Source organism: Helianthus annuus, chromosome 8 (assembly GCF_002127325.2).
Source record: "Helianthus annuus cultivar XRQ/B chromosome 8, HanXRQr2.0-SUNRISE, whole genome shotgun sequence".
Taxonomy (NCBI): domain Eukaryota; kingdom Viridiplantae; phylum Streptophyta; class Magnoliopsida; order Asterales; family Asteraceae; genus Helianthus; species Helianthus annuus.
This window is the reverse complement of record NC_035440.2, coordinates 28,123,709-28,195,797: the sequence shown is the minus strand read 5'-3', so window position 1 is coordinate 28,195,797 and position 72,089 is coordinate 28,123,709. Positions and strand designations below refer to the sequence as shown.

The 72,089-nt window shown below is 35.7% G+C and overlaps 1 protein-coding gene, 1 long non-coding RNA gene and 1 other non-coding gene across 3 annotated transcripts; 2 read left to right on the top strand and 1 right to left on the bottom strand.

Moving 5' to 3' along the window:
- Positions 1-38,690: 38,690 nt before the first annotated feature.
- Positions 38,691-41,672, top strand: LOC110870984. Its single transcript, XR_002553406.2, has 3 exons — positions 38,691-38,817; positions 39,282-39,335; positions 41,573-41,672. It is a non-coding gene; the product is annotated as an uncharacterized LOC110870984 (long non-coding RNA).
- A 7,694-nt stretch (positions 41,673-49,366) lies between these two features.
- On the top strand, positions 49,367-49,438 carry TRNAP-AGG. Its single transcript has one exon. It is a non-coding gene; the product is annotated as a tRNA-Pro (tRNA).
- A 19,740-nt stretch (positions 49,439-69,178) lies between these two features.
- LOC110869801 lies at positions 69,179-71,858 on the bottom strand. The gene is made up of 11 exons (XM_022119020.1): positions 71,718-71,858; positions 71,359-71,626; positions 71,179-71,275; positions 70,747-70,874; positions 70,562-70,646; positions 70,321-70,459; positions 70,037-70,248; positions 69,865-69,931; positions 69,619-69,759; positions 69,442-69,519; positions 69,179-69,346 (listed from the first exon to the last, which is right to left on the bottom strand). The coding sequence occupies exons 1-11, from the start codon at positions 71,856-71,858 to the stop codon at positions 69,179-69,181; spliced, it is 1,524 nt and encodes a 507-aa protein (XP_021974712.1).
- Positions 71,859-72,089: the final 231 nt, after the last annotated feature.

Below are 72,089 nucleotides of genomic sequence, written 5' to 3'. Positions count from 1 at the left end.
ACGAGAAATTATGTATGCTAATAATGCATAATCGTATGAAAAGTAATAGTATGATGTACGCGCAAAGGTGAAATCTCACAAATAGTTCAAAATTGACAAGAGAGAATTTCATCATAAAAGATCGAAAGTAATAAGGCGTAAGTTCGATAAAAAGAGACTTGGATGGTTCCATAACGGAACGTTGACTAACCAAAGTGGTCGAAAGGTCATTTGAAATTGAAAACATGCTTTGGCCTAATAGGTGAAATACTCTCGCCGACAAGTCGGTTAACGGTATTCACCCTTCCGGTTACTACATGCCCCAATTCAATCGAAAATTCGAGACTTGGCGAGATTTATAAAAATCAAGAAGTGGGACTAGTCGACGAGGTGCGGGTTTCACCCCTAACTTGACGACTTCGTGCCCTAAGTGTGGTTGGTACTCGTCGGGTCAAATTAAATTTTGAGACGTTGACGAGGGTCCACTAGAATTTAAATTTGAAATTTCCATTAAGATGTGGATTTCACTCCTAACTTAATGGTGAATTTCATGCAAGAATAGAATCGAGCGAGATGAGAGTCGTTTACCAAATTGTGGGTTTCACGCCTATTTTGGTAAACTCGTCCCGTTTGTACAATGCGAGTGTTTTCGAGTTTAAGAAAAATCGAGTAAAATGCTTTAGTAAAGGGGAGTATGTTAAAGGAATACGAAAACAAGTGTAAACACATAAGAATGCACATCAAGAACGGTACATAAAGAATAGGACAATAAAACAAGTACCAGCACATAGAGAAATATGCTAAGAATACACATAAAGAATCGAACAACGGAACAAGTATTAACACATAATAAAACAAGTATAGCATGTGAAGTGTTAACACATAAGTGACATATATGTTTGAAAGATGAAAAGAGAATAAATAAAGGCAAATAGATAGCATGCAAGTAGTTTCAAGCAAAACATGAGAATAAAGCTCTAAAACTATAGACTAGGTTAAAGCATTCCTACTTTTCCTAATTCCCTATAGTTATGGCTCCGATACCAATCTGTCACACCCCAACCGATGGCGGAAACATCGGGATGAGACGAAGTGTGTATAGATTGCTAGAGACGTCATAACACTATGTGACAATATTTAATTTAATTCAAATTTCATTTCAAAACTAAATGTCATACAAAATTTAAAAGGAAATAACAACATTGTTTCAACAAGTAACATAACAACAAAAGATAGATAAATTTAGGTATGTATCTAGCCACCCTAAACTTGTTTCATCAATCATCCATACTTCAATAATCAACCTGCAACATGTATTAAAATAGAGTTTCAATGCAAAAGCAAAGAGCGAGTATACAAGTTTGTTTACATAGCATAATAGAATAAAAACTCATATCCAACATGAACATAATAAAATAGTTTCAGCCATGCTAGTTTACGCAGTCCAAGTGATAGCCCAAGTTTCCAATGCGTTAAAGTACCTAACCCAAAGTTTCACGGGAGGTTAATATGTCTCCTCCTAACAATACCCCAAAGACTAACGGGGAGGTGCATTACCCCTATAGCGCTACTATTGTTAAGGCGGAACTACACACAGGGATTAAACGTTCACAAAGCACAAAATAGTCTCAAGTATCACAAGTTTCATGTTTTATGTTTAAATGGATAGAGCATGTTTCAAATAAGTTTCAAGTGTCAAGTGTGTTTAATATAGAATACATGTTGCACCCAATGTGTTTAAAAGTAAAAATGGGTTCGAGTATACTCACAAAATTGCTAAGTCTTCCGATTATCCAAGTGTTGACGAGAGTGTGAGAATTGGAGGATGGAACACCAAGGTCACCCTATATGGGCAAACGAAGGTGTATGAGTAATCGGGATTACGACGGAGGATTTGAATTGGAATTTAGAGTACATTTAGCTGACATAAACATGCTTACATTCATATATATTTTGTATAGTTTATACAACAATTCTAATTAAGTTTATCAAAAATATTATAAGAGTATCGTCCAAAAATAAATGAATAAGTAAATATACGTTTATATTTATAGTTATAAAAATTATTTGAATTTGATACATTTCCGTTAGTGGTTCGTTTAAAAGTATAGATATATACATATATATATTAACGAAAATCGGGCAGAGTTTCCTCTGTTTTTGGACGCACCCGACGATACAAGTCGTCAATGTTTTTGTCAAAATTCAATCAATAATAACACAATGAGTATTTATATATAACATTCACGTTAAATGCTAAAATATCATTAAACATCAAGTGTTATCGGTTCGAGCTTGATTAGTTATAACAATATGTAAACAAAATACTATATAAAAATATAGTCGGGTCGTTAAATGTTACCGAACGTCGAATCTGAAACAAATGATAACCGAATAAATCGAAATGAACCGAAGACTGAATCGAGTGAACTCCAAAGTTCTCACCTGAACTGAAGACGCGAACTGAAATAAGATCCGAACAGCCCAAACTCGCGACTGACCCTGGCCGAAACGAGACCTGAACCAAATGACCTGTGTTGACCGTTTGACTGTTTGTCCGAAGCTGACCCGATTTGACTCGAACACCGAACCGAAACTGAGACTCGTAACTGAACCATCGTGCACCCGAACCTGAGCCAACCTTGAACCAAAACACGGGCAAACCACGACTACCTCCACTGCCGAACCCGAACTGATGTCGACCGAAACTCGAGTCGAGTCACCTAAGAAAATCAACCCGACTGGAATCAAATTTAACCAAAACAACTCGAAACCAAAATTGTCCTAACCCGAAGTCTGATGAACAGACCCGACCCGAGACAGAACTGAAACAAAGCTCGAATCGGAAATTAAACAGCATAACCCGGACCAGATTCTTACCTGAACCGTCGCCGCCGTCGTGGTCCGACGGTCACTGTCGTCGTCGCTCCTCGTCTCTGGTCTTTCTCTCTCTCTTTCTCTCATCTCGAGCGTCTGACCTCTCTCTCGACCTGTCACCACCACGTGCCGCCGCCACCAGATGGTGGTGGTCGCCGGCCGTTTAAATGAGCAGGGGGTGTGTGTTTGTTTGGCTTCGTCACCGGCATAGTCGACGGAGTTACTCCAGTGACCAGAGCTACGAGAGAGAGACAGGAGATGAATAGGAGGTGTTCGGCCTGAGGATTCTTTTGTGTGTGCACGAATTGTGGAGGAGGGTTGTGAGGGTGTGATGTGTGTCTGCACCTGAAAATCGAGAGAGGGGGGGTATAACAGTGTGTGTATTTTGTAACAGCAGACATCCAGAGAAAAATAGGAAGGAAACCTGATAAGTGCGGCTGACTAAAAGAACATATTAGGGTTTTCTAAGATGAAGATGGGTGTACATTTAGTTTTAACTGATTTAATATCTTCAAAATATGCACAAATAGCCCTTATGGTTCAATAAATCCATGTTTATGTTATAATTTCAAAAAAAAAAAAAACTAACTTTATAATTAAACTAACTAGGTTAGTTTACTAACTCTCATATCTAACGAGGCTAACTAGATTATTATAAAAATAAACCTTTTAATTTGTGAAATTAATTAATTTAATTGACTAAACAATTTATAAATAACCATATTTATAAGGATAAAATATTTAAACGTTTATTCGTTTTACAAAGCTTTCGAGTTGCGAGAATTTGGACCCGAATCTCATTATTTTAATAGTTTCAATTAGCTTAACGAGCTTAGAGCGTAACAACGAATCGAAGTCTAGGATAATATATCGTTCAAACGCGAATTTCATTATGCTTCCAGTCTCGGATTTTAATGAAAGGATGATTACAAGAACACAAGGTTTCCAAAAATATGATTACAAGCAAGGTTTCCCAATATAGAACGTATGAAAACGCAGGGCGTTACAAAACGCAATGGATAGAACAACACAATATAACCCAGGTTCTAAAACGCAATCGGGTTTCATATGGTCGTGTTTATGTTTTAACATGGTCATGCCTCTATTCTAACATAATCATATTTATGTTTTAGCATTATCATGTTCTTTGCATTCAAATTCTGAAAAGTACACTCTAGGACCAGTCTAAAACGCGATGGGTTTCACATGGTGATGTTACTCTTTTAACATGGTCATGCCTTTGTTTTAACATGATCATGTTTCTGTTTTAACATGGCCATGCCTTTGTTTTAATATGGTCATGCCTCTGTTCCAACATCCAGGTTCTAAAACGTAATGGGTTTCACATGGTGATGTTTCTGTTTTAACATGGTCATGCCTTTGTTTTAACATGGTCATGTTTCTATTTTAACATAGTCATGCCTTTGTTTTAACATGGTCATGCCTCTGTTCCAACATACAGGTTCTAAAATGCAATGGGTCTAAAACGTAATGGGTTTCACATGGTGGTGTTTCTCTTTTAACATGACCATGCCTTTGTTTTAACATGGTCATGTTTCTACTTTAACATGGCCATGTCTTTGTTTTAACATGGTCTCTGTTCCAACATCCAGGTTCTAACATGCAATGGGTTTTAACATGGTCATGTTTATGTTTTAACATGGTCATGTCTTTGTTCCAACATGATCGTGCTTCCATTTTAAGATGATCATGTTCTTTGATGTTCTTTTACACTCCAGTTCTAAAACGCAATGAAACCCAAAATCAAGATTTTACACTACAGATTCTAAAAGCAATGGAGTTTTAACATGGCCATGCTTTTGTTCCAACATGACATGCTTCTATTTTAGCATGATCATGTTCTTTGCACTACATGTTGTAAAACGCAATGAAACACAAAATCAATATTTTGCACTGCAGGTTTTAAAAAAGAGTTTTAACATGGCCATGTTTATGTTTTAACATGGTCATTCTTTTGTTCCAACATGACCATGCTTCTATTTTAGCATGATCATGTTCTTTGCTAGTAAACACAATGAAACCAAAAATCAATATTTTGCACTGTAGGTTGTAGGTTCGAGATTCTAAAAAGCAATGAAGTTTTAACATGGCCATGTTAATGTTTTAACATGGTCATGCTTATGCTTCTATTTTAGCATGATCATGTTCTTTACACTCCAAGTTGTAAGACACAATGAAACCTAAAATCAATATTTTACACTGCAGGTTCTAAAAAGTACCGGAGTTTTAACATAGGTTCTAAAAGCAATGCAGTTTTATCATGGGTATGCCTTAGTTTCAACATGATCATGCCTCTGTCTTAGCATGATCATATTCTTTGCACTGCAGGTTCTAAAACGCAATGGGTTTTAACGTGGTCATGCCTTTATTCCAACATGATCATGCTTCTATTTTGGCATGGTCATGCCTCTGCTTTAACATCCAGAAGAACAAAAATGAAAAGAACTCTAACGAAAACATAATGAGGTGAAAAACGCAATTGAAGTTTGATAAACTAAAACGCAATGAAAATAAAAAATAATACAACTTACAAAAGAACTCCGATTAACGACAGTGGACGGAGAAAGAACTCCGATACACCTTGGGGAAACTTGTTGCGGTGGCGGTGGATGGTGGAATGGTGGTTTCAGATCTGAAAAATCCAACAGATGGTTGAAGATGGTGGTGGTGGTTTCAGATCTAGTTTTCGGCAAGATGATGGCGATCGTAGGTGGTGGTGGAGGTGGTGGTGGTGGTGGTGGTGGTGGTGGTGTTGGTGTTGGTTGTGATGTTGTAGTTTATGGTTTTGAAAATGGTAGATTTGAGTATACGGGGAAGAGAAATGAATTGCAGATGATGGGATTTTTGAATATGGTGAGTTTTGACTAAAATGTCTCTCCATATGTTTTTTCATCTTTGGCACATGTCATCATCTTATTGCTTCCTATCCTTCTTATCAAAACTAAACTTCCTACTTGATCTTTTCCCTGGAAAACAAAATAGTAAAAGATAAAATTCATGGATTAAAATAATATATTTTTTATTTAAATCTTATTAACAAATATTATCTATATCCATTTATTTGGGATATTAAATTTATAGATTAAAATAATATATTTTTTAATTGAGTCTTATTAACAAATATTATCTATATCTATTTATTTAGGCAGGAAAAAATAATTGAGATCACCTTATAGATAAGGCAATGATTTTATATTTTTATAAGCTAGTTAGTAAAGAAAATCCTAATAAATAGAGAAAAGTAAATTAACAAAGTTCCTTAATGGCTTTATTTAGCTATACCGATGGGCCCTTTGGCCTCTTTAGTTTTAATTTCTTCTTGGTTTATAGGTTGGTTCAAAACTAACCTGAACCGAACCGAAAGTTTTGGTTTTTGGTTATGATTATGGCTCAAAACCGCATTCAAGTAGACTATGGAACAACTTAATGCTTAACACGTGTCATAAGGGCACATAGATTGGTATAAAACAAAATTTCAAAATAATACAAATACGTGAAAGTACCATATATGTAACACCCCGAAAACGGGTTTGGTAATTAAACCCCGCTAATACCAAAGACGGGGAAAGTACCGTTAGGGGTAAAAGTAAACCTGCAAATATTAGGAATAAATTGAATAATCCTAATATTTATTTAAAAGTGAATAAGAGCTTTCAATAAAATAGAATGGATAAAAGGCACGATTTAACGGGTCTTAAAGTAAAACGGGTTATGACTTCCCGAACCTACTAAACTGACTAGGAATAATTCTAACCTAGTTAGATAGTGACTTATGAGTGGGTTAAAACCCTTAAATTATGAACTAAGGAAAATGTAGGGGCCAAACTTGTTAAACTTGCAACTTGATTTATTAAAAACAAGAATTAAAAACAAACCAAACACCCACTTGGGGTTGTCTGGTCGTTGAAGAAGAAGGGGGGCGACATGGGTTCTCTTCAAACCCTAAAATCCTCACAAAACTCACAAATTGGAGCCTCTAATCAAGTCTAAATCGAATTTCAAGCACAAATTCATGAACACCTAGTTGAAAGGATCATAAGGTATGTAAAATTGTGATGTTTTGATCCATCTTAAATTCTAGGTTATTTGTAAGAAACTGAAATTGAGCTTGATTATGTCATGCATAGATGAATCTTGAAGTAATATGATGTCTAGGAGTAAACCCTAGTTAATAACATGTTGTATTATTGGATAATCTATGAAATTCATAATGATCCATTGATAAGTTAAGTGGGTTTATTGACAATATGATGAACACTCGGATTAGAGTGTTAAATTGATGAAAAATTGATTGTTATAATATAAGTTCTTGATGTAATTCATGAACACTAGACCTAGAGGTTTGATTGTTATGTAAATCTTGGTGAAAAATAACTAATTATAAACTAATTAGTGAATATGTGAAATTATGCACATTAGGTGTTTGTTAAAATGCCTAAATGAAAACTAAAGTATCGAATTTAGAGTGAAAACGCGTATTCGAATGATATGGCAATTACGCGTGATATGAAGTGATAAGAGTTCTAAATACTATGTTGATTTAGACTTAATGTAGTAAACATGTGATTGAAAGTAGTTAACTTTAGATAAGCTAAGTTAACCAAACTTGAAGTCGAATAGTATCTTCGGCATAGAAAATAAGTGAGGTGGAATAGTCGTGATTGTTAATGACTAATTTAACCGCCTTGTAAATGTTTGACAATAGTTTGACGCGTAACAAGCTAGGTGAAAGCTTGGAGGAGGGAGCGGGTCAAACGGAGCAAGTACGGAAAGAAAAGCGTGGCGTGGATGCGAGGTAAGTGTAAATTACACACTTATGTAGAATACACGTTCATTCGATACATTGTAAACGTGATAACAATAATATTGGAAATTTGTCAAATATCGACTAATGTAAATCAAGGTTAAAAGGATACCCATGGCGTAAGCCGAAATGGGTTGAATTTGTAAGAAAAGAGTGTAAAAGAAAAAGGGGTATGGTAATAAAATCCGGGATGGGATGGATGTATGAATTGGAGATCAAAAACGATGTTTTTGATTAAATAGATAATGTTGCGCATATACTCCAAACGGGTCGAATGGTGGTGATAACACCATTTGACAATATCGACTAATGTGGTTGTCAAGTCTTATGTTAACAGGACCAATTAGTAAATTGGATAAATACGTCACCATTGATGGTGTGATAATGAAAACGAGGTATAAATCGGGTCTACTTATTGATCCGGGCCAGGTACGCATAATTATGTTGTAGTTAAGAATGCTGTTTTGGTCGAATAATTTGAGAAAGAGTCCTTCGTCGTAAAAGAACCAAAATCGACCAAAACGCCCTTGTAGGCTAAGTTGAACAAACTACCCTTAAAGGTTGTTTGGAAGCGAATTTCATGATTAGATAAATACTTAGAATAAGTATAGAAGTTGAAAGATGTAATATGTTAGTCAAAAGGCACTATTTTAGTTTTTGCCGTAAATTAATGAACCAAGAGGTAAAAATTTGGTTTATATTGATCACCACATTAAACTCACCTTAAATACAGTTGTGGTGGGAGATTTTAGGATAAGAAATGTGGTGATGGAATGTTAGAAGCAATCGAAAGCGATTTTAGGTTCGAAAGTGCTTAAATACCCTTAACGGGTCAAAATAAGCATACGAGCGAAATCGGACTTAAATGGTGTAATAAACCTATGATTAGAACCTAATATAGTAGGTAACATTAATTTGAAGAAGTGTATGAGATATAGGAATGAGATAAATATGTTTGTTTGATAAAATGCATAAACGGGTTAAAATTCGGTAAAAAAAAGTAACGAGTCGAATGCTTAGAAGTCTCAAAATTTCTTATGTTGGATGTGGGATTTTAACTCCATAAGATGGAGGATTAAATTACGGACGCGTAGGAAAAAGAATCGGGTAAAACGGATCAATAACGAAGAAGTTATGGCCGTTTCCGTGAAATCAGATCGTGCTGGGTATGTACAGCATCAGTTGAAGGCAACAGGCTGTGAAAAACAGGGCTAGGCGTGACACCTAGGCCCTTGGCGTCCCGTCTAGCCCCCTAACTCCTAAAATTGTTAAATTTTGTTATTTTTAACCCCTGTACTTGTTTGAACTTAATATTTGATTATCAAAACTAACTTTTAAGTTGGTTTTGATCATAGGTGAATGCCAAGAGTGCATGGATGAAGATCAAGCATCGAGCAAGAACTGAACACGATTACGAAATAAGCTTCTGCACTATGTATCGTTATTATGTTAAACGACGAACGTACACATGATATGTTGTATACTTTTAAATTGTAAAAAGTTTTAACAAACCCGTAATTTCCAATGCATATATAATCTTAATTACATGATTGTTTTCGTAAATGATACATAAAACCTTAATTTATAAGAACGGGTGTTACAAGTTGGTATCAGAGCCTTGGTTTAAGAGATTCAAGTATGGCGGGAAAGCTATGCTTGGACTTAAACCTTACGCTCTTGATAAAGATTGGTGTTCGGTTCGAGGCTTGATCGCAAATCCGGTAAGTACATGTATACCAATGGTTAATATGATTAAAGTGTTGAGAACAACACATATGGTTATCGTGTAATACACGTTACACCAATAAAATCGATATCGAATAGATATAGTCAATGAAATTACACGCGTTGATGCGTATAGTAGAAAAGCCTTGTATTATAATACGGGCATCCTTTAATGTTGAAATTATTAGAATTTGTATATGTTTTAGTTGAAGGACACTCGCATATGAGGATAGCGAGAGCTTAACAAATTGCGGATATGATAGAAGAACGGTCCGAAGTATGACAAGAGGAGCATGCTCACCAAGGACTAAATCGCGTAACGACCGCGAACAAAGTTAAAGGCAAGAAACGCCCGTCGGGGCAAGCATTACCAGGTGCACACTTTTAAATTAATTGCACAAGTAGTAATATGCGACAAACACGTAAGTAATGACGGTTGCATACACATATGATAGAACTTAGAAAACCTGATTTCCAAAAAGAAATTTAATGGAAAATGTGTTATTCACGATGATGATTAACAAATGAGTAACAAGATTGGTTCATATGGAAACTTGGGTTAGGGTAATTATCCAAGTAGAAAACTCTCAATTTAATGCTATTGAGAAAAGTAGCAATCACATTAACAAATGTGATTATATATATTAGTTTGATAAAAAGGAAAAGCATTGTATATGTTCATGAATGAAGCATGTAAATCAAATAACTGTTAAATGGTAATTAAATAAATGGTTGCCAATGAAAGTCAAGAATATAGAAAGATTAGAGGCGTCACTTACATGGGGTGTAGTGCGGAAATTATGAAAAGGTCATGTGTGTCATGTGTTGATCGCTTACTCTGGCCAAGTAAGTAGTGAACACATGATGTCATGAACTTTTTATGATAGAAATACTTACATTCGATGTAGTAGGGACGGGGTGAATGGGACGAATTAAAAAGGTACCCAAATGAATCAAACAAGTAAGATGTTTGATAGCAAACGTAAACGCAAGTCGGATGACGCGAGCGTATTACGTTAGAATAACGAGCCCGAGGGAAGGGATAAAGATTAAAGCAAATGGAAATACAGACCGACTAATAGGAATGCTAACATATAAGGATAAAAGTTTGACTGTCACAAGTGATGAAATTCACATGGACAAGTCAAACAAATTGAATAAAGAATAAAGGACTTGATTGAATAAAAGCGATGGATCTCGCTAAGACGACCAAATAAATTAAAATAACGTCTAAAACCATATAGAAATGGTTACTTGAAATTGATTACGGTAAAGATACCCGATGAATGGGTAGGATTTGGAAAGAATGCGTAAACCAAGAGAGGGGAACGCGAAACAGAAAGTCAAAAGACTCGGAATATGAGTCATGACTAAAAGACAATGAGAATTTGTAAACAGAAATGTTAATAACTACGCTCAACTATTTTAGAGTTGAACGGGTCGAATAAAGAACATAGTTTGATGTTCACAAGTGATGAAATTTCACACGAACGAGTCAAACGAGATAAATAAAGTATAAAAACTTGGTAGTGCAAGTAAGCGCAAACCGAATAATGGAAGCGCGAAACATTAATGAACCTACGTGATGGCTCATAAAGGAATATATATAGGAAAAACACAAACTAGCGAAATAAAAAAAAATGTTAAAAACATTAAAATAAAATAACCTGGGTATTGGGACGTAAAGGAGTATAAGTATGAACCGGGTAACGGTAAGTGTATGAAAAACCGACGTGTAAATTGAAGTTGGAAGTCGAGAAGTCGGAAAGATGATTCGAAAGAAAACAATGTAGCCTTAGACTACGGTCAAGGTCAAATGAAATCCAAAAAGTAAAGGTGAATAATTATAAACATAAAAAGGGGTGCCTTAACGCCATATGCGTATATAAACGTATACACATTTGAATAAAGACTAGAATAAAAGATGATCTACGGGATCATCATAACCTACGGGATATTAATTAGTGTAAAGGTCTACGGGGCCAAAATGACCCACGGGACATGAATTGAAGCAAAGGGATCATAAAGGCCTTGCCTTAAAAAGGTGAAAATCTAAAGAAATAAGCCTACGAGGCTAAGTGAAAGAACCTACGGGTCAATAACATGAAGCGAGGGAAATGGTTAAACTCCCCGCGTAAAATAATAACGGAAGGTAAAGGTAGTATAAAAGCGAGGGGTTTCGCTAACTTAACTGAGTGAGTTAAAAGCGAAGAGATCGTGAAAGGCCTGGTTGACAAAAGTGAGGGATTTCACTAAAACATCTAAACGGGCAGAAATAACAAAAAGGATTCACAATTATTTAAATTCTGATAATTCACAAAAAGGACAAAAAAATATTACCGAAAAGACAACGGAAAGGAACGAATTTTCAGACGTAAAAGTCCTGGAAATGAGTAAAAGATGTAAGACAAGGAGAAAAAGGAAACGTTAAACTAAAATTTAGTTTTAGTAAGAAACAATGTTTTAACAAATATGGATATTACGAGGAAGATTAGAAAATGGTTAATATCAAAGAGTATGGGTCTTAACATCGATAGGTGCGAGACAATACATTCGAAAAGAAGAAGTATGATAAAGGAACGTTGATATAAATTAAACATGACGTGACACGATCACGGTCAAGAAATACAATGTGAAGTGGAATCACATTATAACCAAGCGAGCGGTAAAGAGTAACTGGACTAATAAGTCTAGTTAGTGAGACCGGTGAAGGTCAACAATTCAAATCGAGAAATTTGTTTTGCTTATAAGCGGAGGATTCGGTATAACTGAACCGAATAAATGAACTTGAAAACAAAAGAAATTGTAGTTAGAAAGTGAAAGATTTCACTAAAGACCTTTAAACAGGTCAAGGAAATGGATTCACAAAGGGTTCGATAATATGGATATCGCTAAATTAACTAAACTAGTAGAAATAACGAAATTACGTTATTTCAAGTTGCATTATGTCGAATGGGGCACGTAGATGTTTTGTAACCAAAAAGGTATTACCGTAATTTTCTGGTAATACTAACAATCGATTAAAATATGAGCAATGCTCAATTGATTATTGAGAGCATATGCATGGAGTTAAACTCTATAAATTATGAAGGAAAAAGGTGTCGAGGACGAAACCTCTTTAAGGGGGGTAGACTTGTAACACCCCAAAACGGGTTTGGTAATTAAACCCCGTTAATACCAAAGACGGGGAAAGTACCGTTAGGGGTAAAAGTAAACCGGCAAATATTAGGAATAAATTGAATAATCCTAATATTTATTTAAAAGTGAATAAGAGCTTTCAATAAAATAGAATGGATAAAAGGCACGATTTAACGGGTCTTAAAGTAAACGGGTTATGACTTCCCGAACCTACTAAACTGACTAGGAATAATTCTAACCTAGTTAGATAGTGACTTATGAGTGGGTTAAAACCCTTAAATTACGAACTAAGGAAAATGTAGGGGCCAAACTTGTTAAACTTGCAACTTGATTTATTAAAAACAAGAATTAAAAACAAACCAAACACCCACTTGGGGTTGTCTGGTCGTTGAAGAAGAAGGGGGGCGACATGGGTTCTCTTCAAACCCTAAAATCCTCACAAAACTCACAAATTGGAGCCTCTAATCAAGTCTAAATAGAATTTCAAGCACAAATTCATGAACACCTAGTTGAAAGGATCATAAGGTATGTAAAATTGTGATGTTTTGATCCATCTTAAATTCTAGGTTATTTGTAAGAAACTGAAATTGAGCTTGATTATGTCATGCATAGATGAATCTTGAAGTAATATGATGTCTAGGAGTAAACCCTAGTTAATAACATGTTGGATTACTGGATAATCTATGAAATTCATAATGATCCATTGATAAGTTAAGTGGGTTTATTGACAATATGATGAACACTCGGATTATAGTGTTAAATTGATGAAAAATTGATTGTTATAATATAAGTTCTTGATGTAATTCATGAACACTAGACCTAGAGGTTTGATTGTTATGTAAATCTTGGTGAAAAATAACTAATTATAAACTAATTAGTGAATATGTGAAATTATGCACATTAGGTGTTTGTTAAAATGCCTAAATGAAAACTAAAGTATCGAATTTAGAGTGAAAACGCGTATTCGAATGATATGGCAATTACGCGTGATATGAAGTGATAAGAGTTCTAAAAACTATGTTGATTTAGACTTAATGTAGTAAACATGTGATTGAAAGTAGTTAACTTTAGATAAGCTAAGTTAACCAAACTTGAAGTCGAATAGTATCTTCGGCATAGAAAATAAGTGAGGTGGAATAGTCGTGATTGTTAATGACTAATTTAACCGCCTTGTAAATGTTTGACAATAGTTTGACGCGTAACAAGCTAGGTGAAAGCTTGGAGGAGGGAGCGGGTCAAACGGAGCAAGTACGGAAAGAAAAGCGTGGCGTGGATGCGAGGTAAGTGTAAATTACACACTTATGTAGAATACACGTTCATTCGATACATTGTAAACGTGATAACAATAATATTGGAAATTTGTCAAATATCGACTAATGTAAATCAAGGTTAAAAGGATACCCATGGCGTAAGCCGAAATGGGTTGAATTTGTAAGAAAAGAGTGTAAAAGAAAAAGGGGTATGGTAATAAAATCCGGGATGGGATGGATGTATGAATTGGAGATCAAAAACGATGTTTTTGATTAAATAGATAATGTTGGGCATATACTCCAAACGGGTCGAATGGTGGTGATAACACCATTTGACAATATCGACTAATGTGGTTGTCAAGTCTTATGTTAACAGGACCAATTAGTAAATTGGATAAATACGTCACCATTGATGGTGTGATAATGAAAACGAGGTATAAATCGGGTCTACTTATTGATCCGGGCCAGGTACGCATAATTATGTTGTAGTTAAGAATGCTGTTTTGGTCGAATAATTTGAGAAAGAGTCCTTCGTCGTAAAAGAACCAAAATCGACCAAAACGCCCTTGTAGGCTAAGTTGAACAAACTACCCTTAAAGGTTGTTTGGAAGCGAATTTCATGATTAGATAAATACTTAGAATAAGTATAGAAGTTGAAAGATGTAATATGTTAGTCAAAAGGCACTATTTTAGTTTTTGCCGTAAATTAATGAACCAAGAGGTAAAAATTTGGTTTATATTGATCACCACATTAAACTCACCTTAAATACAGTTGTGGTGGGAGATTTTAGGATAAGAAATGTGGTGATGGAATGTTAGAAGCAATCGAAAGCGATTTTAGGTTCGAAAGTGCTTAAATACCCTTAACGGGTCAAAATAAGCATACGAGCGAAATCGGACTTAAATGGTGTAATAAACCTATGATTAGAACCTAATATAGTAGGTAACATTAATTTGAAGAAGTGTATGAGATATAGGAATGAGATAAATATGTTTGTTTGATAAAATGCATAAACGGGTTAAAATTCGGTAAAAAAAAGTAACGAGTCGAATGCTTAGAAGTCTCAAAATTTCTTATGTTGGATGTGGGATTTTAACTCCATAAGATGGAGGATTAAATTACGGACGCGTAGGAAAAAGAATCGGGTAAAACGGATCAATAACGAAGAAGTTATGGCCGTTTCCGTGAAATCAGATCGTGCTGGGTATGTACAGCATCAGTTGAAGGCAACAGGCTGTGAAAAACAGGGCTAGGCGTGACACCTAGGCCCTTGGCGTCACGTCTAGCCCCCTAACTCCGAATATTGTTAAATTTTTTCATTTTTAACCCCTGTACTTGTTTGAACTTAATATTTGATTATCAAAACTAACTTTTAAGTTGGTTTTGATCATAGGTGAATGCCAAGAGTGCACGGATGAAGATCAAGCGTCGAGCAAGAACCGAACATGATTACGAAATAAGCTTCCGCACTATGTATCGTTATTATGTTAAACGACGAACGTACACATGATATGTTGTATACTTTTAAATTGTAAAAAGTTTTAACAAACCCGTAATTTCCAATGCATATATAATCTTAATTACATGATTGTTTTCGTAAATGATACGTAAAACCTTAATTTATAAGAACGGGTGTTACAATATACTTGGTCATTGTTTGGGTGTGAAACTATTAAAAATATGTTAGTCTTTAAAAGAATGATCAAAATAGGTTCGTGTTCGTCTCCGTAACATCGTTTGTGTCATCAAGTTTTTCTTCCCCGTCGCTAACACCTCAAACTACCATTTGCCAATTTTTATTCCGATAAATTAGCTCCAACATACACGCGTCTAAGATTCACATTTTACACTACATGAACACATATGTAGAACTCTCCACCGACACAGATGAGTGATCTAACATTCCAACGTCACATTTGAAAAAACTTAATGTTATATCAGAAACCAAGATTACAACCATAGATGAACAAATGGATCGCCGAGAATACACATAGAACATAAAAATCAATACCGCAAGGCATAAATACACTATAAATATATCAAGAATGAAGAATATGCCAAACCACAGACGGCTCATGAGCATCTATAGTAAACATTTCTGGCGGATTAGCAACCCTTCATCACTAGTTAATATGTTTCGACGACGACTAAACAACCTAATAAGAAATCTCATTTGTATTCATATCCTTTGATAAATCACTAACGACACTTCCTACTCAATTTCAAATTTACTAATAGACTATTGAAGAAAACAAGGAATGAAATCTTATCTAAAATATAATACTTGAAATCCATAGGTACTTAAAGTGTTCGTGAGATCCACCGATATTCACCTAAAGATATATAATAATTTACTTTTTTTTTCTTTCTAAATCTTGACCTATGCGATATTAGATTATAACAGTGTGAAGAGTTTAGTGATTGTGAAAGGATATTTTTTTTTGTTTTCTGTAAATAAAAGCTATCCTAGAAGATGTAAGTGTTAAAGTTTGTAAACTTGATAACATAAAGAAACGGGCTTAGAAAATCTTTTGAAAAGAACATATGATATAACATAATAAAATTACAGACGTTTACTTTTTAAAAGGTTTACATATAGGCACACATATCTATATCTATACCACTATACAAGGGTAATTATAGGAATAAATCTTATATAAACTAAGAAACTTAAATAAATGGACCTCCTTTTGCCACGTGTTACACATTTTTGCACACGTGTTACGTGTAACAACGAGAGGCTTCCACGTGTTATGTAACAACTTTTACTTTTTCAGAAAAAGCTAAAAGTCTGCAAAAGCTAGTACATGTAACATGTGGCTGCCTCTGGTTGTTGCACGTAATACAGTCTGCAAAAAGATGTAACACGTGAGGTCCATTCATCTGAGTTTTTTAGTTTTCTTAACTAATATGGGTTTTATTTATATCCCTACCCCTACTATATAATGCATTATATGTGAGTAAAATAGTAAATTCACAGTACATGTTAAGACAAATTTTAAAAGAGTGCTTTAATTTAATTACCAATTTAATAGATTGAAATTTACTGAAGTTTGGCTATTAACTAATTATTATTAGTAGTAGTACTATTACTATACAACTCAAAAAAGGTAATTTCCACATAATATGAACATAAGACGATACGATATATTGGGTTATAAAGTGATATATTGGGTTATAAAGTGAAAGATTGAAATTTAGTACGTCATATACTCATATACTAAGATGATACGGCATATTAGTTATAAGAGTAGGGTTCGCACGGAAAGTGTGTTTTTCCTAGAAAGTCTAGGAAGCGATCTGGTCCATCCGATTGGTGTGTTTAAGGGTTGAGATTAAATCAATGGCAATCTTGTAATATTTGAGTTTAATTAATTGATAGTTTTAAATGAGTAGGGGCAATTTTGTCAAATGGCCGTTTTTTTAATCAATCACAACTCCTATTTTTAAGCGAATTTTCTTCTCTCTCTCAACCCACATTCGGAAACCCCTAAAATCATACCAAATATACCTAAAATCATGGATGAAGATTTCCCCTATTTCTCTTTCTCTCTCTCTCTCCCTCTCTAAACCCACCTCCAAAAACCGACGTCGGCCACCCCTTCATCAAATCATCATCATCTTTAACAACAAATCCTTATCATTACCTAAAACACCCCCACCCTCTACCGTTGACGGAGCTACCACCACCATTCTACGGCCGGCACCACCACTCCGCCTCCCCTGAAACAATACACGACTAGCCGGAGACGTGGTTCTAACAAGATCTGAAAGACTGAGAAGAAAATATAACGGGGCCAGGGCTTACCGGAGAAGAAAACGCGACCCAAGCGACCAGAAATCTGCTTGCTGTTAAAACACAGCGTCAAAAATCTGCTTGCTGTTAAAACACAATGTCCAGCAATCTGCTTGTTGTTAAAACACAGCGTCAAGGAAAACTGCTTGCTGTTAAAACACAATGTCAAGAAATCTGCTTGCTGTTAAAACACAATGTCAAGAAATCTGCTTGCTGTTAAAACACAGCGTCAAGAAATCTGCTTGCTGTTAAAACACAGCGTCAAGAAATCTGCTTGCTGTTAAAACACAATGGCCAGCAATCTACTTGTTGTTAAAACAGCGTCAAGAGTGTTAAAATGCAAAAGAACTGTTAAAACACATTCAGAGTGTTAAACACAACCTAATTATATATTGACTTTAGAGTGTTAAAACACACTGACCTCAACCTCTTTGACTTCAGAGTGTTAAAACACATTCAGAGTGTTAAAATGCAAAAGAACTGTTAAAACACAACCTGACTATATATTGACTTCAGTGTGTTAAAACACACTGACTTCAACCTCTCTGACTGGTAAAACACATAACCAAGACCTGCTGATAGTTTTCCAGATAAACACATTTCGTGATATTTGGAAGAGATTTAGATTCAAAAACAACAATAATTCCGAAAATCAGGGACAAAAATCGGTTACAATTAGATATCATGCAAATTTTAGTTAATGAAGATACATTCCAAAAATAAAATTAAAATGTGAGATATAGCCCTTCTACTTAAAATCCCTCAATGACACATGTCCAATTCTTATTCCTTCCTAGACTTTCTAGGAAAAATAGACTTTCCACCCAACTCCTACTCTAGTTATAAAGTGAAAGTTTGAAAGTTAATTCTCCATCATTCTAACTTAAAGACCGATCATCTCATTCCCTTCAATGTAGTGGTTGTTTAACCTCCTAGTAACTGATACCTCCATTTTATTTTTGTTTTTCATTTTTAATCTTATTTAAATTTTATTATTGTAGTGAAACTGACCACTCCGTCGTATCATGCGGATTCCCTCTAGTTTGGTAATATTACATTTGTTAAACAAAAATAATGTCTTAAAACTTTTAGAGATGATTTAGGTTTAATTTTGAATGATTCACAACTCATCATCTTCTTTATTAATATATTGAGGTGGTATTTGGTTTAATGTTAAGAAATTACCATGAGTTGGATTTAATCGGCACATGGAATGGGAATGAGAATGATTTCATATCTTATTCTCAAAATTATTTTTTGGTTTGGTTGTAGATTTTAGAGTTTAATTATTTTCATCATGAATGATTAAATGAGAATGATCATCATGAATGGTGGAATGGTGGTTTCAGATCTGAAAAACCCAACAGGTGGTTGAAGGTGGTGGTGGTGGTTTCAGATCTAGTTTTCGGCAAGATGGTGGCGATCGTAGGGGGTGGTGGAGGTGGTAGTGTTGGTTGTGATGTGGTAGTTTATGGTTTTGAAAATGGTGGATTTGAGTATACGGGGAAGAGAAATGAATTGCAGATGCTGGGTTTTTTTGAAGATGATGAGTTTTGACTAAAATGACTCTCCTTATGTTTTCTCATCTTTGGCACATGTCATCATCTTATTGCTTTCTATCATTCCTACCAAATCTAAACTTCCTATTTGATCTTTCCCTGGAAAACAAAATAGTAAAAGATAAAATTCATGAATTAAAATAATATATTTTTTTATTTGAATCTTATTAACAAATATTATCTATGGGCTTGGCTATACAAGAAACCCCATCTTTTTTAAAAAACTATGCAAACCCAATACCATCCATTGATTATGTTTCATCATACTTGATCAATGGCTCTCATAATTTTGGTAACAATTAGATTTAAAAGAAATGTAATAATACACATTAGTCAACTAGAAGGGCATTTTGGGTAGTATATTCCTTCTCTTTCCACTGTCTAGTCCTATCATCTTTAATGCACCTCTCTTTCTTTCTCTTCATATCAAAATCACAATCTCAGCTCTCTCAATTCCCTCTTTCCCATGACTTTCCCTTCTCTCTACACAACACTTACAACCTGCAAGCCTAAAGAGAGAGTGAGAGCCGTGAGAGAGAGTACCAGAGAAATCGAAAGAGAAAGAGAGGTCCAGAGAAATCGAAAGAGAGAGAGAAAACTGGTGGGTTTCCAGCTACCCACGGCACCAGCAGCGCTGTGGCGGTGGTGTTGTTGACCGTTATGGTTGGGGCAGGGGAGGCGGTAGATGCACGATGAGTAAGGCACGATGGTGGTTGGTGGAAGGTGGTGGCTGGTTCATTCTGGGTTGTTGGTAGTTGATAGCGGCGACAGTGGGTGTGACACTCTAGGTTTTTCCGAACGAACACCTTGTAATATTTTTGTGTATATATATGTTATTAAATGAAAACGTGATCTTTTTGCATGATATGTGTTGTGTATGTATTATATATATAAGTATACGCGTATATACTAGTGACTCGAGACCATGACTCGCAACCACTCGGTTTCGAGTGGGCCACTCGGTCTCGAGTGGGCCGTAATCGGTTTGGGCCGAAACCCCCTAAGCCTACCTTGAAGCCTTATATAAAATCTCCAACATTTCCCACTTCCCTCATTTGTTACACAAACATATCCACACACTCCTTCTATTCTCTCTCACTAGAAAACCCTCAACAACATCCCATTCTCTTCCAACTTTCGGTTCAAGCTCGGATTTCACAAGGAATCTCGGTCAAGATCATCATCACTCGGACACTTCATTTTCTCGGTTCCTTTTCCCTTGTTTCGGCTCCTTCTTCACAACCGGTTAGTGATTATTTTATGTGTGTTTTATGTGTATTAAGTGAACTAGAAAGTGTTTAGTTAAAATTGTTATGCATGATTTTTAGGTCGATTTGTGAGTTTCACTATATGTGTAAACCATTATGTGTGAATACTTGGTAACATGTTTAAAGATGGCTAGAAAATGGTAGTTTAAGAGTATTCATGGCCAACCAAACTATGCTTCATTGTTTCTTGCAAAATGATGTTGTTAAACATAAGATTTCGGCTACAAAATGTATGTTTTCTTGTTCTTGCATGATGATCTTGTTAAAATATGTGATTTTGGTTCATAAAAATGTATGATTATGATAAGATGAAAACCCTAGAAATTTATGAATATAGGATGAACTTGTTGAATATGGTTTGAAGATTTCAAAAAGGGCAATGTTTGATCCATGTTTACTAATGGTCAGATTAGGAAAATTGTTAGTTGAAACCTTATTGGTTGTTTCCTGATTTGGGCCTGATGCTTAGTACAATTTAGCCTGACTAAGTCTGAATCAACACGTGAACAAGAAAGGGACAGCATTGCGACTCGAGATCACACAGTTGCGACTCGTAACCACAGCATGACAACTCGAAACCGCAACGGTTGCGACTCGAGACTACGACGGTTGCGACTCGTAACCACAGCATGACAACTCGAGACCACAACGGTTGCGACTCGCAACCACAGCGTGACAAGCCGAGACCTCCTGGTTGCGACTCGAGACCACCTGGTTGCGACTGGACTGACCACTTTGGTTATTGGGCCATAATGTGTGTATTATGGGCTACCTGTTGACTGGACTATGTGCTGCTGTTTGATTTTGTAAATGTTAGGGCCGGCCCAATAACCCACTGTTTACTTGTATGCATGCAACGTGTTAGTTAAGTGTAGATTTTACGTGATTGCTTGTACACCAAACCTGACTTACCGGTAACCATGTTAGGACGTGGTGACCAACGTGTTTGACAAGTAACCTAATCTGCCGAGCAACCCAAGGTGAGTTCACACACTAAAAGCATGCGTCCCGCGGAGGGACACGAACAAACTACCAACTTTGGGAAAAACACTTTTGACCCATTACTCCGGGGGAAAACAGAATGGGTAATTACTATCTCCGGGGGAGATACGTTTGGATATTATTTATAAATCACAACTAGCCATGCTAAACGAAACTCTATCATTTAAGTCCCTGCTTACAGTACCGATTAATCGCCGGGGGCGAACGGGTTATTAGTTGATAGCGCTATTAGGTTTGACAACCTCACACCGTGACCGGGGGAGATCGGGCGTGAACTAGTAGACCTTGCAACATGGTCAATGACGATAGACATTGACTCGGGGCACAACAACTTTCCGTCAACAGTTTCGGTATCTACAGTTTAGTGAGCTTACAGGTGGGGTAGCTCCCCACAACGTGATTATAAATGCTTTATCTAAACAACTTAAGTTTTTGGTAAACTAAAACTGGACAATTAGTGAACTCACTCAGCATTATTGTTGACCCCTTACTGCATGCTTTGCAGGTAACCAGTGACTGAGGAGCTGCTGCTTGGGGATGTGTAGTGTTCGTCAAAACCCGCGTGTCGGGATTAATTATCTTGAACTAATAACTATCTTTAAACTATTTGGTTTATGCTTCCGCTGTTTTGTTAAACTAATCAACGAACTTAAACTGCGATGTTGATAACTACTTTGGGTAGTAATTATTTCTACTATTAAGTCAATGCTCAGTATGATTAGTGGCTGGATCCTGGTCAGTCACGCCTCCAAGCGGTAGTGTTCCGCAGGTGGATTTTGGGGGTGTGACAGATTGGTATCAGAGCCATTGGTTATAGTGAACTTGGTTTTAAAAAGGGGAAAATCTTTTTGGGAAAAACCAGACTATAACCTGTGACTCGCGACGACACTACACTCCAAGTGCAAGGCTCAACACTTTTGACCTCATAGCTCGGACTAGTGTTTACTTGTTTGCTTACCTTATGTTTCCTGTTTTGCTATATGTACTAGTGTGTCTAATTAAATAGATACGCCTCTCTCTTCTATCTCATTCTCGCTACATTACGACACCACACTCATACTATGTTTTCTGATTGTGAAGACAATGAGTGGACGTGGAAGAGGAAGCATCAACATGACCCAGGCCCAATTCACTAACCTGCTTAACACGGTGGCTGCAGCTTTCGCAGCTCACCCTGGAGGTAAACTCGTTACCCTAGGATGTTTAGATCCTACCGCCACATCGCCTTTTATCCCTAAATCTATACGCTTCGCTTCTCACGAACAGGTCAGCATGCACCTGCGCAACCACCTGTGTGTACTTTCAAAACTTTCATGGATTGCAAGCCTCTCCCTTTCAACGGCACTGAGGGTGCCATAGGTCTTTTGCACTGGATTGAGAAAGTTGAAGCTGTCTTTGCTGTTTGTGAGTGTCCCCCTGCGAATTGGGTGAAGTTTGCTACTGCTACGCTTGAAGGAAACGCGCTTTCTTGGTGGAAGGCGCAAATTCAGATGTTTGGACTGGAAACTGCTAATGCTACGGCGTGGGAGGATTTCAAGGACATGATTAAGGAGGAGTACTGTCACCGGGATGACATCCACAAACTTGAGAACGAGTACTATGCGCTTAAGATGGTTGGGTCAGATATTGAAACCTACACCAAGCTGTCCAATGACTATGCTGCTCTTTGCCCAAACATGTCTCGACCTATGTATCGAAGAATCGAGTTGTACGTCAAGGGTTTGGCTCCAGAAATTCGAAGCCATGTAACTTCAGCCAACCTCACTACCATTCAGCCGATCGTTCGACTTGCTCACAAACTCACTGATCAGGCCGTGGAGGAGGGCAGGTTGCCCAAAAGGATCAGTGCTACTGTCGGAACTTCTAGTGACAACAAGCGTAAGTGGGAAGGAAATCAAAGCAAGGATGCTAACCCCACTCAGGCCCCAGCACAGCAAAGGAAAACTGAAAACAGCAAGGGCACTCAACAACAGAGTGGCTATCGCGGTAACCACCCCAAGTGCAACAAGTGCAATCGACATCACAGTGGGCCTTGTGGGAAAAGTCAGTGTCAACGATGTAACAAGATGGGGCATGAGGCCAAGGACTGTAGGAGTCCACGTCCCGTGGGGCAGAACCAGCAGCAACAACATCACGGGAACGCTAAGGGTTGTTTCCAGTGTGGAGCTGAGGGGCACTATAAGAAGAATTGCCCTGAACTGAACCAGAACCGCAACCACAATCAGGGAGCTGGAAACAACGATCAGAACAACAATGCTGGGAATGGTGCTAGAGGAAGGGCTTTTGTGATTGGAGCTGGAGAAGCGAGGAATGACCCCAATGTCGTGGCGGGTAAGTTCCTACTCGATGATCGTTATGTTTCTGTATTATTTGATTCTGGAGCCGATGCTAGTTATGTGTCCCTACGTATTAGTAAGAGACTTAAGCGTCCGCTTTCGTTACTAAGTTCTCATCATATCGTCGAGTTAGCTAATGGTAGAAACATCGAGGCCTCACATGTTATCAAAGGCTGCAAACTAGAATTGTCGGGTCAGACGTTTAGCATCGATCTTTTCCCTGTTACTCTTGGAAGCTTCGACGTCGTCATCGGTATGGATTGGTTATCCAAACATCGCGCTGAGATCCTCTGTCAAGAGAAAGCAGTTCGTATTCCCCGCCGTTCTGGCAAACCCCTCATTGTACAAGGTGGCAAAGGCGGAGAAATCTCCGGCGTTATCTCGTTCTTGAAGGCCCAGAAGTGTTTACGAAAAGGGCACACCGCTATCTTAGCACTTGTCACCAACACGCAGGAAAAGGAAAAGAGGATTGAAGATTTTCCAGTGGTGCGTGACTACCCCGAGGTATTTCCTGAAGAATTACCTGGACTCCCTCCCCACCGTCAGGTCGAATTCCAAATCGAGCTAGCTCCCGGAGCAGCGCCTATAGCTCGTGCGCCTTATCGACTAGCCCCTGCAGAATTGAAGGAACTCTCTACTCAACTACAGGAACTATTGGATAAAGGGTTTATCCGCCCTAGTTCATCACCCTGGGGAGCACCGGTACTCTTTGTTAAGAAGAAGGATGGCACGTTCCGAATGTGCATTGACTATCGTGAGCTGAACAAGGTTACCATCAAGAATCGCTACCCTCTCCCGCGAATCGACGACCTATTCGATCAGTTGCAAGGATCGAGCTACTATTCTAAGATTGACCTGCGATCAGGTTATCATCAGCTAAGGGTCCGTAATGAAGACATCTCCAAAACTGCATTCAGAACTCGTTATGGTCATTATGAATTCCTTGTTATGCCCTTTGGAATGACCAACGCGCCCGAGGTATTCATGGATCTCATGAACCGAGTGTGCAAACCTTACCTCGACAAATTCGTGATTGTGTTTATCGATGACATCCTGATCTACTCGAAAAGTCAAGAAGAGCATGAACAGCACCTACGCCTTATCCTCGAACTCCTTCGCAATGAGCAACTGTATGCCAAGTTCTCGAAATGCGACTTCTGGCTTCGAGAAGTCCATTTCCTTGGGCACGTGGTTAACAGGGATGGAATTCACGTCGACCCTGCAAGGATCGACTCTATAAGGAATTGGCCTACCCCTAAGACTCCGACCGAAGTCCGCCAATTCTTGGGACTAGCGGGATACTATCGAAGATTCATCATGGGATTCTCAAAGATCGCTCAGCCTCTCACGGCACTTACTCAGAAGGGTATGGTTTATAAATGGGGTGAAGCTCAGGAAACCGCATTTCAGAAACTAAAGGATAACCTCTGTAGTGCTCCTATTCTCTCGTTGCCTGAAGGCACTGACGACTATGTGGTTTACTGCGATGCATCCATCCATGGGCTCGGTTGTGTGTTAATGCAACGCGACAAAGTTATTGCTTACGCCTCTCGACAACTTATGACGCACGAAAGGAACTACACAACGCACGACTTGGAACTAGGAGCAGTGATCTTTGCGCTTAAGATATGGAGATATTACCTGTACGGTACCAAGTGCACCATTTACACCGATCACAGGAGTCTCGAGCATATCTTCAAGCAAAAGGAATTAAACATGCGGCAACGTCGATGGGTCGAACTCCTGAATGATTATGAATGCGCCATCAAGTACCATCCGGGCAAGGCCAATGTTGTGGCAGACGCCCTCAGCCGAAAAGACACTACGCCCAAGCGCGTGCGAGCATTACAACTTACCATCCAGTCTAATCTCCCTACCCAGATTCGAAATGCTCAGATTGAAGCTCTGAAACCGGAAAACATCAGGGCTGAGTCCCTGCGAGGATCGAGACAACGACTAGAGCAAAAAGAAGACGGCGCCTACTATGTGGCAGGACGCATTTGGGTCCCACTTTACGGAGATCTGCGTGAGCTTGTGATGGACGAAGCCCATAAGTCCCGTTATTCAGTACATCCTGGTTCAGATAAGATGTACCACGACTTAAGGACCACTTACTGGTGGCCTGGCATGAAAGCCCACATAGCAGCTTACGTTAGCAAATGTTTAACCTGCGCAAGAGTCAAGACTGAGTATCAGAAACCAGCAGGCCTACTCCAGCAACCCGAAATCTCGAAGTGGAAATGGGAACAAATTTCCATGGATTTTGTTACGGGGCTACCTAGATCCCAACGCGGGAATGACACTATTTGGGTGATAGTAGATCGATTGACTAAGTCTGCACACTTTCTGGCCATTAAGGAAACGGACAAGTTTTCTACCTTGGCAGAAATCTATTTAAAGGAAGTAGTCTCGAGACACGGGGTGCCAACTTCTATTATTTCCGACCGAGACGCTCGTTTTACTTCCGAGTTATGGCAAGCTATGCACAAATCCTTTGGCTCACGTTTGGACATGAGCACCGCTTACCACCCACAAACGGATGGGCAGTCTGAACGCACTATCCAAACCCTGGAAGACATGCTTAGAGCATGTGTGATCGATTTTGGCAAAAACTGGGAGAAGCATCTACTACTGGTGGAATTCTCCTACAATAACAGCTACCACACTAGCATTCAGGCGGCACCTTTTGAGGCATTGTACGGTCGTAAATGCCGATCACCTCTTTGCTGGGCGGAGGTCGGTGACAGTCAAATCACAGGCCCAGAACTAGTGGTAGATACGACGGAAAAGATTACCCAGATCAGACAACGCATGGCGGCAGCTCGTGACCGTCAGAAAAGCTACGCTGATAAGCGTAGGAAACCGCTAGAATTCCAGGTCGGGGACCGGGTTCTACTTAAAGTCTCACCCTGGAAGGGTGTGGTTCGTTTCGGTAAACGAGGCAAGCTGAATCCGCGATATGTTGGACCATTCGAAATTACCGAGAAAATCAGTAAGGTTGCTTATAGATTGAACCTGCCTGCAGAGCTGAGTGCAGTGCACAATGTCTTCCACGTGTCTAATCTGAAGAAGTGTCTGTCAGATGAAACACTCATAATTCCTTTCAAGGAACTCACTATTGATGAACAGCTACACTTTACAGAGGAACCGATTGAGATCACGGATCGGGAGATCAAAACCCTCAAACGTAGCCAAATACCTCTCGTGCGAGTTCGTTGGAACTCACGGCGTGGCCCAGAGTTTACCTGGGAGCGGGAAGACCAGATGAAGTCCAAGTATCCCCAGTTGTTCCCAAACGAAAACCCCAGCACTGAAGCTACAACCGAATTTCGGGACGAAATTCCAAACTAACGGGGGGATGATGTGACACCCCGCTGAAACACTCTAGCTTGACAGTGGCTGCTTTAACTTTCGGGACGAAAGTTCTTAAAACTTGGGGATAATGTGACACTCTAGGTTTTTCCGAACGAACACCTTGTAATATTTTTGTGTATATATATGTTATTAAATGAAAACGTGATCTTTTTGCATGATATGTGTTGTGTATGTATTATATATATAAGTATACGCGTATATACTAGTGACTCGAGACCATGACTCGCAACCACTCGGTTTCGAGTGGGCCACTCGGTCTCGAGTGGGCCGTAACCGGTTTGGGCCGAAACCCCCTAAGCCTACCTTGAAGCCTTATATAAAATCTCCAACATTTCCCACTTCCCTCATTTGTTACACAAACATATCCACACACTCCTTCTATTCTCTCTCACTAGAAAACCCTCAACAACATCCCATTCTCTTCCAACTTTCGGTTCAAGCTCGGATTTCACAAGGAATCTCGGTCAAGATCATCATCACTCGGACACTTCATTTTCTCGGTTCCTTTTCCCTTGTTTCGGCTCCTTCTTCACAACCGGTTAGTGATTATTTTATGTGTGTTTTATGTGTATTAAGTGAACTAGAAAGTGTTTAGTTAAAATTGTTATGCATGATTTTTAGGTCGATTTGTGAGTTTCACTATATGTGTAAACCATTATGTGTGAATACTTGGTAACATGTTTAAAGATGGCTAGAAAATGGTAGTTTAAGAGTATTCATGGCCAACCAAACTATGCTTCATTGTTTCTTGCAAAATGATGTTGTTAAACATAAGATTTCGGCTACAAAATGTATGTTTTCTTGTTCTTGCATGATGATCTTGTTAAAATATGTGATTTTGGTTCATAAAAATGTATGATTATGATAAGATGAAAACCCTAGAAATTTATGAATATAGGATGAACTTGTTGAATATGGTTTGAAGATTTCAAAAAGGGCAATGTTTGATCCATGTTTACTAATGGTCAGATTAGGAAAATTGTTAGTTGAAACCTTATTGGTTGTTTCCTGATTTGGGCCTGATGCTTAGTACAATTTAGCCTGACTAAGTCTGAATCAACACGTGAACAAGAAAGGGACAGCATTGCGACTCGAGATCACACAGTTGCGACTCGTAACCACAGCATGACAACTCGAAACCGCAACGGTTGCGACTCGAGACTACGACGGTTGCGACTCGTAACCACAGCATGACAACTCGAGACCACAACGGTTGCGACTCGCAACCACAGCGTGACAAGCCGAGACCTCCTGGTTGCGACTCGAGACCACCTGGTTGCGACTGGACTGACCACTTTGGTTATTGGGCCATAATGTGTGTATTATGGGCTACCTGTTGACTGGACTATGTGCTGCTGTTTGATTTTGTAAATGTTAGGGCCGGCCCAATAACCCACTGTTTACTTGTATGCATGCAACGTGTTAGTTAAGTGTAGATTTTACGTGATTGCTTGTACACCAAACCTGACTTACCGGTAACCATGTTAGGACGTGGTGACCAACGTGTTTGACAAGTAACCTAATCTGCCGAGCAACCCAAGGTGAGTTCACACACTAAAAGCATGCGTCCCGCGGAGGGACACGAACAAACTACCAACTTTGGGAAAAACACTTTTGACCCATTACTCCGGGGGAAAACAGAATGGGTAATTACTATCTCCGGGGGAGATACGTTTGGATATTATTTATAAATCACAACTAGCCATGCTAAACGAAACTCTATCATTTAAGTCCCTGCTTACAGTACCGATTAATCGCCGGGGGCGAACGGGTTATTAGTTGATAGCGCTATTAGGTTTGACAACCTCACACCGTGACCGGGGGAGATCGGGCGTGAACTAGTAGACCTTGCAACATGGTCAATGACAATAGACATTGACTCGGGGCACAACAACTTTCCGTCAACAGTTTCGGTATCTACAGTTTAGTGAGCTTACAGGTGGGGTAGCTCCCCACAACGTGATTATAAATGCTTTATCTAAACAACTTAAGTTTTTGGTAAACTAAAACTGGACAATTAGTGAACTCACTCAGCATTATTGTTGACCCCTTACTGCATGCTTTGCAGGTAACCAGTGACTGAGGAGCTGCTGCTTGGGGATGTGTAGTGTTCGTCAAAACCCGCGTGTCGGGATTAATTATCTTGAACTAATAACTATCTTTAAACTATTTGGTTTATGCTTCCGCTGTTTTGTTAAACTGATCAACGAACTTAAACTGCGATGTTGATAACTACTTTGGGTAGTAATTATTTCTACTATTAAGTCAATGCTCAGTATGATTAGTGGCTGGATCCTGGTCAGTCACGCCTCCAAGCGGTAGTGTTCCGCAGGTGGATTTTGGGGGTGTGACAGTGGGTGGTTGTAGAAGGTGGTGGAGGGTGGGTGGTTGGTGGCGCCGGAGTTCGAAGCGTCGTCGGAGTCAAGATCTAGTAATGGTTAATGTTCTCTCTCTCTCTCCTCTCCTCTGTCTTCAATCAAGATCTAGTAATGGTTAATGTTCATGTATTTTAAATAAATCGAAAACTTTAGGATGAGATTTTTGAACGGGATTTTTTGTTGGTTTGGTTGCTTGTTTGGGGATTTTGATCTTAACAATAATTGTTTTTTTTTTTTTGTTGGTTTGGTTGCTGGTTTAGCCTTTTGATCTGAACAGTAAGTGTTTTTTTTGTTGGGTTGTTTGATTTACAGAAACAGACCCATAACATGTGTTAAGCACCTGTTAGAATAATATATAACGTGTGTTGATTTACAGAAACAGATCCATAAAGATATTCAATTGACAAGCTGGATGGATGCGGGGATATTGAATAAGTCAAATCTTTGGGAAAGAAGTTTTCGTTCTTTTATAACATGTGTTAGTGGTTCATGCTGTAACAGATCCATAAAGAAGTTTTCATGCTGTAACAAGTTTTCGTTCATTTATAACATGTTTAGCACATTTTGGAATGTATAACATGTGTTAAGCCTCTGTTATAAATTTTTTGTAACCTGACATGTATTTATGTATAAGCTAGTGGTTTACAAAACACCATGATGTGTATATACTGATCTAACATGTGTTACAATTTATCTGTTCGGAACATGTAATTGATTAACATGTGACAAGGGTGAAAACAGTCGACGGGGGGGATGAGTTTAATGGTGAGCTTAGTTAATATCATAATCTTGTTGTAACCCCACTTGTATACATATGATAACATGTAAGCATCCATTATAACCCGACTTGTATTCATGTATATCAAAAGTGGTTTGCAAAAACACCATGATGTGCATATACTGATCGTAACACGGGTACAAGTTAATATGGAACATACAAGTTAATATTGTTACACCGTTTACCTGGGATAACATGTGTTAAGCCTCTGTTATAATCTTGGTTTAACCCAACATTGTGTCATGTATAAGCTAGTGGTTTCTAAAACACTATTAACTTGTATAATCTTGGAACATACAAGTTAATATTGTAACACCGTAACCCGACTTGTATTCATGTATATGAAAGTCACATCCTTTGGGAAAGAAATCTTCGTTCATTTATAACATGTGTTGGTGGTTCAAGCTGTAACAGAACACCATGATGTAACCTGACATGTGTTCATGTATAACATGTGTTAAGCCCCTGTTAGAATGATATATAACGTGGGAAAGAACTCTTCATTCGTTTATAACATGTGTTTGTTTTGCACATTTTGGAATGTATAACATGTGTTAAGCCTCTGTTATAATCTTTTTGTAACCTGACATATATTCATGTATAAGCTAGGGGTTTACAAAACACCATGATGTGTATATACTGATCTAACATGTGTTACAATTTGTCTGTTCGGAACATGTAATTGCTTAACATGTGACAAGGGTGAAAACAGTCGACGGGGGCGATGGGTTTAATGGTGAGCTTAGTTAATATCGTAATCTTGTTGTAACCCCACTTGTATACATATGATAACATGTAAGCATCCATTATAACCCGACTTGTATTCATGTATATGAAAGTGGTTTGCAAGTTAATATGTGTACAAGTTAATATGGAACATACAAGTTAATATTGTATAACGTGTGTTAAGACTTCCAGAATGGATGCATAAACTCCAATAGTAACTTAATAACATAGTATACCTGATATAAAGTGTGTTAAGCCTCTTTTATAACGTGTGTTAAGACTTCCAGAATGTGTTAAGTCCATACCGTTTTAACATCATGTACTAGACAAAACAAAATAAGAGTCTCACATTACATATTACTAGTAAACGAAAATACATAGCACTAAGAAAATGGCGGAGCTTCCTTTGAAAATCTGCCTTAGCTTTTCAGCGGCTACCGTTGCTGCCTTAGCTTTTCAGCGGCTACCGTTGCTGCCTTAGCTTTTCAGCGGCTACCCTTGCTTTATTGTTTGGGTCGGTCTTGAAACGGTTTGTAAACATGTGGGTGTGCGTATGCCAGGGAAGTTATAAAAATGTGTTTCATGTCACACGTAACACGTGTTACGTTGTACATGGGTTTCATGTCACATGTAACACATGCATGTCCGAGAAGTTCAAACTATAACACGTGTTAGTTGTGTTATGCTGCAACATAAACATGGTCATGATCCTTGAGTATCTGATCCACGTTTGACGAAACCAACGGTCCCGAGAATTGGATCTTATATCCCTTGTATCCATCACCGTCCTAATAAACAAAAAGATAAGATAACCGTTAAGTCGTTAACCAGACATAAATATTAACACATTCATAGCCAGAAAAACTTTTTTCTCAAATAACATCACAAAAACAGTTACTATGGTTTAGCTGTGAAACAGGAGTTCAGACTATAACACGTGTTACGTTGGTTGTGCTGTAAGACAAACTTGGCTTATCTGTGAAACAGGAGTTCAGACTATAACACGTGTTACGTTGGTTGTCCTGTAAGACAAACTTGGCTTTTCGTTTCTAAAAACAGATGTGCCGATTATTAGACGTCTAAAAATAAAAAATGACAACCATAGATCTATTCAGATCAAAAGCCCAAAACAAAGCAACCTAACCAACAAAAAACAGTTACTATTCAGATCAAAAAGCACCAAACAAGGTAACCAAACCAACAAAAAAACAGTTACTGTTCAGATCAAAATCCCCAAACCAACAAACACATTTTTTTAACACAAAAATAACTAATCCATGGATCAAAATCAAACGAGTTTGAAACCAAAACAAGTAATCCATGAATCAAAATCAAAATTTATAAACACCAGGAGAATGAAAACCAAACTAAAATCAATAGTATTGAAATTTATTACCTATAAACGTCATTTTTTTTTTTAAAACAATAATCAATGGTATTGAAAAATAATTAATCTTTTGGCAACATTCTTAATTCTGGAAAAAATAAAACCAATTGTGAAGAACGAAAATCAAAGTAAATGACAATTAAAAATCAAAACCAACTTATTATTGACAGGATCATGATTCTTCGACAGTATCTTGGTTCTTCGATTTCTTTTAAGAAATTAACATGTAAAGTTGAATTAGGGGTGTAAAAAAGAAAAAAAAAACTCGAACCCATAAAAAAAAGGATGAACAACCTTGATCATTGTTGTCCTCGTCAGTAGGGAACTCGTTGTGAATGACGTTCCCGTCAGTGGGGATCTTTAAATGGAGGTTTTGAAATGGTGGATCTTGAAACCGAAATGAAGTTCATGGAAATGGATCTTGGGTAGAACTTGAAACAGATATGAAGTTAATGGAAAATGGAGGTTTTGAAATGGTGGATCTTGAAACACAGAGATGAAGTTAATGAAAAAATGGAGGTTTTGAATGGTGGATCTTGGGTTTTGAAAGTAGATTTGGATGTGATGGGTATTAATTATTGTCAAATCAAATAGGGGAAGATATCTAAGATAGATGTGAAAATACCATAATGCCCTCAAGGGCAAAAAGAATATGATATTTACTATGGACACGTGGCAAAATCTAGACCATGCATTGGGTTTGCAAAGTTTTCTAAAATTCAAGGGTTTCTTATAGAGCATTATCCTATTATCTATATCCATTTATTTAGGATATTAAATTTATACATTAAAATAATATATTTTTTAATTGAGTTTTATTATCAAATATTTCTATATCTATTTATTTAGGCAAGAAAAAATAATTGAGATCACCTTATAGATAAGGCAATGATTTTATATTTTTATAAGCTAGTTAGCAAAGAAAATCCTAATAAATAGAGAAAAGTAAATTAACAAAGTTCCTTAACGACTTTATTTAGCTATACCGACGGGCCCTTTGGCCTCTTTAGTTTTAATTTCTTCTTGGTTTATAGGTTGGTTCAAAACTAAACTGAACCAAACCATGATTATGGCTCAAAACCGCATTCCAGTAGACTTTGGAATAACTTAATGCTCAACACGTGTCATAAGGGCACATAGATTGGTATAAAACAAAATTTCAAAATAATACAAATACGTGAAAGTACCACATACTTGGTCATTGTTTGGGTGTCAAACTATTAAAAATATGTCAGTCTTTAAAAGAATGATCAAAATAGGTTCGTGTTCGTCTCCGTAACATCGTTTGTGTCATCAAGTTTTTCTTCCCCGTCACTAACAACCTCAAACTACCATTTGCCAATTTTTATTCCGATAAATTAGCTCCAACATACACGCGTCTAAGATTCGCGTTTCACACTACATGAACACATATGTAGAACTCTCCACCGACACAGATGATTGATCTAACAATCCAACGTCACATTTGAAAAAAACTTAATGTTATGTCAGAAACCAAGATTACAAGCATAGATGAATAAATGGATCGACGAGAAGACACATATAACATAAAAATCAAAACCGCAAGGCATAAGTACACCATAAATATATCAAGAATGAAGAATATGTAAAACCACAGATGGCTCATGAGCATCTATAGTAAACGTTTTTATGGATTAACAACCCTTCGTCACTAGTTAATGTGTTTCAACCGACGACGACTAAACAACCTAATAAGAAATCTCATTTATATTCATATCCTTTGATAAATCACTAACGACACTTCCTACTTAATTTCAAATTTACTAATAGACTATTGAAGAAAACAAGGAATGAAATCTTATCTAAAATATAATACTTGAAATCCATAGGTACTTGAAAGTGTTCGTCGGAGATCCACCGATATTCACCTAAAAATATATAAAAGTTAACTTTTTTTTTCTTTCTAAAACTTGACCTATGTGATATTAGATTATAACAGTGTGAAGAGTTTAGTGATTGTGAAAGGATTTTTTTTTCTGTAAATAAAAGCTATCCCAAAAGATATAAGTATTAAAGTTTGTAAACTTGATAAAGTAAAGAAACATGCTTAGAAAATCTTTGAAAAGAACAAAATAACAGTATGATATAACATAACAAAACTACACACGTTTACTTTTTTAAAAGGTTTATATATAGGCACAAATACCTATATATATACTACTATACAAGGGTAATTATAGGAATAAATCTCATATTAGTTAACAAAACTAAGAAACCCAAATGAATGGATCTTCTTTGGCCACATGTTACATCTTTTGCAAACATGTTACGTGTAACAACCAGAAGTTGCCATGTGTTACGTAACAGCTTTTACTTTTGAAGAAAAAGCCGAAAGTCTGCAAAAGCTGTTACACGTAACACGTGGCAACCTCTGGTTGTTGCACGTAATACAGTCTGCAAAAAGGTGTAACACGTGATAAAAAGAGGTCCATTCATTTGGGTTTTTTTAGTTTTCTTAACTAATATGAGTTTTATTTATATCCCTACCCCTACTATATAATGCATTACTAGTATGGCGCCCGCGCGATGCGGCGGGGTGACACTTTGCATTGCAGCACTTGTTTCTGGTAGTTTTCTTATTCGTATAATATTTCTGATAACATTACTGTGGTGGATATATGTCATAAGTGTTACACATACGTAAAGTTTTGTAAATTTGCAACACAATTTAGTATTTATCTAGTAAAGATTGTAAATTTTTGGAGTATTTTATTTATATTACTTGTTACAAAAAATGTTTATAAAAGAATTATTTTTTTATAAAAACAAAATGATTTATTTATAAATAAAGTAAAAAATTGCTTTACACATGTAAAATTTCGTTTTTTAATAAAAAAATAATAATCAAATGACATAAAATAAAAGATAAGTTGTTATAGTTGTAAAGTAAGTTTATTTTGTTGGTTAAATGATAAAGTTTATAATTTTATTCTTTAAAGTTAATAACTTTTTTTTTTTAAATATCCACATAGTACTCATCCACTAAACTTTAAGTTTAAAATTTTTACTTTATAAAAATAAAAAATAAAAAATAGTAGTTGACTCGTAAGTACGTTTTACACCTTTAACTTTAATTGTTAAATTTCTTTTATATATATATATATATATATATATATATATATATATATATATATAATTTATATTTTTATAAAACTTTAAGAACAGTTTTTATAAAAAATAGGATGTTAATAATTTATATCTTTATTAACGTTATATCATAGTAAGTTCAGTTTTTTAGTTTAGCCTTAAAGTTTATTACTTTATTATTTTTTAATTAAGAAATACAAATTATTAGATTAATATCCAAGAATAACTCCAGTATTTTATAATTTTAGCTTGGCTATATCTAACTGCAATATCTATTTATTGCAACTTTAGGATATTAACTTATATAAGTTCATTTGACTTGTAAATTTAGGATACTAACTTTATTTTAAACTTTATTAGTTTGGTCAATAACTGCATTATATTAACACCAAAAATAATGTTCAAATATAAAATAAATTTTATTCGTACGTCTAGATCAAATATAGCAACTGAAAATGAAAAAAACAAACATAAAAACACTTGACAGATTTCATATTAGCATGCATGAAATCTGTTCCGCTTCTGAATTGACACTCGAGGTATTTTTAATCGGCTTTTTTGGTTTGTGCTTGAATCGGCTGTATCTTCTAATTCCTTTTCTTTGTCATTGTCCTCAGAATCGTCTAAATTAATAACCTCACTCCATTTCCATTCGGAGAGTCTCTTGGATCTCTTCATTTGAGTCTCAAACTTCCGATCTTTAAAAAGGACAAAATTGAATACAAAAGTTAAAAAAAGATTAAATAAACCTTAAATTACCTCTTCACTAAATTCACGTTGAAGACTAAACTTGTATGAAATAAACATTGCACCATAAGAAATAATATCAACACTTTTATCACCATCATCCTGCAATAAAACACACATATAATAACATAACGAACTAATTAATATGAAAGATATACACAAAAATAATACTTAAAAACCAGCAAAAGCAAATACCTTAGAAGCTTGTTCAACAACCTTTAAATTGGCATGTTCATCATGCAACTGAATATGAAAAATCAAATAAGTTAACATTCACATAAAAGTAAATAAACGAACACAATTATTCACTGTTGCGATATAATAGAATTGACCTTAGAATTTTCAATCTCGCATGCTTGGTTTTTCGCAACAATTGAATTCAGAACTGGATCCATTTTTAACTTTGTTTAGCAATAGATATAGGGGCTCCCTGCTACGTATTTATAGTAATAACTATAGAAGTGCATTAGGGTTTAATTTTAGATTTGGCACCCCTTTATTTAGGAAGTTTGTTGTGGTTAGTTTTAAGTTTTTATAAGATAGGAAGTTTGTTGTGGTTAGTTTTAAGTTTTTATAAGATATATCTAAGTATAGATATTAGGCAGTTTTAGTAAAATAAAATGTGACAGATAATATCTTCATTTTATGTTACGGTACTTTTAATTCTTTTTGTTTTTGTTTGCATAGATGGAGCCCATCTTTGTAGATTAGGCGCATTAGATCACAATTATTAATTACTTGTACATTAAAGCATTATTGACTTGTACCTTTTAATCCGTGCGTCGATATTAAACAAGACAACTACCGAAACGTCGACAAAAATGTGTAGGTCGTCATGCTATCTTTCGATTTTTTTAAACAGTATAGTTTATAAGATGTGTCAAAAATACGTAAAAAACTTATAAGTTACGTGAATGGGCGAATTGTAACTAATTATCTATAATTTTGTTAAAACCTCAGGGATTTAAGTGTAATAAGTTTAGGGGCTAAAAAATAAATAGTGTTTAAAAGACCAAACTACCCTCTTTTTAGGGGTCTTTTTATAAAATAGGGGGAAAAGTTCTTATTTTTTGGGTATCTTAAAATACCCCTCCCTCATGCATTATAATATAATATAGATATGTGAGTAAAATTGTAAATTCACAATATATGTTAAGACAAATTTTAACAGAGTGCTTTAATTTAATTACCAATTTAATAGATTGAAATTTACTGAAGTTTGGCTATTAACTAATTATAAATTATAAATTATAAATAAGCAACAAGTTTTAGCTTAGGTAAGTTGTACCTTTGGCTTTGGGTGATTTTCAAAAAAAAAATGGATTATGTAGTTCTTGCCCCACCAAGTGAAAAACTTTCTTATTAAAATGAAGTTTTTGTTTATATTTCATGATTGTAAATGTATGATGGAAGTGAAAAAAAATCTCTTATTAAAAGTGTAAGTTGAGATCATACTTTGGAGAGCAAGCCAAAACAAAAAATAAGTTGATTCTTATTATCATTTTTTCTTCATCTTATATGATTGAGTTCATTTGGCCATTACAATTTTTTTTGTCATTAATACTTCATTTTTTTTCCTTTTTTGAACAGCATTAACACTTGATAAAACGTGTTTGGGTGCTTCCGACACTTGATAAAATATGTTGGGTTCGTTCGACCCACCTAATGATTTTTTAGCTATGATATTAGGGCTTATTTGGGGTGTATGACGGACACGGGGTAGTAAGGCTGGGGAGTATGTAGCGAAGAATATACACTCGAATGTGTCTGATCTATGAATGACAACAGGGGGGACTTGATAAGCGAGATAAACGGTATCGCCTCAGGCGCCTCCACAAGATCACGATAGAAGTCATACTCCGCTTCATAATCATCAAATGAAGCTCGACTTTCTGATTCATATGATAGTGATGCTTAGCCAAATCTGACTTCCCAATTGTGTTCTTTTGTCATATTTCATATAGATGGTATATCTGACATGTCATAAATTATGGAGTTTGTTTATACACACAAACGTCGTACTGCTGAATAACAATTTATGGGCGTTTTGAACCTAGCGTTTATGCTTTATTTGTGTATGTGACGTCTCGGGGGCTTCCATCTAGTTATTATTATTATACAACTCAAAAAGGGTAATTTCCACATGGTATGAAGACGATATTAAGACGATACGATATATTGAGTTATAAAGTGAAAGATTGAAATTTAGTACGTGATATACTGTAACGCCCCAAAAACGATAAATGATAAGTATAAAAGGAAAATAATATTAAACTTAATATAGTTAAGGAATTATGGTGAGATGATAGCTAAATGTGGTTAAAGATTAGACTTGTAACTAGCAAATAAGTGAAGGGGGTGAAAGTGTAAAAATTAACTTAACTAAATTAAATAAAACAATAAACATCCCAAACACACAGTACGTGTGTCTGGGAGCGATCGAACAAGGCAGAAGAGAGGGGAAACCCTAGCTCAAGAAATCAAGCAATCCAATCCAAGATCATAAGCTAATTCAGTGCATGATCCATAAATTGTGATTAGCTAACCCTAATCTCTTAAGTGGTAAGTTTAATTTTCTGAAATTGTGATTTGTTGAACAAGGGGTATAACCCAATTTCGATTTCTTGTATCAAATGTGAGAAATCTGAGTTAAGATTTCTTTCTAGAACAAGAATCATGTTTGATTTTGGGATTTATGATAGGTATAGTGAAAACCCACTTTGTAGAGATTGAGTAATGAGTAGGAAGCTTATAATGTTATGATCATGTGTTAGATTGATATATGATTTTGTTTGTAATACTTGAATGCTAGATAAACTGATTTAGGATGAATTAACTATGTAAATTCAAGGGAATGTGATTGTCTTGTGATGATAAACTAGTAGGAATATGCTTAATAGACTTGTACCTTGTACCTTAATTATGGTGCCTACCAAGTGTTCGATGAAATGCCTAAAAGATGAATGTATATGGAAATGGTGGAATGAGTTGAGAGACTAAATGAAAGAATGAATGTTTTAATGTAGGCGTAAAGGAGGAAGGTACAAGCACCAAGAAAACGGAAGGCGCGCAAGATCGAGGTATATTTCGTTGCATACAAATCCTTGTCATATCCTCTTTTTATCTAGATTTGATATAGAACTATCTTTGTATAACAAACGTGACAAATAGCGAGTAAATGATAAATCCTGATGGATTTGGGTATGCTAACGAAAGTTGTGTTAAGCTATGTGATGCAGGAGAATCTAAATGGAAAAGATCGAGATTATCTTTTAAATGACGAAGATCAAGTTTATCTTTTATTTAGTATTTGAATTATCTTTACCATGTTTATCTTTTAATTATTTAGTATAAGTAGTAGGGCATCTATGGTTTATTGTTGAAGGAGTTTTGATTGAATTTTAATAGAAAAGAACATTGTTCTTGAACCTTCGGTTCGATTTATTGTCTTTGATTATCAATAGTTTCTTGAGCCATTTGAGTACGCTTCCGATCCGTATCATTTGGTATCAGAGCTTTTGGTTTTCAAATGGCTCTACGTGGAAAAGAAGAAACTTTCGTTCGTAGATTCGCCGCCGGAGGTAACGACGGAGTTCCTTTTAATCCGCGAGGATATGGTGATCATTCTTGTAGATTCGCCGCCCGAGGCAACGAGATTGTGGACCATGAAAACTTTCGTGAATCATGTGATGGTTATCATCCCCGTAGATTCGCCGCCCGAGGCAACGAGGATCCTGATCTTATCTATGATTATTCTCCCGTATTTGATGAGTATGAGGATGATGTGTGGTATGCTTGGGCAACCGGTGGTTCATATCGTTGTGCTTTTGCGCAAATGGTTTTTAGTGGGATTTCTATTCAAGATGACGAGGACGTGAAAGAAGCTGATCATGAGTTTGTGAAGATTTCATCAGGTATGTTTGAATTGTTACATAAGATTGAGGTTGTTAATGATGGATCGCCGGAAGTTCATGCTAGTCCGGCAAGGGGCAGTTGGACGTTTAATGATTATTCTTTGGAAACTCCACTTACGGCTCCGGTTTGTGCGGATTTTAGTAAGGAAACAAATCATACGGATTTTAAAATTCAAATGAAAGATAATGGTTTACTGGTGGATTTTTCCTTAGTTAAGGATAATACCGAAAATAAAGATGGTGTAGATTCCATGCATCTTAATAGGCCAAATCATGGTATGGATGCCAATTTGAAAAACGTGGAAGCCTCAAATCAAATGGATATATATTGTGGGCCACAAAAACATGCTAAAGTAGTTGGAGAACCATGCAAAATTACGTTGGAAGTGGGCTTGCTAGTTAATGGAAATAATACAAATACACTAGGGGATTGTGGGCCGTTTACATGCAACAATAATCGGCAAAACATGTCAGACTCTAATAAATTGTCGATAGAGAAGAGAGGGTCCACTATTATATTTGACCCAGGTGGCACAGGTCTAACGTCAAGCAAGAAGACCCGTGAAGTTGAATTGTTTGGGCGGGTCGTGATAGGAGTGCAGAGGAATCGGGTTGACGTTCCTTTTGATCCAGGTGGCTGTGGTTCAAAGTAAAACTCGAGGACGAGTTTTTTCAAAGACGGGGAGTATGATGCAGGAGAATCTAAATGGAAAAGATCGAGATTATCTTTTAAATGACGAAGATCAAGTTTATCTTTTATTTAATAATTGAATTATCTTTACCATGTTTATCTTTTAATTATTTAGTATAAGTAGTAGGGCATCTATGGTTTATTGTTGAAGGAGTTTTGATTGAATTTTAATAGAAAAGAACATTGTTCTTGAACCTTCGGTTCGTTTATCGTCTTTGATTAATCATTACGCTTTTGAGCCATTTGATTGCGTGAGAAACTGCATCACTATGTATTTTGACCGATTGAAATTAAATCGTGTCAAGTAAAGATGAACGCCATCCGTTCTAACGGATAGCTTTGAATGCTATAATAAATGTGAAAGTTATAATCCGTTATGCGGATAGAACAATGAGTAATGTTGAAAGCAAATAACCCAATTAAACGGGTTGAATGTGTATGCTTAACTCTCAATGAGAGTGTTTATGCTAAACCCAATTAAACGGGTTGAATGTGTATGCTTAACTCTCAATGAGAGTATTTATGCCAAACCCAATTAAACGGGTCGAATGTGTATGCTTAACTCTCAATGAGAGTGTTTATGCCTAACCCAACTATTGGGGTAGTCGAATGCGTAAAGTAAGAATGTTTTTGTATGGATAAAGCTAAAACAAAAGGTTTATGATTTACTAGGGTGATAACTAACCTTTTAAAATTTTGATTGTTAATGTAGGTAAAACTCCACTATAGGCGATTTGGAGATATGGAGCGAGCACGTGTTCAAGCCTTATTATACCAAGCGCTTCCGCTAGTTTATATGCATACTTTTGGGTCCATGTCTTGTTACTTTTTAAAACTTGTTAGAAGTCTTACACTTGAAAACTTGTTGTTTTTGTTTGGGGTAGTTTAATGCTAATAGGGTCGTAGGTGAATGTTGTCTATTATGTCAAAAACAGGGGGCATGTCCGTTTTACGAACGGGTCATGCCCAAATTTTGTAAAAATTTCTATTATGTGTCAAAGTTGGTATTTTGATGTCCGAAAAATTATTCTTTTGTAAGTAATCTAACATTATGGAGAAGCGGACCTTACATATACTAAGACGATGCGGCATATTGGTTATAAAGTGAAAGTTTGAAAGTTAATTCTACATCATTCTAACCTAAAGACCGATCATCTCATTCCCTTCAATGTAGTGGTTGTTTAACCTCCTAATAACCGACACCTCCATCTTATTTTTCTTTTTCATTTTTTATCTTATTTAAATTTTATTATTGTAGTGAAATTGACCACTACGTCGTATCATGCGGATTCCCTCTAGTTTGGTAATATTACATTTGTTGAACAAAAATAATGTCTTAAAACTTTTAGAGGTTTAATTTTGAATGATTCACAACTCATCATCTTCTTTATTAATATATTGAGGTGGTATTTGGTTTAATGTTAAGAAATTACCATGAGCTGGATTTAATCAGCACATGGAATGGGAATGAGAATGATCTCATATCTCATTCTCAAAATTATTTTTTTGGTTTGGTTGTAGATTTTAGAGTTTAATTATTTTCATTAAGTGGGTTCATGGTTCGCCAAAATGGAACACATGCAAGTTTCATCAGCCATCAACTGGTTCTCCAATGGATGAAGTCCAATACATATATAGAGTTGATAACCATCAATATCATTCATGATGATCATTCTCATTCAAGTAGAGATGAGAATAAGACGGTTTGAGATAAGCATTGGTATTTTAGTCCATACCAAATTGTAAAATTATGTCTTATACCCGTCAAGTATGTGACAAATATTGTGTCTGTGTATGCCCGTTAATATGATAAAAATTATCCATTAGGATTCCTAAATACATTTCTTACTATTGTAATTTTATATAATCTTGTTATCAAGTAAATTTAGTAGATTATTTTATTACCGTGGACAAAAGAAATTAAAACAATATGTACGAGTATGGTTTGGATAAACAGGTAAGGATAATTCGTTTAGGTATCACCTACTTTTATACCCGTGAAAATTTTAAAAACTAACCTCACATTCAGACTCTCGAGTCTAACAATCTATTTATCATTGTTTGATCTAGAAACTGAAAGAAAATATCAAAAGATTAAAAAATATATATATCATATGGATTTGTACATAAAACATTGATAACAGTTGACTATATAAAATAACTCCAAAGCTTCTTTGTCATCGAAGTAAAAATAGCAAAAACTAAACTAGATTTACCAAAATTTTAAATCACACGGAAGTAGTGATTCTTCTTCAGCTTTTTATAGGAGATTAAACTGGATTGACGAGATATGGAAGCATAACTTCATATGCCATGAGAACTGATTTAAAAGACAAGATTGGTCGATCACTACAAGAAAACTGACCAATAGCGGCAACCTTTAGCGGCGACTCATTACCAGCGATATGTCGCCGCTATTACCTTTTGCGGCGCAATTTGGGACTATTAGCGGCAACATTTGTCGCCGCTATTGATCGACTTCCTTGTAGTGGATGGTTATACATGCGCGTGATTCAAGATATTAAAATTACATAGCATAAAAAAAGGAAGCAAAGGGTAAAAAATAATACTCACCGTTGTTGACGTTTTCCTGAGAAAAACCAATTTCCCTATTTCTTTTAAACGTCTATAATTTTTTCAAACGTTAATACTTTAAATATATATACACACACCATAAAAACAAACATTTTATTATCTTTTATTTAAGTATAGTATTAATATAGTTGTTTTCTTTTAACTTAAAAAAATAAGGGAAATTGGCCTGTAATAATCTCATCTAGACCTTAGACCGCCCGTAGTGGGGCGTTTTTTTTAAAAAAAATTGCAAAATAACGCCATATAACGCCCAAACCCCCATTACACGGGGCGTTTTGGGGCGTGATTTTTGGGAAAAAAAAATGTTTTGGCGTTTTAATTAAAACGCTATGCACATATGGTCTTAACCAATCAGTTTTGAGCATTCCCTGACAACTTTTGACAACCTCACTTTTGTTTTAAATGCCCTGACAACATGCATTTGTTGTTTGTTGACTAGCCAATGGAGTAATGACAACATGCACAGGACCCGAAAGCATACACATGACCATTTTGTTTTTTTTTTTTTTTTCTAATTGGAAGGGGTGTTATTGGCATAATGCCCCACTATGCCACTTTTGCTATAATGCCCCAACGCTGACTAGGATGCCACGTGTCGGATAATGCCCATGGTAGGGGCATTATGTTTGTTCACCACTACACATGGTCTTATTGGCCATTAATAATCTCACCTCAGAATATTCCCTCCACCAGTCCCACCTTTCACCTATTTTTCCTAAAATGGTCCCCCGTTAAAAAACTTAATGGAGTTAAGCTTTTTTCCAAATTACAAACATATTTTTAGGGCTTTTGATTAGAACGACGATACGAGTCCATTGATGTAAAACTTGCCTCGAAACAGTGCTCCAAACGATGAAAACGACGCTTCAATTCGGGTGTTAAATTTCCAATTAACCAAAATCAAGTCACTTGGAGCACCATTTCGAAGTAAGTTTTACATCAATGGACTCGTATCGTCGTTCTGATCAAAAGCCTTAAAAAATCTGTTTGTAATTTGGAAAAAAAACTTAACTCCGTTAAGTTTTTTTAACGGGGGACTATTGTAGGAAAAATAGTTGAAAGGTGGGACTGGTGAAGGGAATATTCTGAGATGGGATTATTAATGGCCAATAAAGTCTAGATGGAATTATTACAGGCCAATTCTCCAAAAAATAAATGTGTTATAGGATTACATACCATTACATAATTATGTATCATTTAGTGATTACATAATATGCCATATTTTCATAACAGTTATAATGTTAGGTGATCATGTATATTATGTAATAGCAGACACCCACTACGTGGTTACGTATAAACGATTATGCTCTCACCTAAAATAAAAGTGTCACATTTTGATGATTTCCTATACTTTGCACGTTTTCTTTTTTTGCAGGATCTACCCCTATATTTATCACCATGGATATCATAGGAGTGAGGAAGAGGGATAAGAAATGTAGAAAGTATAGATAAAGTCCAATTGGTTGTGAGCTACTCAAGTTCATTTTAGTAAAGTTCAAAACAATTCTAGCTTAAATCAGTTCAAGCTTGATAGAAATTATAGCATCAGTAATCGATTTTATATATGTTTTCTTACAAAGGAAAGGGCTTGTAGCTTAATGTTATTAAGGTGTAGATTTAAAGATAAAATTTGATGGTGTGTGGTTAGCCGTTTTCTAAAACAACTATAAACGTTATAATCCTACTTTAAGTTACGAAATTATAGTTGTATCAAAGACTTTTCGTATCAACTATTTATTAGCTAGCGATTTGAACGACGACTTGTTACATTTAAATATAAGCAAGTTCATATTAGTTCTTATCCCCAAAAGTTATATTAGGTTTTATGTCAGGCCCATGTTTTGATAGAATAATTCTAGACACTACATACTCCATTTCATTTGACAATCTTCGACTCATTAAGAAAACTTCACAAACTAAAACACCCGGTTAGTGTAAAACTTGAATTTTTCAAAAAAAATGATAGTCTATAAAGGACACTTGTAACTATAATAATGGATTTTACTCTATAGTAACGTATTTAACTCACTTTTATATAATAGTGCATCTAACTCATTATAACACTATGATCAACTTCGCTTGTTTAGTTAGTTGTTGTAATGAGTTTTTATGTACATGTATATAATGGTGTGTCCAACTTCTTAGGGTTATTTCGATATGATAATAAGTACCGATGCAGATGTATATAGTGGTCCATCAAACCCTTTACAACAATAGTTCATTTAAAAACCTCTGCGCGTCCTCTTTTTGGTACAGATGTGGGTAAGACTCTTCTTACCTCTTTTCCCCTTTCCTTTTAACCTCTGCGCGTCCTATTTTTGGTGCAGATGTGGGTAAGACTCTTCTTACCTCTTCTCCCCTTTCCTTTTAACCTGATATCACAAAACATAAAAACACTAGCACACCACCTTCTTCTCCATCCCTTCACCCTAGCCGCCGCCGTCAACCTCCCTTCTCCACCACAGCCGCTGCCGCCGGCCTCCCCCTCCACCCCAGGAACCGCTGCCGTCAACCTCCCTTCGGAGACATGGATTAACCAAACAAAACATTTTGATGACCCGAATCGATCCGACAAAATCCCTTTCAACAAATATACTAGTATAATAAAAACTCAACCCGGTAAAAAAAACCTGAGGCTGTTAATCTAACATATAACTAGTAAGTGATACCGAACTATGTTAGCAACTTGGTATTAGGGGTGTTCAAAAAAATCCGAATCCAAAACCGAATCCGAAATATCCGAAAACCCGTATCCGAAATATCCGAATTTTCGGATATCCGAAAATCGGATAATCCGAAAATTCGGATTCGGATTCGGATAGTGATTTTGAGAATTTTCGGATAATCGGATTATCCGAAAATATCCGAAAATTTAACTTTTATTTTTTTTCGGATATCCGAATATCCGAAAATATCCGAAGTATCCGAAAAATATCCGAAGTATCCGAAAAATATCCAAAATATCCGAAAAATATCCGAAGTATCCGAAAAATATCCGAAATATCCGAAAAATATCCGAAATTTATATTCGGATACCCGAAACTATCCGAAAAATCTGGTTCCAAATATTAAAAAAATAATAAAAAAATAAAAATTAAATAAAAAATTTGATATTCGGATATCCGATTAGATATCTGAACCCGAATCCGAAATTTCGGATATCCGAAAATCGGATATCCGAAATTTCGGATTCAAGTTCGGATGTCAATATTTCACTATCCAAAATTTCGGATAATCCGGTTTTCGGATCGGATATCCGAAAACCGGATTATCCGATCTTAAACACCCTGGCATGTAAGATGAAATTTTATGGGGTTTTTATGATCTTTTATATAGCTCTGATAAACTTGGGCCTGTAGTTCAGCCCAACAGGAAAACTATTTTGGGGCATGTTTTAGTCAAGCAATTAAACAAACGTAACTCTTAGCAATCGTTGGTGTTAGGATCTTGGTCCAAAACAATAAAAGGTCCAAAAATACGCTCATAAAAATTGATACCCAAAACAATTAATGTTTAAAGGTTGTTTTATCAATGGGTTGATTACGGTTAAAGTCCAAACAAATAAAGTCCAAAAAGGCAAAAACAATTAAGAGTAAATTACAAGTTTTGTCCTTTATGTTTGTCCCAAATTTCAGGCGCTGTCCTTTACCTTTAAAATTGATGAGTTTTGTACTTAATGTTTCAAAATGTTGCACGTTATGTCCTTTAGGGCAAACCCAGTTATAATTTTCAGTTAACTTATGCTGCACATAAGGGTAGAACAGTCATTTCACCTCCCCACATGTCATCTTCAACCTTCATACTCATCTGCAAATTTCGAAACTTTCCTGCAACTTATACTTTCTTATACTAACTCTAAATCGAAAAACTACAGTCGCAATCAAACAGATCTTCGACTTCGTTTCCCTGTTATCAAACTGAAACAAGCAATCTAATATTCAGCTTCAAGTCAATGAAAATTCTGCTTCTTCTAACACTTAATCAATCAAACATCATCTTCTTTTCAATGAACAACAACAAACACCATTACTCCATTCAGATTTTTGAATCAAACGCAACCTGCAAATGATATTCTACTTTTTCTTTCTATTATCTTTTCTTTACAAACAAGAAACGAACAACAAAACAACATCAAGAACTCTTCATCTCAGATTCAGATCTGAAAACTTAAGGAACAAATACAGAAAGTATGAACTGTTTGAACAGATTCAGATCTGTTAAAATGTTTTCATCAGCCTGTACTGTTTGCAACCTCCACCACACCCGATTATCCACTTGCAACCCACTCCACCACCACCGCCTAACTTAACCACCATTACCGTCCAGATCTTCGAAAAACCCCCAACCCTAACCACCACCATCGTTCCGATCTACGAAGCTAGGGTTTTTTTATGGCGGCGATATTATGGAGGCTGACGGTGCTATACGAGTGGTGCAAGAGCGTTGGTGTTGCGGTGTTCTGATGATGGTGCAAGAGTGTCGGAGAAGAAGAAGATTGTGGTGGTGTGCTCAGATGACGGTGGTGCAGGAGTGTTGGCGGTGGTGATGACCTGAATGGTTGTTGTCCAGAGAGAGAATGGGCTTGAATAGGGTGTGGTGGTTATGGGTGAGGGTGGGTGGTTACAGGTGAGGGTGGACGGCTGTGAGGGCGGTGGGGGTGGTGGTCGCTGTGAGGGAGGTGGTGGCTATGGGTTCTTTGGCTTGGCTGAAATCCAGACAAAGAGAGAGATGAGTGAGAAAGGGGTAGATGGAGAAAGCAGGTGATAATATAATATTGGCTTTTTAAATTTATTTTTCTTTTTTTTTTTATTAAAATAATTTTGATTATATAGGCAAAAAGACCAACTTGCCCTTGGGTAACCAGATTTAACAAAAAAAATTAACTGGGTTTACCCTAAAGGACATCACGTGCAGGATTTTGAAACATTAAGTACAAAACTCATCAATTTTAAAGGTAAAGGACAGCGCCTGAAATTTGAGACAAACATAAAGGACAAAACTTGTAATTTACTCAACAATTAATTTTAAAAAGTTGTTTTAACAATGGGTTGATTCAGTTAAAGTCCAAAAAGGCAAAAACAATTAATTTTAAAAAGTTGTTTTAACAATGGGTTGATTCAGTTAATTATGGGTCAATTTTGTTTACATGTATTTATAATTGAACCATCTTGTGTGAAAATATTAAAGACGTAACTTTTTTTATTTTTGTAATAAGATACGTATTAGTTTATGTTTTATTGTTTGTGAAAGACGATTAAGCGAATGGATGACTTTATCCAGGTCTTTAATGAATTAAAAGTCGAGATATGTGATTCTAGTTCCTATATTTGTAATTTACATATTTTTTATGATTACGCTTACGTATTTATTAATATGTGCTCTGGAGTTGATTATTGGGATTACTTTAAGGAAGTTTTAAGAGTTTTGACAAATTACATCATATGAAGCTTAATTCAACTATCACCTGTGTCATTGAGTTAGTTTTGTTGATAGGGTTTGAAGAGTGAACCATGTTTAATCTCCCATACTGATCAAATCACCGGTGTCATTGAGTTAGTTTTGATGATGGGGTTTAAGGAGTGAACCATGTTTAATCTCTCATACTGATCAAGAAAATTTCTTATGTGGTTGTCTAATCGGTTTGGTTAAACTACAAATTGAATCTACCACTCAATTGTTTGATTTATTTTTCAAGTGATCGTTTTTTTTATAGTTTCGAGTATATCATATTTTATATTTTTGGATTGCATTATTTGTATGTAATTTTACTACCTTATAAAAAGGTCAACTTTCAAACTAAATCTCACTATTACTGAAACGTTGTAAAACTTTTATATTTTGCTTAAATTGTAAATGAACTCCTACGTAAATTCAAAATATAACAATTAACTTTCAACTTTTAAACCAACTTGGGCATTTGGTCTAGTGGTATGATTCTCGCTTAGGGTGCGAGAGGTCCCGAGTTCAATTCTCGGAATGCCCCTAATTTTTATTCTTTTTCATTTTTTGTTGTACCTTTTACTTTAATTCATAAATGGTTCCGAATGTTTGTTGTTTACATTGGAACGTTAGATTATTAGCTTCTTATATTATATTCTTAAATTAAACTTGTTAAAAAAAATTTAATCACTTATATCATTCATTGAATTAAATTTGTTAATTTTTTTTTTGATCATCGCAAACAATTTTTTTTTTTATTTTTAATTTTACATTTTTGACTTCGTACTTATTCTAATTATATATATGAACTGGCCGAGTTACATCAATAAAGCAGGTAAGCGAGCAACAAGTTGCGCCGCTACCCCTTTCTGAATAGCAAACCCTAGCCTATTAAAGACAAACCCCTGCCCCCCTGTTGATGAGCAACTGTTGTGGGCAACCTTTTGGACCCTAGTCAACAAACGGATAGCTTCTGGAGCTAGGGAGCCAAAGGTGTCGAAGGCGAAGGGGACAAATTTGTTAAGGGTTTTTTTTTTTTTTTTTGATCACTTACATCATTCATTAAATTAAATTTGTTAACTTTTTTTTTAATCACATACATCATTCCTGTTAAAAAGAGTTAAAAAGAATTATATCGTAAAAGCTCCATGTATGATGACGACATGGATGATTGTAACTACAAAGCCCAGTTTGTTCGTATAATAATAATTTCGTGTTGTTTATTCACAATGACACTATGAATCATGAGAAGGCTTTTTTCCTCTTTTTAATATATGAAATTAAATAATTTACTTAATTTGCAGATCGCATTAAACATCAAATTAATTCTCTCCAATATAAATTATGTGTTAATAAAAGAATATATGAAAAATAGTAATATTAAGATAATATTTTCATGAATTTCTTTGTAGACATGTCCTTTGGTTATCGATTGTTAAAGGGTGTGTGTTTTAAACGAAAGAGTGGGTATAAACAAAAGGGTATGTGTTTTAAATAAAAGGGTGGGTGTAAACAAAGAGATATGTGTTTTAAACAAAAGGGTACGTGTTGCTTTTTGTATAGTATAGATAACTAGGTTATAACCCCGTGTATTACACGGGGTTAAATAAATAAATTTTATCTACTAAATAATAAAATAATATATCTTTAAAAACTTAATTTATTGTACGGATTGAATAAATATAATTTTATATATTAAAGAATAAAAAGTTATATCTACAAGAACCATATTGTACGGGTTGAATAAATGTAATTTTATATACCAAATAAAAAAGCTATATCTTTAAAACCACGTATATTACACGGGTTGAATAAATGTAATATTGTTTACCAAATAATAAAATAATACATCTTTAAAAAATCTCATTTATTACACGTGTTGAATAAATGTAATTTTATATACCAAATAAAAAATACATCTTTAAAAATATGCGCATTACACGGTTTGAATAAATGTAATTTTCTGTACTAAATAGCAAAAAATACATATCCTTAAAAAAACCTCGTGTATTGTACGAATTGAATAAATCTAATTTTATATATCAAATAATAAAAAGTTATATTTTAAAAAACGTCATGTATTACATGGGTCGAGTAAATGTAATTTTGTATAGTGAAAATAAAAATACTTATTATATTAATACAAAGTTTGGTTTTCGTGATAAAAATATATTATTCTGTCATTGCAAAATTTGTTAACGAAGTCTCAATAAATTTAATTCTTTATTAAATGATAAAAACAATATTAGTTAATTTTATTTTAAGTTTTGTAAAATCTATTTGATACCAAACTAAAAAGACGTTCAAACATAATTAATTCAAATAAATAATATTATAAATGAGATGGAGATTAAACTAAATACTAATTATACATAAGATATTAAACTAATAATATTTAGTAGGAGAGTTATCTATAATATAAGATATTAAATTAAATAATATTTAGTAACAGGGTTATCTATAATTAATTAGAAGAGATTAAACTAAAATAATAATTATTTATAAGAGATGGCCTAATATAATGATAAGTGTCCCTACGGTGGTTTCATTTAGAGTAAATTACATTTTTGGCCCCTGTGGTTATATCACTTTTACTGTATTAGCCCAAAATAAGAATTTTTAACATATCAGCCCCCATAGTCTCTATAACTAACCATTTTGGCCACCATGGTCTCTATAACTAACTATTTTGGCCCCCATGATCTCTAGACTTAGGGGACAAAATGGTTAGTTATAGAGACCATGGGAGCAGATATGTTAAAAATTCTTGTTTTGGGCTAATATAGTAAAAGCGATATAACCACAGGGGCCAAAAACTGTAACACCCCGAAAATATAAAAAACTTTATATTAGAATTATAAAGTATAAAATAAACAAAAATAAGCTAACTAGGGTAAATAACCCAGTTAGTCACAAACCTTGTTATAACAAAGAAACTTGAGATAAAACATTAGAGATTTACTTGGTTTTAATTGGGGGACCAAAGTGTTAAATGGAAAACTTATATTATTAAAACTTAATAAAATAAAAACCAAACACACCATTTGAGGTGTCTGGCAGGAGAAGGGCGACTAACCCATCCTCAAAACCCTAACACTCACTAAACTCACAAATTGAAGGCTCAAACCAAGTCAAAATCGAAATCTGAACATAGATTCGTGATCACCTCGTCAAAGGGATCATAAGGTATGCCAAATTAGGTTGTTTTGATTCAACTCAAATTCCTTGCATGTGATAGAAATCGAATGTTGAGCTTGATTATGTGTTGTATATATGAAATTGGAAGTGATATGAGGTTTAGGGACAACCCTAGATGATTTCTTGTCAAAATCTTGCATGATACTTGTAAGGTTCATAATCACCATAGTGGGTGATTAATAAGTTAGTAGAACTTGATAAACACTAGGATTAAGATTCTTGTTCTAGTGTAATCTGAATTTATGAGATAATTTCTGAAATGTTGATGTTGAAATATGTGTATAATTGCCTAATTAAAGTTGATTCAGATAAGATAACAAGTCATGAACTTGGTAATGATTATGTAAAAATCTGACCCGCTAGGTGTTTGTTAAAATGCCTACGTGGGGATTAATATGTTAAAAGTCGGATGAAAACGCATAATTGACTACTATGGCAAATTATGTGTTTATAATTACAAAAAGGGTTCTAAATTGAAGTTGAAATGAACTCCTTAGGCAAAGAATCCGGATCGTCGAGCGGACAAGCCGGAGGAGGAGATACGTGCTTGAAGGGTGTGCTCTAAAGGTACGCGACTTATGGTTTCGTTACATTGTGTTTAAACATTAGTCTTAATTTGTTATATTGAAATTTGGCAAACAAGGAAACCCGTTAAGTCTCGGAAGTAACGAATTACCGTAGACAAATAAAACGGGTCAAAACATGTGTTAGAAATAGAGTTTGGCATGTTTGAAATGGTGGTCTCCATTCGGCATCCAAACGGGTCAAAACAAGTTGAATTTATGCTTGTCGAATAGTGTAAAAGCATGTTTAAATCCTTGAAACAAGCATGACGATCATTGCGTAAGCAACCCTTGGGAGGGAAGCGAAACGTCATAATCGGAGAACCCGGGATTGGGTAATTAGTTGTAGACATGAGATGATAACAAAACAAGTTATTGAACTTGTAGACAAACGGGTCGAATAAACAAGCGATGAAATAAAAGCCAACTGGTCTTGAAATGATATTTTTATGCAAAACGTGTTGATATACGCGTCCGTAATTAAATTACGGTCACGTAGGAAAAAGAATCGGCTAAAACGGACGCCCGAGTCAAAAGTTATGCCGATTTAAAGTTTGGAACTTGGAAAAATAGTGCTGGGTCAAATTAGCAGCTCAACACAACAACAATCTGTCGAAAATCGTTGCTGGCGCGACGCCACGGCCTCCCTCGCGCGACGCTAGCACCCAGAACCGAGAGTTTCTTGTTTTTTTTTTGATACTTTGAGTATGGAACTTGTTTATACTTGGTGTTTGCAGTGTCAAACTAATAATTTTAATTGGTTTTGACTGTAGGTGAATATGGAACCAAATTCGGATGGTGATCAAGCTATTATCAAGAACCGAACGCACTAAACGAAGCTTCCGCACTTGATCTATTTTGTCTTAGCATTATGTAGATACTTGAACTATGTTTCAAACGTTATCTAGTAGACACTTGAAGTTATGTTTTGTACGTTTAATGGATATTTTCCTTTTAACTGAAATTTCAGAATCAAATATGGTCTTTTAATCAAGAAAGTTTTTGTAAACTTGATATTTTAGTGTCAATTCCTTGTTTTGTATCATTAATCTTGTTACATTAAGTTGGGTCTTACAAGTTGGTAATCAGAGCTAAGGGTTGTCAATAAAGTGTGTTCGGTTCAAGCTTGATCAAGCATCCGGTAAGAGTTAATTGTTTTAAGTAGATTTAGAGAATATAAAAATGAAACATGAACTAATATGCACGAAAAGAGTGTGTAAGCTCACTCAAACACGGGAAATGCATGAAACAAGAACGGTTTAATCAAGTTATGAACTTGATTAAACCAAAACAAGTAAACCATATGTTATAAATGAAATGTTTAACGGTTGATGTAAACATTTCAGTATTAAAGATGGCGGATGGAGGTAATGATGATGTGGTGCCAAGAGTCACCGAACAAATGAGGGAAGTGATTGCCAAGGAGGCCAGAAAGGCAATCGAAAATAGTTTGTCTGGTTTTATTGATAAGATTCAAAACACGGTTCTGTCGATAGTAGACGAGAGAATCAAGAAACTGGAAGATAATGCTAATTTAGCAAAAGAAAAATCCGGAGGACGAAAGCCTTGTTCATACAAGGAATTCATGGCGTGCAAGCCGCCAGTACATAATGGGGAGGTTGACCCAATAGTATGCCAACGGTGGCTCAGCGATATCAAGGGGGTATTCGAGAGGACCCATTGTGATGAAGATGACTACGTAGCCTATGGTACGAGTCAATTAAGGGGTCAAGCGAAAGACTGGTGAGATAACAAAAAGAAAGAGATTGGAAGCGAAGCGGCTAAGGCCATGACATGGGAGGAGTTTAAGACGCCGTTTCTTAAACATCATAGTCCCAAGGCAGTCATTAATAGAATCAAGGAAGAGTTCATGCAACTTAGGCACAAGGGCGAGACCATAGACAAGATTACGACAAAGTTTATGGATAAGATGAAGTTTTGCAATGAATTGGTGACAAATGAAGAAAAGAAGATATACTACTACTATAACATGTTGAGTGCCGAGTATAGGGAGTTTATGACTCCTTCGAAATACGAGACCCTTACCTAGATCATAAATGTTGCTCGGGAACGGGAGATCGAACTGAAAAAGCAGGTTGAATGGGGCGAACGAAGGGCACATGATGTTAATCCAAGCCCTAGCAAGAAAGCGCGAACAAACGAAACATTGAAGAAATCGGATGCAAAATGCAGTTCGCCAAGTTGCAAAATCTGCGGAAAGGGTCATAAGGGCGAGTGTCGCTTCAAGGATAAGCCTTGTTCCATATGTCGGAAGACGGGACATATGGCTACATCATGCCCGGAGAAAGTGACGGTTTGCTACAATTGTTATCGACCGGGTCACAAAAAGTCGGAATGCCCGGAGCTGGTTGGAAAGAAAGATGGGCAAGACACGAAAGGTGAAGCCCCAAAAGCAAAGGCAAGATCTTTCCAATTGACTGCCGCAGAAGCAAAAATTGAACCCGAGGTGGTTTCAGGTATATTTACTGTAAACTCCATCCATGCATATGTATTATTTGATACGGGTGCGAATAAATCCTTTATTTCGTATGGGTTTATTCGACATCCTTCATTTGTTCTAACAAAATTACCTATGCCTTTAGAAGTAGAGATAGGTAATAACAAGAGTTTTATTGTTTGTGATGTATGTGAAAACTGTAAATTGAGCATTGATGATGAAGAATACACAATCGACTTGATCCCGATGTCGATGGGAGAATTCCAAGTGATCGTGGGGATAGATTGGTTGTCCCAATACCACGCGAAGGTGGTTTGTTTCCGAAAGGAAATAAAACTGACGTCTCCTAGCGGAAAGCACGTTACGATATACGGTGAAAAAGGGGGTAACCCGGTGGTATGCTCAATGCTAGAAGCCCACAAACTTATGAAACATGGGTGCAAGGCCTATATGGTGTACGCAAGTGAGACGGAGGGTGAATCCCTTACAATCGAAGATGTGTCGGTAGTACGTGATTATGAGGATGTGTTCCTGGAAGATTTACCGGGAATACCACCCGAACGAGAGTTAGAGTTCGGAATCGATTGATTCCGGGCGCAAAAGCTGTGGCAAAGACGCCATATCGGCTCGCGCCGTCGGAATTACAAGAATTGATGTCTCAGATCCAAGAATTGCTCGACAAGGGGTTTATCCGACTGACTGTATCCCCGTGGGGTGCACCAGTTCTATTCGTGAGAAAGAAGGACGGCAGTATGTACATGTGTATCGATTACCGAGAGTTAAACAAACTCACGGTGAAGAATCGATACCCACTTCCAAGAATTGATGACTTGTTTGACCAGCTACATGGAGCAAGTTGGTTCTCAAAGATTGATCTCAGAACGGGTTATCACCAATTGAAAGTCAAGGAGGAAGACGTACCGAAGACGGCCTTTCGTATGCGGTACGGGCATTATGAGTTCCTTGTAATGCCCTTTGGGTTGACTAATGCACCCGCGGTGTTCATGGACCTCATGAACCGGGTTTGCAAATCTATGTTGGATAAGTCGGTAATTGTATTTATCGATGACATTTTAGTGTATTCGAAGAAGGAGGCTGAGCACGTTTACCATTTGCAAGAAGTGCTAGAGACACTCAGACGAGAAAAGTTGTATGCAAAATTCTCAAAGTGCGCCTTCTGGTTACGAGAGGTGTAGTTTCTCGGGCATATCATTAGTGCCGACGGGGTACTAGTGGATCCGTGAAAAGTAGAAGCCGTATCAAAATGGAACACTCCAAGGAATCCCTCGGAAATCCGAAGCTTTTTAGGGCTCGCGGGATATTATAGGAGGTTCAAACAAGATTTCTCCAAAATTGCCTTACCGTTGACCAAACTGACTCCCAAGAGGAAAAATTTGTATGGGGCGTTGAACAAGAGAAAGCCTTCCAAACACTTAAAGAAAAGTTAACTTATGTTCCGATGTTAACATTACCGGAAGGGGTTGACGACATGGCGGTTTATTGAGATGCATCGCATTCGGGACTCGGATGTGTCTTAATGCAACGAGGAAAAGTTATAGCCTATGCCTCGAGGCAACTGAAGATTCATGAAAAGAAATACCCGACTCATGACTTGGAACTTGCAGCAGTGGTATTTGCCTTAAAAATATGGAGACATTACTTGTATGGGGTAAAATGTACCATCTTTACTGACCATAAAAGTTTAAAATATTTCTTCGATCAGAAGGAATTAAACATGAGGCAAAGGCGGTGGTTGGAAACGGTCAAGGATTATGATTGTGAAATACACTATCAACCCGGGAAAGCCAATGTGGTGGCAGATGCGTTAAGCCGAAAGGCAGATTACCCCCCGATACGGGTACAATCGATGCAGCTTATTGTGATTTCGGGCTTACTAGAACGAATTCGAAAAGCACAAGTTGAAGCAGTGAAAGTGGAAAACTGGAGAAAGGAAAGAATTGTTGGCCAAGTTAAGGATCTCAAAGAAGGCAACCACGGTTTGAAAACACGTTTCAATAGAATTTGATTCCTAACACATGTGGGGTTAAAAAGCTTCTACTCGATGAAGCTCACAAATCTCGTTATTCCATTCATCCGGGGGCGACCAAGATGTATAACGACTTGAAACAAAACTATTGGTGGCCCGGAATGAAAAGAGATGTTGTGAAATATGTGGAGAAGTGTTTGACCTGTTTGCAAGTCAAAGCAGAACACCAAAGGTCGTATGGTAAACTGCAACCGTTGGATATCCCAATCTGGAAATGGGAACAAATCACAATGGACTTACTGACCAAACTGCCCAAAACCAGCCGCGGTTTCGATGCCATATGGGTAGTCGTGGATAGGTTGACGAAAAGTGCTCACTTCATTCCGATTCGTGAGACTTATACGTCAGAAAAGATGTCAGAGGTTTACACTAATGAGATAGTAGCACGCCACGGAGTACCGGTATCCATCGTGTCCGATAGGGATACCCGGTTCACTTTAAATTTTTGGCGAAATTTCCAAGAGCAAATGGGAACAAAGTTGTTCATTAGCACTGCGTACCATCCTCAGACGGATGGACAGAGCGAAAGAACAATACAAACCTTGGAAGATATGTTGCGGGCATGTATAATCGACTTTGGAGGCAGTTGGGATGTCTATCTACCATTAGTCGAGTTTTCATATAATAACAGCTACCATGCTAGTATTGGGATGGCACCGTACGAAATGCTCTATGGTAGGAAATGTCGGACCCCAGTATGTTGGGGAGAAGTGGGTCCACGTGAACTCGCCCACCAAGATATAGTTCGAGCTACTAATGAAAAGATTGATGTGGTTCGGGCACACTTAAAAGCGACTCAAGATAGACAAAAGTCGTATGCGGACAAAAGGAGGAGACCAATCGAGTTTCAGGTTGGCGACAAAGTCATGCTTAAGGTATCCCCATGGAAGGGAGTTATTCGGTTTAGAAAGAGAGGAAAATTAAGCCCGAGATTTATTGGGTCGTTTATGATTGTCGAACGAGTAGGAAAGGTTGCATACCGCCTTGAACTACCGGAAGAATTAAGCGGGATTCATAGTACATTTCATGTGTCACATCTTCGGAAATTTTTAGCGGATGAAACAACCTATATCCACTACGATGACATCGAGGTGGATGATAGACTTAACTATGTGGTGAAGCCCATTGCGATTTTGGATCGTAAGGTGAAGACCTTAAGGAATAAAGAGATCAATCAAGTAAAGGTTAAATGGGAACACAAGAAGGGTTTGGATACCACATGGGAATCCGAAGAGGAGATGCAACGGCTCTACCCTACATTATTTGGTACGTAATTCGGTTTCGGGGACGAAACCCTTTTAAGGGAGGTGGACTTGTAACACCCCGAAAATATAAAAAACTTTATATTTGAATTATAAAGTATAAAATAAATAAAAATAAGCTAACTAGGGTAAATTACCCAGTTAGTCACAAACCTTGTTATAACAAAGAAACTTGAGATAAAACATTAGAGATTTACTTGGTTTTAATTGGGGGACCAAAAGTGTTAAATGGAAAACTTATATTATTGAAACTTAATAAAATAAAAACCAAACACACCATTTGAGGTGTCTGGTTCGATCAAAGGCAGGAGAAGGGCGACCAACCCATCCTCAAAACCCTAACACTCACTAAACTCACAAATTGAAGGCTCAAACCAAGTCAAAATCGAAATATGAACATAGATTCGTGATCACCTCGTCAAAGGGATCATAAGGTATGCCAAATTAGGTTGTTTTGATTCAACTCAAATTCCTTGCATGTGATAGAAATCGAATGTTGAGCTTGATTATGTGTTGTATATGAAATTGGAAGTGATATGAGGTTTAGGGACAAACCCTAGATGATTTCTTGTCAAAATCTTGCATGATACTTGTAAGGTTCATAATCACCATAGCGGGTGATTAATAAGTTAGTAGAACTTGATAAACACTAGGATTAAGATTCTTGTTCTAGTGTAATCTGAATTTATGAGATAATTTCTGAAATGTTGATGTTGAAATATGTGTATAATTGCCTAATTAAAGTTGATTCAGATAAGATAACAAGTCATGAACTTGGTAATGATTATGTAAAAATCTGACCCGCTAGGTGTTTGTTAAAATGCCTAAGTGGGGATTAATATGTTAAAAATCAGATGAAAACGCATAATTGACTACTATGGCAAATTATGTGTTTATAATTACAAAAAGGGTTCTAAATTGAAGTTGAAATGAACTCCTTAGGCAAAGAATCCGAATCGTCTAGCGGACAAGCCGGAGGAGGAGATACGTGCTTGAAGGGTGTGCTCTAAAGGTACGCGACTTATGGTTTCGTTACATTGTGTTTAAACATTAGTCTTAATTTGTTATATTGAAATTTGGCAAACAAGGAAACCCGTTAAGTCACGGAAGTAACGAATTACCATAGACGAATTAAACGGGTCAAAACATGTGTTAGAAATAGAGTTCGGCATGTTTGAAATGGTGGTCTCCATTCGGCATCCAAACGGGTCAAAACAAGTTGAATTTATGCTTGTCGAATAGTGTAAAAGCATGTTTAAATCCTTGAAACAAGCATGACGATCATTGCGTAAGCAACCCTTGGGAGGGAAGCGAAACGTCATAATCGGAGAACCCGGGATTGGGTAATTAGTTGTAGACATGAGATGACAACAAAACAAGTTATTGAACTTGTAGACAAACGGGTTGAATAAATAAGAGATGAAATAAAAGCCAACTGCTCTTGAAATGATATTTTTATGCAAAACGTGTTGATAAACGCGTCCGTAATTAAAGTTTGGAACTTGGAAAAATAGTGTTGGGTCACATTAGCAGCTCAACACAACAACAATCTGTCGAAAATCATTGCTGGCGCGACGCCACGGCCTCCCTCGCGTGACGCGACGGCGGTGGCGCGACGCCACGGCCTCCCTCGTGCGACGCCAGCACCCAGAACCGAGAGTTTCTTGTTTTTTGATACTTTGAGTATGGAACTTGTTTATACTTGGTGTTTAAAGTGTCAAACTAATAATTTTAATTGGTTTTGACCGTAGGTGAATATGGAACCAAATCCGGATGGTGATCAAGCTATTATCAAGAACCGAACGCGCTAAACGAAGCTTCCGCACTTGATCTATTTTGTCTTAGCATTATGTAGATACTTGAACTATGTTTCAAACGTTATCTAGTAGACAATTGAAGTTATGTTTTGTATGTTTAATAGATATTTTCCTTTTAACTAAAATTTCAGAATCAAATATGGTCTTTTAATCAAGAAAGTTTTTGTAAACTTGATATTTTAGTATCAATTCCTTGTTTTGTATCATTAATCTTGTTACATTAAGTTGGGTCTTACAAAAACGTAATTTACTCTTTCTTTTATTATATATCAAGTCATTTATAACTAAATTCAAATCACATAAACAACAATATATTAAGATTCTAATCTACTCAATCTACGGGGAATAAAATGGTTAGTTATAGAGACTATGGGGGCAGATATGTTAAAAAATCTTGTTTTGGGCTAATATAGTAAAAGTGATATAACCACAGGGGCCAAAAATATAATTTACTCTTTCTTTAATTATATATCAAGTCATTTATAACTAAATTTAAATCACATAAACAACCATATATTAAGATTCTAATCTACTCAATAAAGAAAAATGCAGATCCAAAATCTTGATTCTAACTATACATACGGCTTTGAAGAACCGATATCCAAAAAATAGGCTTCAAAATATAAGATATTAACTTAAATAGTATTTAGTAAAAGGCTTATCTATAATTAATTAGAATATATTAAACTAAAATAATAATTATCTATAAGAGATGACCAAATATGATGACAAGTGTCCCTAAAGTGGTTTCTTTTATTATATAGTACTAGCGGTAAGACCCGTGTGAAAAAACGGATCGTTTCTTAGAAAACCATGCATATCCAATATTGACAGAGAGTAAAAAAATAATTAGTACAGACTTATAAAATTGATATACACTAATGGTCAGTATGTTTATTCAACAACAATTCCATTATGTTGATAGCAAACTACTGTTATCTATTAACTGTTAAAAACTTCTGTTGCTTTCCAACAGACTTTAATAAGAACTGTCATCCATTATCTCCAACAGAGCTTTCCAGATGGATAGATAGTAACTATCAGATGTTAGTTAACCCATGTTAAAAAGGTCAGTCAACAGAAACTACAAAGGTTAGTAAACAGATATTAACAGAATAATGTTATTAACAACATGTGTTAGAAAACCATGCATAACACATATTGATAGAACATATACATATGTGTAGATATTGTACAAAAACGTACTATCTATTATAGCTAAAAGACATCTATTATAGCTAAAAGACAACTATAGACATGCATCATCAGTTAATATATAAGATACATATGAGTATTTCCATTGTACTATCCACAAAAAAAGTAGCACCCACCCATTGACAATGAAACTTGTTTATAGACATAACTACATATAGAACATGTCTGAGAAGCAAAATTAGTACCAGCAACGAACCAAATGTACAACCATAAACAATCATGACATGAAACTAAGAGGACTTTATCTTTGTCACGATATGCACAACTTTTTTTAACTTCAGCAATTGAGTAGACTTGTGAAACTCTAACGAAAGTTCATCACTAAAAGCAATATTGCAAGATCTCAGATAAGAAGACCATCCAACAACAGCATAGTTGAATCCAGTATTGGTTTTTTGAGATGTTGTAAACAGTTCCTGGACTTCACATTTAAGATTCTGGATCTTGATAGGCTTAGGATTATTAGTATGCAGATCCAACGCAGAAGATACATCTGATGGCAGTTGCTAAAAAACAGAAAATTGAACCGTGAATTTTATAAAATATTGATATATAACTGAAGTTATTGAAATAACGAAACAAAGCAACGACTGCAAAAGCTTACAAGTCTGTCTTCAGCATGTGTGGTGAAGTGTAAGAGTGATTCTGAAGTGGATGATACTAAACGAACCTTTCGAACTTTACATGGTCTATCAACAGCTTTATTATCCTCTACAATTGTCTTGCCACGAAGTTTGCGCATCTTTTCCACCTAAGTAAATTAATTTAGAATATAACAACTCTAAATTCTTGAAATTTCATAACTTTCTTTATCAACACAAACTATCTTCTCAACTCAGCTTTGAAGTTTAAGACTCAATCATACAGAAGAATATCAATATATTGAGACAATAATAAAATAGACAGTATAAAACTAATAAACACTTACATTAGATATAACACTTGAAGAGGCAGAAATGTCACGAACAGGAAAATCTTTAGACTGTAGTTGACGATCGTTAACATCATCAGCTATTTTTACAGAATGATCTTCAGGCTACAACAAAATTTAAAAAAAAACCTTCTTATACTTATAATACAATAAAATATATGCGTAGAAAATTATAAATTTACAGCATTTTTAACATCTGACTCATCAACCAGACACGCAATCTTCGAATCAAATAGCCCATCATCAGCAAACTATATTTATAAGAAGAATCATATATAAGAAACTATATTTTAAATCATAATAATATATAAATATTACATGTGTATATATACATTAAAAGTATCCTCAAAACTCGTAAGCTACTTAGAATTACCAACCGAAGCTCCAGCATCCTCATCATCCAAAGCAACTTCCTCGGAATCCAGAAGCTGTTTGTGTTTAGCCTACAATATGAGATTTCAAAAGTTATTAGCGTAATATAATAAAAGTTACTTATCACCGTCATGTTATCAAACAATGTATTATATCATCAAAATTTTATACCACAGCCAATAAATCAAATCCATCATCTCCATAAACTGAATCATCCAAAACAACTACATCAGCCTTCTTGAAAGAAACCTCAGTTCCAGTCTAGGAATGGAAAACGGAAAGCTCAAATGTTTTAGATGCAATCATGGTGAAAACCAACCAAGATTCAATTGGTATGGGAACTTCTTCAATCAACTTTGACCATCCATCAGTAAATCCGCATCCATCAGTCCATCCTTTCATCATCACATTCCAAAACCTTTCGCCAACATAGATAGTTGCCATCCCATACTCGTAATTTTTACCATAGAATTGTTTCCAAAATTTGTCAGTAATTAGCTATAGAATAAGCAAAGGAATATTTAGAGCAGACTTGCAAATTTGATATGAACTAATGAGCAACAGAAGTTACAGCGGATTAGTCAACAAAAGTTAAAATTGAGAATTACTCAACAGGGTTAGTCAACAGTAGTTACAGTATTTACACACAACCTAACCACTGTTTGGCTATCAACTATTACATACCTCTGTTGCTATCCAACAGAGGTTTCATAACAACTGTCATCCATTATGTCCAGCAAAGGTTGCAATGTGGACAGATCTTAAACATCAGATGTTAGTCAACCGAGGTTAAAAGACTTAGTCAACAGAAGTTAAAAAGGTTAGTCAACAGATGTTAAGATTATAAGGAAACAGACGTTAAAAGGGCAAATAGATGTTAGCAAGCTGTTGAGATAGCATAAAATATTTAGAGTAACTAACGAAATAATATATCGTTACTTACAGTCATGCCAACTTCAGGGCTAATATTTGCTGAAATGTAAGACTTCTCATACACTTTTTCTTTAAAGCATGAGACAACGAACGACAAACGTCCAATAGCTTTCACCAATACAGTATCTTTCATTTTCAAACAACAATCTCTAACAAACTTTGTCCATCCATCCGTAAATATACAATGATCATCTCTCTTCTTTACTCGTATTAACCATGATTTGTCACCATCAAGTAACTCTACGATTCGCCCATACGAGACCTCCTTGCCCCACAACAGAGTCTGATAATCAAGTGGTATATTCTGCAACAGTAGTTAACAAACATCTTACATCAAAAATTAACGTAGAATCCTAATAGTAGCAAGAAAGTTAAAAAACATACCAAAAATATAATATCATCTTCATTAAGGAATTGTAAAAAGGATGGTGTTTGATTGGATAGATTCATATATGCAAATAAACAATTTAAACTTACAAGTTATTATAAAAATCAAGTGGTATATTCACACACTTAAGGTATTATAAAAACAAAGCACAAAACGAAAATCATCATCTCTCACAACAATTAAGCAAATGAGCATCAACCAAAAATTATATAGTTGATTTATCAATCGTAATGTAGAAGACAACATCACGAAGATGCATGCACAAATTGTGACAGAGAATGCTATCAGTAACTTCATTTAAGTTAATGCAGTACTTAATCAATAAAAATACACCGGATTACATCAACTATTATTTGCTTCAAGAGAAAATATGAAACGCCGTCAGTGACAAACACATACTCATAACATCAAATAATGGTTAATCTAACATATATAATACAAACAATAAATTCAAAAAAACAATACTTGATTTTATAGCGTGTAATCTATAATATGCAATAGAACCTTACCGATTTTGATAAGAAAGTTATTTGAGAAAACTTCCGAATATCTTTTCTGGAGCTTATATTCAATAATGGAGATGAAAAGTATATTAAATAGAGTTAATACAGATGTTACATTTACACTGGTTGGTTGAAATTAAATTTTGTAAAATTTATACTTTACCCCCTTTTACATTAAAACATCGCAATTTTTAGACAGCAATAACCACTGTTTGAATATAAATTTAAAATGGTAAATACGAAAAAAGTTATCTATTAATTTAATATATTTATATAATTAAAAATAGTTTTTAAATCCCGATATTAAAGATTATTATAAGTTAAATAAATAAACAATTACAAGTTAATAGATAAATATCTTATTTTCAACAATCCCAATACAATCTCACCTCTTCTTCTCCGGCGAAAAAACTCTACAGTTTCTTCTTCCTCAGACTTGACGATCAGAAGTTTGAAGTTTTAGATCATGTATTTTTTTGGTTCTCTTGTGTATTTTATAGGTATGCTTTAACATGTTCCTTTCAGTTTCCTCATTTCAAATTATATAAACATCAAAATCATAATCTATTGATGTTAAAATAGATAAACTTATATGAACTTATTTTCTTTATTTTATAATAAGATTTATATCAACCTATTTAGTTACATTTTGATTCATTCCATTTAAGTACACAGTGTTAGATTCATATTGTTGGTTGTAGGGACCATATTGAAATACACAACATATAAGTTTGGTCCTACAGAGTGTTGGATATTTTTTTATACCTTAAATAGAATGCTTTTCAGATACAATTGATTTTATATTTTAGTATTTAACTGTTATTGTATTTTTTACTTTCAGATGGAGTTTATGATAATTATCAACGTCTCTCAATTGACAGGCCTAAATGAGAGATTGGTAAGCTATATTCTTAGAACAAGTTAGCTCAAATCACAATTGTATGCTAAAAACTGTAATTATAAAATTAAAGATATATTAAATGTTGTGTATTTTATATACATAGGTACTTCCGAAGATAATGGCTAACCAATTACCAAGAAAGTGTGAAGTGATAAAGTTGGTTGATTATACGGGTTTTAAGTATAAGATTGCAGTACAGAGCATCGGTCATAAAAGTAAGAGGATAGACGGGCCAGAAGGTACCCGGTTTGTTGAAACTTATAGAAATAACAAAATAGACAAGCTGTGTTTAAAAAAATTGAAGGAAGCAAAATTTGAGTTAAATGTTTTGAACAATGAGGGATTAGAGATTAGAAAAGATGGCTCGAACAGATATTATGTTCATGGATGCTTGATACAGGCTGAAGAAGAAACATACTGCAAGCAGGTTAAAAACTGCTACTTATTTTTATAGAGTAAAATGCACGGATAGTCCCTGTGGTTTGGTGAAATTTCACCTTTAGTCCCCAACTTTTCAAAGTTACACTCTTAGTCCCTTTGGTTTGACAAGTTGTTACTCGGATAGTCCCCAAAGCGGACGGAGGTTAGTTTTTCTTGTAAAGTGGGTGTGAAATGACAAGGACTATCCGAGTAACAACTTGTCAAACCACAGGGACTATCCGAGTACAACTTGTCAAACCACAGGGACTAACCGAGTAACCTTCATCTGCTTTAGGGACTATTCGAGTAACAACTTGTCAAACGACAGGGACTAAGAGTGTAATTTTGAAAAGTTGAGGACTAAAGGTGAAATTTCACCAAACCACATGGACTATCCGTGCATTTTACTCTAATTTTATATATTACCAGTGTATCTTTTGGACTGTTAGAAAAACTTCTAATTTATATTTTGTATCCTATATAAAATCTAATATGACATTTCTAAAATATATGAAATTATAGCATTTACCACACGATTTGCTGAAGCTGTTGTCGCAAAGGAGATTAAAAATTGATAACTTGGTTGCCAAAGTACATGGACCAAATCGAAGTAGTAAAGTTGATGTGCATTATGTTTTCTCTCCTGAAAACAAAAATGGATTAGCTGCTGGTTTTATGGGACCAGGATGGACAACTTTTTGCTTCGAAAATGACATTGAGGAAAGCTGCCAACTGCTGTTTCATAGGATGGGAAGTACTCCTGAAGACGACTTTAACTTCACTGTGAAGGTTTTTAACAAAGACGGGATTGCACTTCACGGGGAGACAAAACATCACTGCAGCCGTACTAACACCACCAACACCGCAAAAGGCGTCCACATTATAAAAAACAGTTTGAATACCATGTTTTAGAGACACACAGCTTGGTATTTACATGTCTACTTTTAATATGGTTGATTTTACTTATAATCTTGGATCTATCTGTTATTACTTAAAGTATATGTTGTTTTGAATGAATAACTAAAAAATGAATTTTCCTTTACAGGCAATACCGAGGAACTTTGTTCGAGAACACCAGCTAAATGATTACCGTAGAGCTGTGCTATCATTTGGTCATGTGAAGTTTTTGGTACAGCTGCTTGTTAGGAGAGATCCTAGAAGACCTAACGACAACAACCATCTAGTGATGCATACAGACTGGCAGCGTATCATGGATCAAACGGGAATATCTGTGGGGAAAAGCTGAGGTTTAAGATAGTCGAAGAAAAAAGTGTAAGAGGAGAAAAATACACTTTGAAGTTTGTGGACATGATCTTTGAACACCTTTTCACCTTGTATAATTTATGTTTTAGTTGACATGTTTGATGGACAAATTTCTTGTTTGGAAACTAACTTAAGAATGAAGTTATGTAGTCTTAGTATATACTTTCAAAACTTTGTGGTTTTACCTCTGCTGATGAAGCAAAATGTATGATGAACCTAAGTTCTGTTGTACATGACCAGATATTACACAATTCAATAGAAGATCTATAATATAAGATCTTAAGCAGTTGATGATCAACAACTCATAAGGTCTGTTGAAGCACGCTATAACAGTGCTTAGCCTTTAACAGATCTTTAACAGTGCTTAGGGGTTAACTGATGTTAGCATGCTATAACAGTGCTTAGCCTCTAACAGATGTTAATGTATCTCAAACCCCAACTGTTTTCCGACTAACCAATTGATTTTCATTCATCAATCTAACAATAATATACAACCATACTACTTATCCAGTACATCAATAGCCAAACAAAATCTGCTGATAAACCAAAAGGTCTGTTAAGACAAAGACTGCTGAAGCAAAGGTCTGCTAAAGAGAACCTCTGCTGATGAAGTAAAATGTATCATGAACCTAAGTCCTGTTGTTCACCAACAGATATTACACAATTCAAAAGAAGATTTATAATATAAGATCTTTAACAGATGATGATCAACAGCTCATAAGGTCTGTTAAAGCACGCTATAACAGTGCTAAGCCTTTAACAGATCTTTAACAGTGCTTAGGGGTTAACAGATGTTAGCATGCTATAACAGTGCCTAGCCTCTAACAGATGTTAATGTATCTCAGACCCCAACAGTTTTCCGACTAACCAATTGATTAAATTTTCATTCATCAATCTAACAATAATATACAACCTTACTACTTATCCAATACATCAATAGCCAAACAAACTCTGCTGATGAACCAAAAGGTCTGTTTAGACAAAGACTGCTGAAGCAAAGATCTGCTAAAGAGAACCTCTGCTGATGAAGTAAAATGTATGATGAACCTAAGTCCTGCTGTTCACCAACAGATATTACACAATTCAACAGAAGATCTATAATATAAGATCAATAGTTCATAAGGTCTGTTGAAGCACGCTATAAGAGTGCTTAGCCTTTAACAGATCTTTAACAATACTTAGGGGTTAACAGATGTTTGCACGCTATAATAGTGCTTAGCCTCTAACAGATGTTAATGTATCTCAGACCTCAACAGTTTCCGACTAACCAATTCATTAAATTTTCATTCTTCAATTCATCAATCTAACAATAATATACAACCTTACTACTTATCCAGTCCATGAATAGCCAAACAAACTCTGTTGATGAACCAAAAGGTCTGTTAAGACAAAGACTGCTGAAGCAAAGGTCTGCTAAAGAGAACCTCTGCTGATGAAGTAAAATGTATGATGAACCTAAGTCCTGTTGTTCACCAACAGATATTACATAATTCAACAGAAAATCTATAATGTAAGATCTTTAACAGATGATGATCAACAGCTCATAAGGTCTGTTGAAGCATGATATAACAGTGCTTAGCCTTTAACAGATCTTTTAACAGTGCTTAGGGGTTAACAGATGTTTGCACACTATAACAGTGCTTAGCCTCTTACAGATGTTAATGTATCTCAGACCCCAACAGTTTTCCGATTAACCAATTGATTAAATTTTCATTCATCAATCTAACAATAATATACAACCCTACTACTTATTCAATCCATCAATATCACCAAAAATGTATATAATGTATAATAACAATATTATATTATATAACAAACAAAAGGTTAACCTTACTTGATATTCAAACCATAGACATTACATATCATTTTCATCATCGTAGCCCTTACAAACCAAACTTTTAACCACAGTTTGTTAAAACAACAGTTAACAGTCATAAATAAAAAACCACAAGGATTCTTCAAAAATAAGTGGTTTCTACTTATCTCTCATAAGAATTGTTTTTTCATAAGCATCTAATTGTTAACCTTAGTCAGCTTCTTCCGGGTTCTTCTCACATTAGTGGATAGCTCACCAACATTGACAACATCAGCATCTCGAGCCATCCGCTTTCCATTGCGACTTGATCCAGAATCCTTTTCAACTTCAACGGCTGAAGAGTCGGCCGTAACAGAGACAACATCCTTGCAACAGATCACAAAACAACTACTGATCTCATTTAATAAAATAATGAACTCTTTTTAAACGTACTAAACATACTTTAAAAATAAGTACTCACCCTTGAAGTTCGCTCAGCAGACACCTGGGAAGAGTCTGAAAGGTTAACGTCTTTAACGTCAGCTATCTCTTGAGTAACCTAAAGGATCATAATATATATCATATAAAAAGTATAGAATGCAGTGTTTAAAACTCAAAAGAAAAATAAATAGATTGAAAGAGTAATTTTATATGCTACCTCATCAGTATTTTCATCACCATTACCATCTCCACCAACCAACTCAGCAATTATTACTAGATCATCACATGTTTTTTGCACAGTATAAACACGATAGTCATTTTTAAGATTGAACTCTGAAACATCAATATTAAAAGCAGCCTTCTTATCAACCAATTGAAATAGCTCATGAGGGAATCAAGTATCATTGGCCTTAACCTGCCTCTCTCTTATGTCACTCGCCGCTAATCCAAGAAGCTTCTAAACATCTCTATCAAACATAACAAAAGAAACACTACCAGTCTCATCCTGCACCCGCACTTGCACCTTGAACCTGAAATATACACAACTAACTAAGTGAACTGCAAAACTATATTCAAATATCAGTCTTAGAATGTTACTTATATAAATATAACACTAAATAATCATCATTACTTACTTTGTCGTGATCAATGTACATTCAGTATGACGTCTGATACAAACCAAAGAAGTCGCAGGCAATCGAAGAACATCATTTGAAACATTTTCAACATTCTGCAAGTATTCACTTTTACTCATCACCTTCTTGAAACACTTACGACAGCCAACATAAAACCAACCATACTCTTTTTGCACAATCTTAATTATCGCAACCACAACACAAGACATTTCCTGTAAAAACACAAGACACTTCCTGTAAAAACACGCAGGTGACAAACCAAACTATATACTAAGATGTGAAACCTTTTCTATCTCGCTAATCTCATCAACATGTTTCTTCACACCTTTAGTTACAAATTCTTTATGTAATGGAAAAACACTCTGAGACGATAGTATCGTTTGAGAAGTAGAACCACTCCCTTGTCCAAACTTCAGTATATGCCTTTTGAATACCCCAAATGATTAGAATTAGTATACAAATCAGATGAAACCAAGTATTTGACTTGAACATCTATATACAATAGAAATTACAATGAAAAATTACCTCCTCCTTAGCTCATCAACTTCATCAATTTCTTCATTCAGAAAAATTCGTGTTGCAAACTTATCACTTTGAACAGTATATTCACCTACATGGAAAAGTATATAGATATTTAATGTATACATGTTTCTATATTGCCAGAAATAAACAGTATAGTTATGATTTGCAGAAAATTTTTACAAAAATACCTTTCCATTCCTTACACTTTCCATGCTGTATAACAACCATCATATGCTCATAAGGTGGGATTTTAGAAATGGAGTCCTTAATCTGCAGAGCATAATCATTCCACACAGTACGCCACAAAACCTTACCCCTACATGAAAAGAATATTCATATCAAAACAACATTGAATGAATAAAAACAGAAAATCAACCAGGAAAGCTATAACATTTATTAAAGTAGCAAATGAGCCATAAATTAACTACCATATTCACTAATAATAAACTGTAGACCTCATTTATTACCATTATTCAGCATTACATACAAACACTATAAATCTCATTTATTACCATTACCATGATCCCACATTAAATACAAACATTCTTCGTCTTATTTATTAACATCATTAAATACATTTAATGATCAGTACATGACTGAACATATAAACAACAACTTACTCCAAATCTTCAATATCGAAATTCATCTTCTTAGTCTGCTTTGGAGGTCGATCAAAGATTTCAAGATCTCCATAACAAATCACAGATCCAGCAACATCTATATGATCACATTATACAAGAATATAAGTAAAAGTCTCTAATATTATACAAGCAAGACATGATTACAAAAATATACACTACCAACACTCAAAGCATTTAACGCCTCTCCTTGAAGAATATCTTCATAAGCTCTAAAATTGAAACCATACTCTACACCTTGCGAATCTCTCACAGGAGTAACAGTCGTGCATCTATAAAAGTTGATTTTATAAGGCTGCACTACTACTTTATATAAATCTTTATTCTTACCAACACCAAATTTCGACAAAATCACAACAGCATCTTCTTGCAGCTGTCCATCAAAAACAGGTATCAGATGACTCTTAATACCTGCTTGAATCTTAACACACTGAAGAACATTTAAAGAAAGTATCTTCTTAGCATACAACACTACATTTTCTAAAATAATAACAAAACAGAAAAGCAGAGATACAAATTACCTTCTCATCATTGAAGATGATCTCCATCTTGTAACCCTGATTCCATTTTCGAAGAATTCTCGCCTTCATGTTCCACATATCCTTCCCAGGATTCAAATCGTTAACAAAACTAAGATTATTACTGTCAACTGATATTGACATGCTTCTAATTCGGAATTCGGATTGTGATTAAATTTCAAATTTCAAAAACAGAGAAGATGAAAGCGTGATGAAATATGAAGAGGGAAATGAGAAAAAAAGCCTTATATAAGAAGGATGATTGACAGGAGTTTCTGAGTGACTGATCGGAGTGTCGCGCTCCGGTCAAAGATAATATTTATAAGCCCAAATTACCCTTAATAATGTGTTAGTGGTAGTAAGGGGTCGATCCAT

Coding starts and splice junctions, on each gene's coding strand:
- LOC110869801 (XM_022119020.1), bottom strand. CDS start 71,858: ATGTCAATATCAGTTGACAGTAATAATCTTAGTTTTGTTAACGATTTG. Junction 71,627..71,717: donor TCATCTTCAATGATGAGAAG/GTAATTTGTATC, acceptor AATGTTCTTCAG/TGTGTTAAGATTCAAGCAGG. Junction 69,520..69,618: donor GTGATGAAAATACTGATGAG/GTAGCATATAAA, acceptor ATGATCCTTTAG/GTTACTCAAGAGATAGCTGA.